Raw genomic sequence first — 71,311 nt, 5'->3', positions numbered from 1 at the left:
TCAAATAAATTGCTACAGCAACCTCAGGGCTCTGCGTATTTTTAAAAAAATTCCTCCCTATGACTTAATTTCTCTCATTGTAATCCTCAGCAGTCCCAACAGTTGTTCCCATTCAATCATGAGCAGAGGTGCCCAGTTCTGCCTTCCCAGTTAGACCCATGAATGAACCAGTTTGGTTAATTGCTGGAGCAAATATTCAAGCAGATTTATACAAATCTCATGGGGTTAATACAGTTAACCCATGAGAGGTTATTCTCATTCACAATGCATTTCACTGAGGGTGGTCAGTGGGCAGTTATCCCTGCCATAATTCAAGGAATGTAGCTCCTTAAATCTGTAGCTCTGTCATCTCCCAGGGGCTTCTCTACTGGTTCCTCTATATCCAACTAGAAGTAGGGAAAGAAAGGCATCATGGGGGCTCATACAGAAGCTTTTAAAGGGCTAGGCCTAGAAGCAAAGTTTATTGTTTTAATCTATATTCCATTGACCATAATATAGTCACATGGTCCCACATATTTGCAAAGGAGATTGGGAAACGTAATCTAGCTGTTTTCTCAAGAAGAACAGAAAATGGGATTTGGCAAGTACTTGGCAATCTGTGACCTGTCTACTCATGCAAAGCCAGACTCCTCAACACAGACCCAAGACCTTGGCCTCCATATCACCCTGTCCAATGAAACAAGTATCACTCCAGTAAGAAGATAATGTATGCTGTCATTAGAGAAAGCATTTATGCCTTCCAGGTTGGTACCATGAGCTTCCAGAATGGACTCTGCCTTCTGTCATACCTAATCCCCTCTTATTCCTGCCAGGTCAGTTCTGTTTGCCTGGAAATTTTACCTGAGTAATATTACTCATATCCTATGATTTCAGGTAATGCAAGGAAGACTTTCTTGCCCATATTGTTTCCCCAGATTATGTGAAATTTTTCACCATTTTTCATTAGTCTCTTGATCATTTTTAAAATGTAACTTCCCCTGAATGAGGAGATCACAGTGCTCTCACTATACTTCCAGTCATGTGTTTCTCCCTGGGGCAGAGGACCAAATATGCTTACCTAGACAGATGGGTCAGAATGTCACATCTGTCAACTTTGTAGCCCAAGGAAAGGCTATACAGCTTTAGAGAATATGATGCAGCAATGACTAAGGCCAGGCAAGGGACTAGGGCCTAATAGATTGTTAGTTAGGACCTTAGAGCTCTGTGGAATGAAAAGGGACAATAATTCAGGATCTAAGGGCTCAGGTGAACATCTTTCACAAGTGGAGCTTTGTCCTGATATTGAGAAAGAGATTGGACTTAGAGCTCTTTAGAGTAAAGAAGTTTATTCCTTCCTGACAAAAAGTAGAGACAAACAAAAGGTTAGGGAATCCCCAAATGAAGGACTAGGAAAAGAACCAGTTATCCTCTTGGATAACCTACTTAGACCTTATGTCTCTTTCATACATTCATCTGCCAAGCCTGGGTCATGAAGGGAGGAAGGGAGAGAAGTTGCTTGACCAACATTAGCAAAAGACTAATTGTCACAGATAAGTGGAAGGAGATCAAAGGGATCAGTAAAATGCAGCCATATGAAGAGCACAACTACATAGACATATACACAATGGCTGTGGATTATATACACTGAGAGCCAACTAAGCTTTCAGCCATGCCACTGAAGAAGATATGAAGCCCAAATTGCTTTTCCTTGTCAGGGTGGCTAATGTTAATAAATGTCAGATAGAATTTTTGGGGAAAGAATATCAGAATCCTTGTTATTAAAACTGAAGTGGTTATAAATCCTGAAACTGTCACCTGTGACTATAACCCATCACTTCTGTCTAGTGGCATAAAGTATATATGCCAATGAGTCATTATAGAAGACACCTCTTAGTAACCTACCCAAATTCCCTTTACTGGTGTGTGCACTCATCTCAGAGCTCCTGCAAGTGTTGTGGTTAATAATGTACATCAGGAACCTTCTCCAGAGAATAGTCTTTGGTTGATGGGAGTTACCTCAGCCAGAAATGCCTGCCTCTGGGGGCAGTGTATGCCTAATACAGAGAAACAGAAACTGGCACCCTGTCCAATATTCTGACTTTTTTCAGGGCTGCCTAAGGGACTGGTTTTTGTCTCACCTGGCTGAAAGCACTGATGGAAGAATCAGCAAATTCAAAGAACACATCATGACTTGTTCTTTAGCTAGTCAAAGGTGAATACAGAAAAAAAGAATGAAAAAGAGTGAAGAAAGACTAAGGGCTTTATGGGGCACAATCAAATAGACCAATATATGTATTATGGGAATACCAGAATAAGGAGAGAGAGATAAAAGAGTATAAAGCTTACTTTAAAAAATAATGTTGCCGGGCGTGGTGGCTCACGCCTGTAATCCCAGCACTTTGGGAGGCCGAGGCGGGCGGATCACAAGGTCAGGAGATCGAGACCACGGTGAAACCCTGTCTCTACTAAAAATACAAAAAATTAGCCGGGCGCGGTTGTGGGCGCCTGTAGTCCCAGCTACTCGGGAGGCTGAGGCAGGAGAATGGTGTGAACCCGGGAGGCGGAGCTTGCAGTGAGCCGAGATCGCGCCACTGCACTCCAGCCTGGGCGACAGAGCGAGACTCCGTCTCAAAAAAAAAATGTCTGAGGCCAGGCACAGTGGCAATGTCTGAGGCTGGGCATGGTGTCTCACGCCTGTAATCCAAGCACTTTGGGAGGCCAAGGTGGGTGGATCACAAGGTCAAGAGATCGAGACCATCCTCACCAACATAGTGACACCCTATCTCTACTAAAAATATAAAAATTAGCTGGGTGTGGTGGTGCGTGCCTGCAGTCCCAGCTACCTGGGAGGCTGAGGCAGGAGAATCACTTGAACCCAAGAGGCGGAGGTTGCAGTGAGCCAAGATCACGGCACTGCACTCCAGCCTGGTGACAGAGTGAGACTCTGCCTCAAAATAACAACAACAACAACGACAACAACAACAACAACAACAATAATAATGTCTGAAAACTTCCCAGATGTTCATAAGTCAATATCTGAATTTATGAAGCTCAAAAGTTCCCAAATATGATCAATCCAAATAAGGCTACAATGAAATACATTTAATCAAATTGTTAAAAGCCTGGGTTAAGGAAGGAATTCTGAAAGCAGTAAGAGAAAAGCAACTCATCACGTATAAGGGAACCCCCATACAATTAACAGCGGATTTCTCAGCAGATAACTTGCAAGCCAGGAGGGAGTGAGATGACATAATCAAAGTAGTGTGAGAAAAAACTTGCCAACTAAGATTACTATACCTAGCAAAATTATCTTTTAAAAATAAACTACTGATAAAACATTTCCTAGACAAAAACTGAGGGAGTTTGTCACCACTAGCCTGCCTTATAAGAAATCTTTAGGGGGTTCTTCAAATTGAAATGAAAGGTTGGGCACAGTGGCTCACATCTATAATCCCAGCACTTTGGGAGGCTGAGGTGGGAGGATTATTTTAGGTCAGGAGTTTGAGACCAGCCTGGCTAACATGGTGAAACCTCATCTGTACTAAAAAAAAAAAAAAAAAATACAAAAATTAGCTGGGTATGATGGTGTGTGCCTGTAAGTCAGAGGGTCTCTTCTATTTTCACATAGTGCCCTGAAGAGTCTTTTAAAATCTAGGAGCCCTCCATCTGCAGTTCTGTGGATTTTATCAAGAGCATTCCCCAGAGGGGCAAAAATCTGTTTTGACTTCTGTGGGAACACAGGAGGTTTTTTGTAATGGACAGATGAAGGTGAGGTGGGGTGTATCCCATGGGTATAGTAGGGGCAAGTAATAGATTTATTAGTTACAACTAACAACTAATAGTTGTTCCAAGTAACAGCCACTATTAATAGTTGTTCAAAGAAACATTAATCTAGGCTGGTGTGTTTCAACCCAGATAAGCAGCAGCATGGGACCTGTCTCCTGGAACTATTTTGTTCCTTGTCAGTCTGCTCCAGACACTCTTCCTTTGTGCTAAGTGCAGAGGCCAAGAATCCAGGGCATCACTCCATGCCCTATTCCTACCCTCACTCGGATCAACCTCTGCCTAACTTATTGCTTTTGCTACCTGGGACACTGCATCATCGGAATGTCACTAATGTCCCATCTGCATGGTTTGTGCCCAAACCAAGATGAGAACAGATCAGCAGTATCTCAGATATGAGACATCCAGTGATGCTGTTGCATCAACAGAATAGTTAGGGAGCTGATCTCTGTGCCTAGGCCCTGCTGCTGGGCTTTATGCCAAGCAAAGGCAAGGTTGCTTGTGTCAACAGGAACAAAATGAGAAGGATTTTCAGAAGTCCCCCTAACTAAGGACAATTTTCCATTATCTGAATGCCCCACAATTAAAGTTTTATTCATTAGGGTTAATTTTCTTTTCTTTTTTTTTTGAGACAGAGTCTCACTCTGTCTTCCAGTTTGGAGTGCAGTGGTGTGATCTTCTCAGCTTACTGCAATCTCCACCTCCCAGGTTCAAGCATTCTCATGCCTCAGCCTCTCAAGTAGCTGGGATTACAGGTGCATGCCACTGCACCTGGCTAATTTTGGTATATTTAGTAGAGATGGGGTTTTGCCATGTTAGCCAGGTTAGTCTTCAACTGCTGTCCTCAAGTGATCTGCCTGCCTCGGCCTCCCAAAGTGCTGGGTGGGGCCTCCCAGTGGGAATCTCAGTATCCCCAGCCAGGGGTTTATGGATAGGACACTGGATAACCTTGAGAGGAGCTCCTAGGAGGAGGGACAGCGGTGGTATTGTGAATCAATGATCTTAGTCTTTTCTGCCTACTGGCTCTGGAGAGTCAGGGCAGCCCAGATGAGGGCGATTCCCCCCAGTGTGGCACACCCACCCCTTCAAGGGAGAAATATTGCTTATTTAAGTGGGTTTCTGACCCTACTCCTCCTAAGTGAGACCTCTTAACAGAAGTCTCCACACATCTCATACAGGAGTGTTTCAGCTGGCATCAGGCCAGTGCCCCTCTAAGACAGAGCTCTCAGAGGAAGGAGCAGCTTGGCATCTTTGCTGGTCTGCAGCCTCCACTGGTGATAACTCCAGGGATGGGAGGGACCCAGGCAAATAGCGACTGGAATGGATAACAAGCAAACTGCAGCAGTCCTACAGAAGAGGAGCCTGACTGCTAAAAGAAAAGCAAACAGAATACAACAGCATCAAGAAAAAGGCACCACAAAAAACTCCATTCAAATGTCAGCAGCCTCAAAGATCAAAGGTAGATAAACCCATGAAGATGAGAAAGAATCAATGCAAAAATACTGAAACCTCAAAAAGCCAAAGTGCCTCTTCTCCTTCAGAGAGTTGCAACACGTCTCTAGCAAGGGCACAGAACTGGGCTGAGACTGAGATGGATGAATTGACAGAAGTAGGCTTAGGAAGATGGGTAATAACAAACTTCACTGAGCGAAAGGATTATGTTCTAACTCACAGCAAAGAAGCTAAGAACCATAATAAAACATCACAGGTGCTGTTAATCAGAATAAGAACTTTAGAGAGGAACATAAGTGATCTGATGGAGCTGAAAAACACAACATGAGAATTTCATAATGCAAACACAAGTATCAATAGCTGAGTAGACCAAGTGGAAGAAAGGATAGCAGAGCTTGAAGACTATCTTGCTGAAATAAGGCAGGCAGACAAGATTAGAGAAAAAAGAATGAAAAGGAATGAACAAAACCTCCAAGAATTATGGGACTATGTTAAAAAACTGAACCTACGAATGATAGGGGTACCTGAAAGAGACTGGGAGAATGAAACTAAGTAGGAAAATACACTTCAGGATATCATCCAGGAAAACTTCCCCAACCTAGCAAGACAGGCCAACATTCAAATTCAGGAAATCCAGAGAACCCCAGTAAAATACTCCACGAGAAGATCAGCCCTGACACATAATCATCAGATTCTCCAACGTCAAAATGAAAACAAAAATGGTAAGGGCAACCAGAGAGAAGGACCAGGTTACCTATAAAGGGAAGCCCATCAGACTAACAGCAGACATCTCAGCAGAAACCCTACAAGCCAGAAGAGATCGGGGGCCAATTTTAAACACCCTTAAAGCAAAGAATTTCCAACCTAGAATTTAATATCCGGCCAAGCTGAGCTTCCTAAGTGAAGGAGAAATAAAATCTTTTTCAGACAAGCAAATGCTGAGGGAATTTGTCACCACCAGGTCTGCCTTGCAAGAACTTCTGAAGGAAGCACTAAATATGGAAGGAAAAACCAATATCAGCCACTACAAAAAACACACTGAAATACACAGTGGAGTGACACTATGAAGCAAATGCCTAAACAAGTTTGCAAAATAACCAACAGGCATCATGATGTCAGGATCAAATTCACACATAACAATATTAACTTTAAATGTAAATGGGCTAAATGCCCCCAGTTAAAAGACACAGAGTGGCAAGCTGGATAAAGAGTCAAAATCCACCTGTGTGCTGTATTCAAGAGATGCATTATAATAAAAAAGAAAATAATCAAAATTCTAAAAATAAAAGTACAATGACAAAAATAAAATAATCAGTGTATGGTATTTAGAGAAGACTGGACCCAGCTGAAGAGAGGTTGATCAAACCGAAAGATAAGTTAGCAGAGCATATCCAGACTAAAACAGGGAGAGGAAAATAATACTAAAAAATATAGAAAAGAGTGAATGTGACAGATAGCATATAGTGAGAGAACTAACATATGTGTAATTGGAGATCCAGAAGGAGAAGAAAGACAGAATAGAGCAAAGAAATGGAAAATGGCTGAGAATTTGGTAAAGTGATATAAGACATCAAGCTACACATTAAAGTAGCCCTCTGAGACCAGTGAACACCTAGGCACATCACAGCAAAACCATATTTAGGTATATCTGTTTTAATTTTACTTGAAGCCAAAGCAAAGAGAAAAATCTTAAAATCTAGCGGAAAAAAAGACATGCCTTTAAAGAATAACAGTAAGACTGATAGCTGTCTTCCCAATGGAAACAATGAAAGGGAGAAGACAATGGAATGATATCTTTAACATGCTGACAGAAAATAATGCTAACCTAGAATTCTATACCTAAGAAAAAAATCTTCCAAAAATAAGACCAGAACTAAGGTATTTTCAGACAAAGACAGAAAATTCATCACAAGCACTTTCACATGGAAAGAAATATCAGGCCAGGCACAGTGGCTCAAATCTGCAGTCCCAGCACTTTGGGAGGCCAAGGTGGGTGTATCACTTGAGGTCAGGAGTTCAAGACAAGCCTGGCTAACATGGTGAAACCTCATCTCTACTAAAAATACAAAAATTATCTGGGTGCGGTGGCACATGCTTGTAGTCCCAGCTACATGGGAGGATGAGGCAGGAGAATTGCTTGAACCCAGGAGGTGGAGGCTGCAGTGAGCCAAGATCACGCCACTGCACTCCAGCCTGGGTGACAGAGTGAGACTCTGTCTCAAAAAAAAAAAAAAAAAAAATGAGATGAAATATCAGAGATTTATGTAGGCAAATGAAAGATTATCCTAGACATAAACAAGATAATGAAAGAAGGAATGAAGAAAAACAGAAAGGGAAAATATGTACATAAATCTTATTAGTGGTTCCCAAGTCAGGGCAATTGTGCCCACTAGGGGACATCTGGCAATGTTTGAAGACATTTTTAATTGTCACATCTTGGGGGTTGGTGCTACTGACATCTAGTGGATAGAGACCAAGGATGCTGCTAAACATCCGTAATACATGGAACTGCCTTTTACAACAAATAAATATATGGCCCAAAACATCAACAGGGCCAAAATTGAGATATCTTTACTTAAGTTACTATTGACTATACAGCCCAATAATAGTAATTTCCATGGAATTTAGATTTATGTAGAATCATAGTACATTAAGAAAAACACAAAAGATGTGAGTACTTGGAGGTAAAATGTTTGAAAATTTTTGCATTGCCTGGGATGCAAATTTTATTTTATACCCTAATAAGTCCAAGATGAATTTTGTAATGTAAAAGAATAAATAACTAACAAGTCAATGAGGGGGGCAGTGTTAATGATATTATAGGAAAAAAACTTGATTAATCCAAAGTGAAAGAAGGATAAAAAGAAAAATAGAACAGCTGTCGGACAACAGAATTTGCATAGTAATTGGTTGATACAAACCCAAAAGTATCATTTATTGCATTAAACACAAACAGACCTAATATTCCAAATAAGAGACAAAGACTGTCAGAGTGAATGAACAAAAACTAATGCAGTTTAAGACATCTGTCTTAAATATAAGGTTTGAAAGATCTAACTTAAAGTTTGAAAGTTGAAGGATGTAAGCAAGTATACCATGCAAATGCTAACCAAATACTGCGAGTATGAATATGTTAATATCAGACAAAGTAGCCTTTAAAGCAAGAAGCATTATTAGAGATAAAACCGGACATTTCATGATGATGAAATTGTCAATCCACTACAAACATATAGTAGGTTACAATGTGATTTATCTAGCAATATGGCATCAAATACATTAAGCAAAAATTGGCAGAACAAAAAATAAAAATAAAAATCACAGTGGAAGTTAGAAGGAAGAAAATAAAAAGGAAAAAGTGAATGAAGTAAAAACACACATTTAAAGTATATATTTAAATTTGTAAGTCACACTATAGATTTAAATGTCAAAAATATAACGTAAGATGCTAGAAGATAACACAGAAGTATATCTTCGTAACTTTGGCGCAGGAAATACTTCTTAAATGGGAAACAAAAATACTAACCATAGGGGAAAAGATGGATAAACTGAACTACATTAAAATAAGAATTTCTGTTTATTGGAAGATAAATAAAAGAGAGTGAAAAAGCAAACTACAGAGTGAGAGAAGATATTTGCAATATGCATATCTATTAAGGGACTCATATCCAGTGTATGTAAAGAATGCATAATAAATAAGAAAAGGGCATAAAATTGAAAAATGAGCAAAAAGATTCAACCAGGCAATTTATAAAAAACAATATCCAAATGTTCAATAAAAGGTAATAAAAAGGTGCCCAACTTGATTAGTTATCAGGAAAATGCAAATTCAAATCACAAGACACACACATAACAGAAGGGCTAAAATTGCAGAAAAATCAGCATCACTGGTAGTCTCATATTCTGCTGATGAGAATGTATACTGATATAACCAATTTGGAAAATTGTTTGGCAGATCTTCTAAAGTTGAACATATGCATATCCTACGACCCAACAATTCCACTTCTAGGTATATATCCAACAGGAATATCTATATGTATGCCCACTGCCATATATAAAAGTGGTCATAGAAACTTTCATAAGACTCTAACTTGGAGACAATCCAAGTATCTATCAAAAGTGGAATGGATTAAATATTATATTCATTTGATGGAGTATTATATAACAATGAAATTGAATGAACAATATCCACAATATAGATGGACTTTTGAAACATGATGTTGAGCAAAAGAAACCAGACACAAAATAATACACACTGTATTATTCCATTTACATAAAGTTTAAAATAGGCAAGTCTAATTGACGGTGATAAAATTTAAAATAGTGATGACCTTTTCTTGGAAAAGAGAAGAGGAATATTATGTGATGATCTCTTTCTTGATCTGGGTGGTGTCTAGATGGGTACGTTTATGTAGTAAAAATCCACTAATGATTTATGTACTTATGTGCAGTATACATAAAGAAAACAGTACTTGCTCCCAAAATCATTTTATAGAAAATAAATTATTTCTGCAATATTTGATTAAATGAAAAAAGTTAAAAAATGCATGCATAATCTGAGGCAAATTTGATGAAAAACACATATATAGATATAGATTATATATGAGTAGAGGTAAAGATTAGATATAAATTCAGATGATATGTGTATTGATACAGTAAAAAAACTGGACACATGTACTAAATTATCAACAGTTATTATCTCTAGGTAAGGAAGAACTACTATCTCATTACTTCTCTTTGTTCTTTTCTGTTTTTCAAATGTATTTTTTTCAAATTTCTAAAATTAAAAAAAAGTTGTGGAGAATTTATTTCTGCAATGAGAGGAGTATGAGCTATAAGAAAAGGGAAGTACTTTGTGAGAAGCCAGTGCCCACCCCGGGAGTGATGGCCAGAGGAGGGGAGGAGGCAGAACCAGATAAGGTAGTGAGAGTCAAGTCACACGTTCTCGAAACTCCTCATCTGGAACCCTTTTCTACTCCCAGCAGAGCCTGGTAAAATCCTGAGTCTCCTGCCAGCTTTACTCAGATGTCCAATTGCTGATACTCCTCTGCATCATGGTTCTGCCAGTGTCAGGAGAATGGAAAGAAAGAGTTTTTTCCTGTAATGGAATTTTCAGATTACTGTATGTGTTCTGGCTGGGCTTCAAAATGAAGAGTGGGTGGAAAACAAAAAGACTTTTCCCAGTCCTATTGCAGAGAGGTGCCAGGGGCTGGCAACATACAAAAACATGGCTTTTTAGAAAATCAGAATCCCTGAAGAAAACTAAATGTTTAGTTTTCAAGCTTGAAGATCTCCTGATGCTGCAAGTAATGCGATGTTTTTATGTGTGTTTGGGGGACTGTGGCGCCCTCACTGAGTTTTTGTATAGGAGGACACTTACCAAGGAAGAGCACCACCAGGTTCAGAGCCTGCATGGAGAGTTCCTAGCTCATAAACTGAGGAGGATATAAACTGAGGAGTTTATGTCCTCAGTTAAGAGTTCCAAAGATGAACACCAAATTGGGAAAGGACTACTAATTATTTCTTGAAACATGCCATTTTATTAGGATTGAATATTTCAAAACGTTGGGCGTAAAAAGGAGAAATAAAATGCATGCTCGATGGAGAGAAGGTTGGAGCCACTGGGATAACAAAAGTGAAATCTTCAGAAGAATTGAGGGTAAGGTGGTGAGTAGATATCGAGTGATAAATATGGGTAGGGAAGAGCTGAGTCTTTCGGGGCCATTTCAGCCAGAAGTGGAGAGGTGAAGGTGGAAGGCAATTTTTTTCCTACTTTGAGATTCAATTCCTCCCACCCTGTAAAATGGGGGACTAGAAAGTGCCTCAGAACTAGTTGCTCTAAGAATTGAACTCAGGTTCTGTGAGTTTAAATTCCATGGGGGTGACCTCATAGCGGCTGGGTTGTTGAAGGGAGGATGACTGGGGACTGAAGCTTTACTCCAGAAGCCAACAACAACAACAACAACAACAACACACACACACATTAAAAAAAAAAAAAAAAAAAAAAAAAAAGGCAAAGAAAACCACCCAGATCCTTGAGCTGGGGAGAGGAAGAAGGGAAATAGGGAAATCAATGGAGTGGGTCCTGTAGCATCGGAGGGGCTGATAATAGTGAGAAACACCCTCCTGGGTGTTACTGCTTATGTACTCCTTCTCAGTTTTATTAAAGCCAAAACTGAAATGCTGCACAAAGATTCTCACTGATAGGCAGAACCTTCTGCAAGTTACACTCAGAATCTCAAATTCGTCATTAATGCAGCAAAGCCTTCTGCGGAAATGTCTGCTTGCTTCTTGAAGACTGGTAAGATCTAAGAAGCACCTTTCCCTCTTCATCCAGTTCTCAAAAATTATGGATTCTTAGGTTGTGGGGAGACAGACAGCAGAATGCTATGCCTCCTCAGTCCCAGCACCCAATCCAATCTGGGGCCTCTGCTTCTTCATCCTGTCCCCAGACTCCCCACATTCCTCTTGTAGGTCTGCTTGATTTAGCCAAACCCTAGGAGGTCTGGCATTTATGTCTCTGCTCATTGAACTTAAAACATCCTGGGAGAATCCTTGTGTGGGCATCTCTTAAGCCCCAGAAAAACATCCCTGCCCACAGGGTTTGGGAGGATTAATTATGCTTAAATGGATATGTTTTCACCAGATTGTGTAGCTACTGAATTCCTACCCCTTCTGACTTCTAGAGAGCAGAAAGTTGGACTAGAAAATCAGCAATATGATTTCCTGTGTTGAGCCCCAAAACCACCAGTTAGAGTTGGAGGATACCTTGGAGATCTTGGAAGAACCCTGCATGATCTCCTATACCACCATCGTCTTGCCCAGTTGTGGGTGGGGGAGTGGGCTCAGAGCAATGTCTCTTCTGCCTGCCAACTCACTTTCCTGAGCTATTACATGAACAGCCTCAAGTTCTTCCCAAATAAGCTGTGACATTAATCCACGATCTCTGTTTCTCCTTCTGTAGTCCCACAACAAATTTGCTACCCCAAATATTTGCTCTCACTGCACTTTTCCCCTAAGTCCCCAGGTCCCACCTCCTAGTTTGGATCTCCCTGCCTTCTTACTCTTTAGAAGCTTGGCCTCCTTAGCTAAGACTTCTGGACTCTACTTACCATTTTTCATTTCATTGACTAACATCCCTGGGGAAAACAGCTTATAGGTGGGATGTTCTTATGGTTACACAAAACACTATCCCTCTGAGTTCCTCAAACCTGGGTGCAGTCTTTCTCACATTATTTCAGGCCTATGATTCTGGTAGGTCCCCACAAGCTATCTCCCTTTCTAACAAATCCATGGAGATACAATCTTACATTAAAATGACAGCACGAGTGGTCTGGAGTTGAAAGGAGATGCTGTTGGCCTCTCCACCCAAATTCTCTTCCTAGACAATGCATCATTTGTTACTATTGTTTATTTAACCATTTGGGATCTACAGGGATCTTTTCAAAGGCAAATACTGCTAGAAAGAATAAGCAACTTTCAGAGGGTTAAGAGAGCCTGTCATGTGTTCAGATTGCGGCAAGGGCCACTTTGCATGAGTGGAGGTATCACTAATTATATCTCTTGGCTTAGAGCCCAAGGAAAGGGTACGTCATGTGATCCAAACAAAGCCAGCATTCCTTCTTCCAGGAAGCCAGAGAGGGGCATGACAAGAAAGGAGCACTGGGACATATAATCAGTTCCTTGAAGTATGGAGAGAGGGGTTGCTGTGGGTTGTGGTATCAGGGCAGGCTTCCTGGAAGAAGGAGTGCTTCCTTTTACCTTGAGGGATGGAGAGAAATTGCTATGCCTCAGAGTGAAAGGTATGTTTTCCTCCCTGACAGGATTAAATATAGAATGGGGGGAGAAGCAAGGGAATTTGGTTGAAATGAAAGGCTAGTATCCCCCAACTTGACAAAAACAGATGAAGCTACAGACAAGTTTGGATCACGACTCTTAGAAACTATTCCCAATAAAACACCCCCCCCAAAATATTGTCCAAAATACTGAAAATGCATGACTCTTTAAATCAATGAGTCATTGGCAAGAAAGAGGAATTCTTAAAAGCCAAAAATGACATGAAGGCCTCACTCCAGAAAGATAAGGAAATGCTTTAGTTAGAGGCTTCCCTGGGGGTATCTGCCAATGCCTGGTAATCTGTGGTTTGAATTTTAGTGGGCCCCTGGCAAGGGCAAGAAAAAAGAGCAAAGCCCTAAGCAATGTGAAAAGTCAGATCAGAAATCTCACTCATAAGGACCCCCAAATGCTGACACATTAATAAATGAATGAAACAGAAACACACACATGCACGACTGTGGTAAAGGAACTTGCCTGTCTTGGCTTTGGCTCTCAACAAAGTGGGAAAAAAGACTATTCTGGGCTGGGTGCGGTGGCTCATGCCTGTAATCCCAGCACTTTGGGAGGCAGATGTGGGTGAATCACGAGGCCAGGAGTTCGAGATCGGCCTGACCAACATGGTGAAACCCCGTCTCTACTAAAAATACAAAAAAATTAGCCAGGCGTGGTGGTGCATGCCTATAATACCAGCTATTCAGGAGGTTGAGGCAGGAGAATCACTTGAACCTGGGAGACAGAGGTTGCAGTGAGCTGAGATAGCGCCACTGCACTCCAGCCTGGGGGACAGAGCAAGACTCCATCTCCAAAAAAAAAAGGAAAAAAAGACTATTCTGAGAATTTGTAACTGCAGCCTCATTTCCTTCCATGAGAGCAGAGTAGGAAAACCGGCACATGTGCATAGTCTGAGAAATCTAAAGCTATGAATTTAATTCAAAATAGCGTGAGCTGTTAGGGAAAAATTGAGGACAAATTGATTCAGAAGAATGCTCTTTTAAACACAGGAATCCAAGAAATTCCACAAAGTATCGTTACATACGTAAACTTCCCTTAAATATACACTCTCACAATAAAAAAATCACTCAGATCTTAAGAAAACAAGATGAAAAAAATCAAGAAAAACAACCAACAGCAGAGGTCCACAAAGACTTCAGATATTGGAGTTACTGTATTGTATAGTAGTGAGTTATTGTATTGTAAGAAAGGAACATAAAAAAAGGATTCCTGATTCTGTCTTTGAGGTAGGAAGGGCACGTGATAAAGACATTCATTCAAAAGGTAAAAGACAAACCAATAAGGGTTTCAGAAGATTACCCTGGATCCTGGAAGATGTTTATAATACATATAGCTGAGGAAAGACGCGACTCCAGTAGAAATCAGCAAGAAAAAGTCAGACAACCCCAGAGAACAATGAGCAAAACAGTTGCACGGAAAATCAAAGAGAGGATATGCGAGTGGTTAATAAAGATCTAAAAAGGTGCTCAACCTCATTAATAGTCAAGAAATTTAAATTAAGTCCACAATGATGTATTTCTATACTCATAGCAGGATGGTAAAAATGAAAAGATTCTGACAATGCTACATACAGCATAGATACGGAACAATAGGAACTCTAAACTACCAATGGCAAGGCTGTGAATTGGTCCCAACTCTTTGGGAAATACCTTGGTATCAGCTTGAGAAGCTGAAGATATGCATACCCTGCAACCCATCATTCCCTATCCTGGATGTATAACCTACAAGAACACCTGCCCACGTGCTCCAGCAAATGCACACAGAGTGTTCATAGCAGCATTATTCTTTTTTTTACATGAATAAAATTTTTAATTTTTTTGACATTTAAAAACATTTATGAATTCATTTAACATAATAAACTTATTACATATTGATATAAATAACATTTTAATTTAGAAAATCCTAGTTTTTAAAATTATACTTTAAGTTCTGGAATATACGTGCAGAACATGTTACATACATGCTAGGTATATACATAGCAGCTTTATTCTTAACAGTTGCAAACTATAAGCAACTCGGTAGAGATGTGTGTAGTCATACAATAGATGGCACAGCAATGAAAATTGACAAAATACAGCTACCCACAACAATGTGGATGAAATTCATGAATATAATGTTGAACACACAAAGCCAGGCACAAAAGAATACATTCCAACTGACTCCATTGATATAGAACAGAAGCAGACAAGAACCAAAACCTATTTAAGGGAATACATACCAGCTTGAAAATGTAAAAAAGAAAGTCACTACCATTAGCTGCCTTCGAGAGCATAGGAAGGGGCTGTATTGAAAAAGAATAAGCAAGGAGCAGAAAGTGTTGGAAATCTTTTACTCAATCTCAGTGATAGTTTAATGAGTGGTCACTTCATAATAGTTCTTTAGACCGAACATTAATGTTTCATGCATATTTTTATCTTTGTATTTTTTTTCACAATGCATATTTTCACAAAAAGGAAAAGTAGTTCTTCCTTGTTTTGTCTCCTTTTCTTTACTAACCGAACTAGTCAGTCCTAAAGCCATTAGATAGGCAGAACAAGGTAGGCGTTTGCCCCAAGGGGAAGGGAGCCATGGCTGGCTCCGTGTGGGCATCAGAGCCGGAACAGGTCAAGGAGGGCGCCTCTGTAGGAGGGCTGCTGGCATGGTGTGCTGGAGCCAGGGGTAGATGAGAATGTCCAGTGAGGAGGCAAGAAGCAGCATAGCATGGAGACCAGTCTGCCCATGTTGAGAAAGGCATCCCCCTGGGGCTATAGGGGCAGACTGGCACAGAATGAGAGCCTGAGTGGGGTGACGAGAGTGTCCAGGTGGGGGAGCAGATGAGGGAGGAGCCTCAGAGCTGGAGCAAAGTGAGGAAGCTGTCTCCATAGGGAGAAGGCCTGATGTGGACTGTCCGAACTGAAGGAGGGTGAGGAGGGTGTCTATGGGGGTGGGCAGCCAGACATGGAGGGTCAGAGCCCAAGGAGATGAGGAGGATACGTAGAAGTTAGGGTGGTTGGCTGTGGGGAGTTGGGCCAAGCATAGTGAGGAGGGGTTCCACAGAACAGGGCTGTTTTGTGTCAGGAATCAGAGCCTAAGCAGGGTGAAGAAGGCATCAATGGATCAAGCGATTCTCCTGCCTTAGCCTCCCCAGTAGCTGGAACTACAGGCGTGCGCCACCACGCCCGGCTAATTTTTGCATTTTTAGTAGAGACGGGGTTTCAGCATGTTGGCCAGGTTGGTCTCGAATGCATCCTGATATGGCTGTTGGAGCCCAAGTAGGGTAAGTTGGGCATCTTTGAGTGGCCCAGTGTGGAGGGTGAGAGCCTGAGTAGGGTAAAGTTTGATTTTTTTAAAAAAAACAAACATGTAATATGTATCTACACATTTTCAAAAAATTAAAACAGGAGTAATAGTGATAGGTTATATTATTATTCACAACTATTCATTCCATCTTCCCTTTAAGAGGACACTCCTGCCCATTACCTTGCAATTTCAGAACCGCCTGTGGAAGGAAGACATATTTCTGTCTCATTGACTGTGGGTTTGCTGTCGGCTGTGCTTTGTCTATTGGAATATGAGCGGACGTAGCATATGCATTGTGAATTTTGCACTATGAGTTTCTGCCAGCTCCTTTGTGCTTCCCCTCTGCCAGGAGAAGGGGCCTAATCCACATAGAGGCTGCTGCTTTAGTCTTGGTCCCACAGCCTTGAGTAGAGCCCCCGCCTGGAACAAGGCAGTAGACAATTTGCCTAGGAAGTCTTTTGTTGTGGCAAGTCATGGAGAGCTCAAAGTTATTTGTCCCCAAAGTAATAAAAATACAGTTGATTCCCGTTACTTGGGGGTAGTTATGTTCTGTAAAGTCACTGTGAACACCAGATTAGCAAATACTGAGCCACTGCTCAGGGAAAGTGCAAGCCTCTGACCACACATTTTCATCATTTGATCAATACATAACCCTGTTTTATGTGTGCTTCTGTCTGAAGACACATGATATAGATGGTAATTAGAAGGTGCACACAGAAGGCTTCTGGGAGGCTGGCTACTTTCTATTTTTTAACCTATGTGGTTAATTATTAAAAAAAACTATACATAATTTTTTTTTTTTTTTTTTGAGAGGGAATCTCTCTGTCCCCCAGGCTGGAGCATAGTGGTGTGATCTCGGCTCTCTGCAATCTCTACCTTCCGGGTTCAAGGGATTCTCCTGCCTTAGCCTCCCGAGTAGTTGGGACTACAGGTGTGCACCACCACACCCGGCTAATTTTTATATTTTTGGTAGAGACGGGGTTTCACTGTGTTGGCCAGGCTGGTCTTGAACTCCTGAACACAGGTGATCTGCCTGCCTCAGCCTCTCAAAGTGCTGGGATTACAGGCGTGAGCCACCACGCTGGCCCTGTCTTTATTTTTTAAACGTGTATATAGGCGCAGTGGCTCATGTCTGTAATTCCAGCACTGTGGGAGGCTGAGGCAGGCGGATCCCTAGGTCAGGAGATTGAGACCATCCTGGCCAACTCAGTGAAACCTCGTCTCTACTAAAAATACAAAAAATTAGCAGGGCATGGTGGCAGATGCCTGTAATCCCAGTTACTCGGGAGGCTGAGGCAGGAGAATGGCTTGAACCCAGAAGGTGGAGGTTGCAGTGAGCTGAGATCGCACCACTGCACTCCAGCCTAGTGACAGAGTGAGACTCTGTCTCAAAAAAAACAAAAAAACAAAAAAACAAAACCAAAAAAACCCCACATACCTTATATAATATATATTATTGTTTCGTTAACATTGAATTGTGGCTGAAAGCCCTGTGACTCATGCCTGAACCAAGCTTATCTAACACAGGTAATTTCTTCGTAAGCCACATCGTAGGCCTCTTGCTCTTAGGACACTTGACAGCACTTTAGTAACTCTTGGCGGCCATTTTAAACAGCAAACTCACCAATAAAAAGCACACAAATGTGAAAAATGTGACACTAAATCGACTGCAAAAAGGAAGTTTGTTTATAGTAGTAGAAGAGCTTAAACAAGCAGAGCATTGTCTTGTTTGACTTCAGCTGGGAATGTGTATGTTGCGTGACTCAAGTTTTTTGCCACTCTGCACATATCCTGAATGACCACAAAAGCATCATGAGTATTGATTTTTGGGTGATAAATACATTTCAACAGGTAGGCAAATTTGCAAGTACAGAATCTGAATAATGAGGACTGAGAGTAGGTAACTCATAATAAGATTGTAGAAATGAATCCAAATATGTCATTGGTACCTGCAAATGTCAATTAATAATTGACAATTGGTAATAATTGCTGGACTGGATTTTTACTGTGTAGATTTACACTATTTGAAGGATAAACTTAAAATGTAAGTAGAATGGTTGAATGCAAAAGAATGGAAAAAAGACTAGGTAAATGCAAACAAAGAAGAGAAAGTATAGTTTGATTAATATTAGGCAATAGAAAACTCTAAGTCCAGGCACATTGGCTCACGCCTGTAATCCAACACTTTGGGAGGCCGAGGCAGGCAGATTGCTTGAGGCCAGGAGTTCAAGACCAGCCTGGGCAACATGGCAAGACCCCGTCTCTACTAAAATTACAAAAATTACAGGCATGGTGGCACATGCCTGTAATCCCAGCTACTTGGGAGGCTGAGGCACAAGAATCATTTGAACCCAGGAGGGGGAGGTTGGAGTGAGCCAAGATCATGCCACGGCACTCCAGCCTGGGAGAAAGAGAGAGGGAGATTCTGTCTAAAAAAAAAAAAGAAAACTCTAAGATGAAGTTTTATCTTTAAGGATAAAGGAAGGCTTGCTAGATAATGGTAAAAGACTCAGTTCACCAGGAATGCATTTGTATTTACCTAAACCAATCAAATCAGGATATATTAAAGCAAACATTGACATCATTATGGGCATAAATTGAGAAATCTATAACTGTATTGAGGGCCCTTGACACACCTTTCTCAATCATTGACAGATCAAAAGGGCAAAAAATGTAAAAGATTTTAACAACACAATATGGAGATACATATGGAGTTCTGTACTCAATATTTAGAGACTATCTTTCCCCAGTGTCAGAATGTAGATATCTGACTAGGCAGCATTTAGAAGATAATATCTTTGGACGAGGCTTACCAATTTACTTACTGACTCTGCCTGAACTTAGGGCAAGGTGTATTAAAGAGACTTATGGAGCTAGTGGTCCTCCTCAAGGTCTACTTCTTAGTAACTGAGGCTAGAGGCACATATCTGGTTGAGTAGCCTCGCAACAGAACATGCTATGCTACGGGGATGAGGAGGGGTGTAAGCTAGGAGCTCTCAGTCATGGAGACGGGGGGGGGCTGGGGCTGGGCAAGTGCCTAATGGGGGAGAACTAAGGGGTAGTGCGATGTAATGGAGTTATAGTGGGCCCTTACCTGTAGTTCCTAAATATTGTAACCTGGGAATTCACACTGTTCCCCCAGCTCCTGGCCAGCTGTAGATCTTTCAATTGCAAAATGCTGCTCAGTTTTCTGCAAAGTGCAACCTCTGCTATTTGGGGAAGCTGGGCAAAAAGGTAGGTTCTGGGTAGTATGGGATTTTAACAATATTGATTCTTCTAATCCATACGAAATATGAACATGAAATATCTTTTCATTTATTTATGTCTTCTCCAATTTCTTTCACTAGTTTTCAGTGTACAGATCTCACATATCCTTTATTAAATTTACTCCTAAGTATTTTTTATGCTATTGTAAATGGGATTGTTTTAATTTGGTTTTCAGGTAGTTTGTTGCTAGTGTGTAGAAATGCTACTGATTTTTGTATGTTGATTTTGTATCCTGAAAGTTTAATAAATTACTTAATCAGTTCTAACAGTTTTTCGGTGTGAAGTCTTTAGGGTTTTCTATATATAGGATCCTGTCATAAGTAAACAGAGGCAATTTCACCGCTTTCTTCCCTATTTGGTGACTTTTATTTATTTTTCTTGCTAATTGCACTGGCCAGGGCTTTCAGTACCACGTTGATTAAAAGTGGTAAAAATTGGCATTCTTATCTTGTTCCTGATCTCAGAGAAAAAACTTTCAACTTTTCAGTGTTGAGTATAAGAGTGGTGGGCTTGTCATATCTGGACTTTACCGTGTTGATGTATATTCCTTCTATACCTAACTTGTTGAAAATTTTTATCATAAAAATGTTGAATTTTGTCAAATGCATTTCTGCATCTACTGAGATGATCATATTATTTATATCACTAGTTCTTTTAAGATGGTGCACCACATTGATTGCTTTGAATATGTTGAAGCATTCTTGCATTCAAATGATAAATCCTACTTGATCATGGTGAATGATACTTTGTTTTTCTTTTATTTGGAGACAGGGTCTCGCTTTGTCACCCAGGCTAGAGTGCAGTGGCACGATCTTGGCTCACTGCAACCTCTGCCACCCAGGTTCAAGTAATTCTTGTGCCTCAGCCTCTCAAGTAGCTGGGATTATGGGGATGTGTCATCACGCCTGGCTACTGTTTTTTTTTTTTGTATTTTTAGTAGAGACAGGGTTTTGCCCTGTTGGCCAGGCTGGTCTCGAATGCCTAGCCTCAAGTGATCTGCCCACCTTGGCCTCCCAAATTGCTGGGATTACAGGTGTGACCCACCATGCCTGGCTGTGAATGATACTTTTAATGTGCTGTTGAATACAGTTTGCTTATATATTTTTTTGAGAATTTTTGCCTCTATGTACATCATGGATATTGGCCTGTAATTTTCTTTTCTTGTAGTGTCTTTGCATGGCTTGGTATTAGAATAATGCTGGCCTCATAAAATGAACTTGAAAAAATTCCCTCCACTTCAATTTTTTGGAAACATTTGAGGAGGATTAGCATTAGTTCTTAATGCTAATCCCAGAAATAAATCTAGGAAACCCAGAAATAAATCTATACACTTATCGTTAATTGATTTTTGATAAAGGTGCCATGAACACACAATGGAGACTGTCTCTGATAAATGGTCTTGGGAAAACTGGAAATTCACATGTAGAAAAATAAAATTGAACCCTTATTGCACACCATGCAAAAAAATCAACCCAATGGGTAAAGAAAATGTAGTATATATACACCATGGAATACTACTCAGCCATAAAAAATCATGAAATAATGTATTTTGCAGCAACTTGGATGGAGCTGGAGGCCATTATTCTAAGTGAAGAAACTCAGTAATGGAAAACCAAATACCATATGTTTTCACTTACAAGTTGAGTTAACCTATGGGTATGCAAAGTTATACAGTGTGATATGATGGACTTTGGAGACTCAGAAGGGAGGAATGTAGGAGGGCAGAGAAGGATAAAAAAAAGAACTACATATTAGGTACAATGTACACTACTTGGGGACTGGTGCACTAAAATCTCAGACTTCACCACTATACAATCCATTCATATAACCAAAAACCACTTGTGCCCCAAAAGCCACTGAAACACAAAATATGCATATATTTTTAAAAAATCAACTCAAAATGGACAAAAGATCTAACCACAATGGCTGAAACTATAAAACTCTGGAAGAAAACCTAGGGGGAAAGCTCCATTATATTGCTATGGGCAATGATTTCTTAGATATGACCCTAAAAGCACAAGGAACAGAAGTAAAAATATACAAGTGAGATTACATTAAATTACAAAGTGTTTGCACAGCAAAGAAAATAATCAACAGTCAGGAGACAACTCATAGAGTGAGAGAAAATATTTGCAAACCATACTATGATGAGGGGTTAATATTCAAAACATATAAAGAACTCCATCAACTCGATAGTAAGAAAACAACTCAATTTAAAAATGGGCAAAGGACTTGAATAGACATTTCTTAAAAGAAGGCATGCAAAGGCTGGGCATGGTGGCTCACACCTGTAATCCCAGCATTTTGGGAGGCCAAGGCAGGAAGATCACTTGAGGTCAGGAGTTCAAGACTAGCCTGGCCAACATGGTGAAACCCTGTCTCTACTAAAAGCACAAAAATTAGCTAGGCATAATGGCGCATGCCTGTAGTCCCAGCTACTCAGGAGAATCACTTTGTTTAGTAGAGACGGAGTTTCACTGTGTTAGCCAGGATGGTCTTGATCTCCTGACTTTGTGATCTGCCGGCATCCGCCTCCCAAAGTGCTGGGTTTACAGGTGTGAGCTAACTCGCCCGGCCTATTCTGGGCTAAGGTTTTTCATTTAATTTTTTTTTTTTTTTGTAGAGACAGGGTCTTGTTATGTTGCCCAGGTGGGTCTTGAACTCCTGGGCTCAAATGATCCTCCTGTCTTGGCCTCCCAAAGTACTGAGATTACAAACATGAGCCACTGTGCCCAGAACCTGGTATATTATTTATATAGCACATTTGTGTCCGTGTATTCCAAGTCTGTCCTAGTTCTTCAGAGCCCCTACTTAGCAACTCTTGCAATCATGCTCATTTGTTACCTGTAAGACCTGTGTTTTGTAGTCTCTTGCCCAAACAAACCCCAGTCCAACCAAAATGGATTCATTCTGTGTCAAAGTTGCCAGATTTAGAAAATAAAAATAGAGGATGACCAGTTAAATCTGAATGTCAGATAAACATCAAATAATTTTTTAGTAGAACTATGTTCCTTATATTACATGGGATATACTTATGCTAAAATTATAAATGGACATCCTCTATTATGTTTGGCAATTCTATTAATTTGTGTTTCTCCCCCGCCTCCATCCCATGAGATCTGCTTTCTTCTAACTGACTGCATCTGATCAACTGATTCTCAAGACTGGGTTAACAGACGTTTTCAGGTTAAAGGGTAAAATTTCAAACCCATAGAGTGACTTGATAATAAAAATGTAAAGCACCAGAGGGCCTTTTGGCTAATCTTTTAGGGGAACTAAAGGAATGATTTACACAGTCTCTGACTAGGGAACTCAAAAGCTAAAATGGTAATAGGAACATTTTTTGGCATTCACTGTTGCCATTCATTATTTGTTAATTGACTAAAATACAATAAACACTGATTTACAAGCCAGCTTTACAAAAATAGTTCAAGTAATTCTTGTGTCTATGAGGTAGGAGTTATTATTGTTTCTTTTATGACAAACTGAGGCTCAGTGAGGTGAAGTGACTGAGCCCAGGCCACACAGTCAGTAAGTGGTGGATTAAGGATGTGAACTCAGGTCTAACTCTGAATGCTATGTTTCCTACCACTCCATACCACTTCATTAAATCTTCTTAATCCTCACAATGACAACAAAGCTTCCAGGTTAACTGCATTGTTCCCATTTTCTAGATGAGGAAACAGAGGATCCAAGATATGCTGCTATAAGGGATTGAGCCACGCCCAAAATCAAGATCACTATGTTTGGGATCATAATTTCCATGACCAAAGAGTACAGGCACTATTGTAAAATTTGAAGAGGATACATGATTAGAACTCCCCCAACAAGAAAGATCGGGGAGATAAATTGTCACAGTCTTTACTTTTAGGCAGCTGCATGGTATGGCTTCAGGAACTCTGGAAGAGACTCTATTCCAAGATACCACCATAGCTTTCTCAGTATCTGAAGTTCCACCAGTACAGACGTATATTTTGGCATACAGATGTTTTCTCTGTCTCTTGCTTCCTCTTTCTCCCTCTACCCACCTCTTACATTTTTGAAATGAATGCATTCTAAAAGTTAATACAGTAAGGGATTATTAGTTTTTCATGCCTTAAAATAAAAAATACATAAGGATCACAAAAACGCATGTGGGAAATGGGGGCTTGAGTAGGTGGGGGAAGCTCATCTGTTCATCTGGTTGCCTGGGAGTATCATAAGATCCTAGGCTTGGATAGTAACAGAAGGAATGAAAGGAATTTCTTTGTTAACCCGAGGTCATCTGAGATCGTTCTTGCTTCTGGTGCACCAAGATCCAGTAGAGTGTGCCCAGGCCCTCTGGAAAATCTCATACCATCCATTTCTGTCATCAGTGGAGCAAAGAAAAGATGCTCACTAGTGTCTGGGGTTGCCCCTGGAGTGACTGTGGGCAAACCAGCTCTGCAACTGTGCCAAACAAATTCTTGTGATCATTTAAGTGTGGCCTCTTACCCAGGAGCAAAACAATAGGCAAGTGTCTGTGTAGCACAAAGTATAGCACCATGGCAAGGTATGGGGATTGGTCAGGGTCCTGAAACGGAATGTCTTAGATGCACCGTAACTCACCATCTGACCTCAGACAGACCCCTTCCCCATGCTGGTGTCAGTCTTCTTACCTGTGAACTAAAGGGACCTGGTGGATCATCTCTAAGGTTCCTCTGCACACACTTTGTGTCTCTCTCTGGATTGTGCTTAACTCCCACCTCTCTTCTCATCCACACAGGCACCTTCCTCTCTACAGCTCCACCTTCTCCTGGAGGAATGTAGCCTTCCTGCTGCTTCTCTCCCTTGCTTTGGAGTGGACATCTGCATTGCTGCACAAGAAGAACAAACGTGAGTTCAAAAAACCTGCAGCCATTCTTCCTTAGAAAGTATTCTTGAGGATGAGGGTTAGACATGAGGCCAGCGCCAGTGTCAGATGAGGCCCCCTCTGCCGTGGATTTGGGGCCACAGAAAGCTACCCCTGCTCACCACCCTGGCCCTCCACATACTTTCCTTACTTGTTCCCCCCAAATTATTTCCCTAACTTTTCCATATGTATATATGGAAGGAGACTATGTATATAGTTTGCATCTACTGGGGATGCTTCCCAGAGATATGGTCTCATCTGTCTTATGATATCACTCAACACATACTTCTTGGGTGATCACATTCATTCCCACTGCACACACATACACAAACACACACACACAAGTTTAATTTTTTTTAAATTAATAAGTCACTAGGCATGAGCCTGAGAGGAGAGGACCAGTGAGGAGGCTGTTGCAGTAGTTGAGAAGAGACAAGGGATGAGATCAGGTGCTGATCTGAGGGAGTGGTAGTAAAGAGAGGCAGGAGACAGGGTTTGGAGAGAGGTTTAGGAGACAGAGTTGACCCAAGTCCATGACTGACAGGATACTGGGGTGGCAGAGAGGAAGGAGTGCATCTCTGGATTCTAATAACAGACTGGACCTGTTGATGCCAAATGTCAAGATGCGGAATAGAAAGTAAGGTAGTGCTTGGGCATAAGGAGGTAATAGTTCTGTTTTAAATATGTTAGAACAGACGTGCTTCTGCGATGCTTAGATGGTGTTTTTCCCAGGCAGGTCGAAATGAGTCTTTAGTTTGGAATAGAGGATGAGTCTGGAGGAAGAGATGAGAATCAGAGTTGGGATTGTGGGAATGAGTGGGATCACCCAGGAAGTATGTGTCAAGTAATGTCAGAAGACAGTTGAGACCAGATGTCTGGGAAGCATCCCCAGTAGATGCAGAGAAACCTGTGAGGTGTGCTTATACACACAAGCAAGTGGTTAAGAAGAGCTGACAAGAAACGGAGGCGGGGTTTTTATTAATAAGTGAGAGTTCAAGCTGGCAATGGGGAAAGGAGCTTCAACGACACAAACCCAGTCTGATTTGCCAAACTCTCTGTCTGCTAAACCTAGAACAATGGTTCCCAAGGAACAGCCTACCTCCTGGTGCCCACTGCCTGCTTTAGGATCACCTGAGGTTCTTTTTAAAAAGTGGAGTCCCAAAGATGCACTTTCTAGAGATTCTGATTCAGCCTAGAGTTTATATTTTCTGAAACATGCATAGATGATTTTGATGTACACTCCAAATTAGGAACCACATACTCTTCTTAGCTTCAGCCCATTCCTGGAGGGATCATTAATGACAAGAAGTATTGTTGGAAAGTACTCAAAGTCTCAGTGGCCAGTCCTCAGGGAAGATGTGGGGCTCCTTAAGTTAGTCCTGGACTGTAAATCCCAGACTTGCCCCTAATGCATTGTATTATCTTATCGTACCTCATTTCTTTTAATCTGTGAAATCAGAAGTTTGGTACCAATGATAATAGAGTTCTTTCCATTCCAAAGTTCTACAGTTCCAAAACTCAGTAGTATCTGAAAGGATCATGCCTCTCTGGCCAGATTCCATTGGAGGGATACTCAGTTTAGAATCATGGAGACACATTAAATGCTATATGAGCCATCCTTTGCTACCTAACAAATTGTCTGTGGGTCAGAAGTCTGGCATTGCGCATCTGGGTTCTTTGCTCCGGTTCTTTCCAGGCTGAGATTGAAATGTCAGCCAGGGCTGTAGTTCTCATTTGGGATGCAAGGTCCTCTCCCAAGCTCGCTGGTTGTAGCAGAATCGTTTCCTTGGAGTTGTAGGACTGAGGCTACTTTACTGGCTGTCACTTCTAGATGCCACCCTCATGCCTTGGCACTTGGCCTCAACAATCTCCAAAGCTACGAATAGCTTGTTAGATGCTTCTCATCATTTGAATCTCTCTGATCAATTCTTCTCTACCAACCAGAAGAAAGCTCTGCTTTTCAAGGACCTAATTGACTAGGTCTGGGCCAGAGATGAGACCTTAAGATTAGAGATTCTCTCTAATCTTAAGGTCAACTAACTTGGGTCTTTAATTTTTCTGCAAAATCCCTTCACAGCATTGCCTAGATTAGTGTTTGATTCAATAATCAGAAGTTGGGAATCTTGAGGGTGCAACTTTAGATTCTACCTACCACAAGCACTGAAATCAGGAAGCCATGTCTAGCCTCAAAAAGGAAGGAAGCATGGCCATACCACCCTGAAAATACCTGATTTTGTCTGATCTCAAAAGGTAAGCAGGGTCAGACCTGGTTAGTACTTGGATGGGAGGCTGACTGGAAACACTGGGTGCTATAGTTTTTTTCCCCTTGCCTCTTCTAGTTTTTAGTAAAAAAAATAAAAATAAAAATAAAAGGTAGGAAGCAACTCCATATCTGCCAAGGTCTTACCCCAGGCATTATAGACATCACCCCATTGAACTCTTATAATCAACCTGTAAGGCAGGAATTGTCATTCTCATTTTAAAGATGGAAAATATAACTCAGATGAAGGGAAATACTTTCCCAAGATTATTTAGTTGGTTAGTGTTGGAGCCAGGCTCCCGAGCCAGATCTGCCTGACTATAATGCTTCTTCCACTCCACCATTTCTTACTTCTTAGAGGTAAATTAAAAATCATACAACTGAGTTCAGATCGGTCTTGAGTTTACCAGGAGTCAAGGGTCAAATCAGGCCTCCTGACCTCTACTTCCATGGTGTTTCCACCAGTCTTTACTAGTTTCTTTTATCAACTAGAGACAAAGGAATTAAGAATTAAAATATTAGCTTTCAAGAAGAGAGAAACTCTTTTGAATTTAGGGCCTTGGTCCCTTCCTAACCCCTTGCCCTGGAATCCAACATGCTTCTCCTTCAGTTCTTCTTGGACACAAATTCCTGATTCAGATCCATTTGAATGAATCTGAGTGCTGAGAAACAGAACTAGCCCCTGAATAGAAGCAGAGCAAGAGCTAAGAATTGAAGGTAGAGGATAGGGCTGAGAGAATTTCACTACACGCCTTTGCCATAGGAGAAAAAAAGCTGAAATTCTGAATGAATGTGAGTTTGGACATTTCTTTCTTGCAGAGAAACCAGGGTTGTGTCCCAAAGAGAGGCTCGCTTGTACCGCTGAACTTCCGAATTCATGTAACACAGATTTTGACTGCCAGGAATACCTAAAGTGCTGCCTTTTTGCCTGTCAGAAGAAATGCATGGATCCCTTTCAAGGTAGTGATGTCCAGGCTGAGGACAGAGGTTTCCCACTTCTTGCTCTGTCCAAAACTGGCTGAGGGATTCCCTTGGATGGCAGGACAAGGACCCAGGGCCTGTGCTCTTCTCATTCTCTTATTCAATGCCTAACCCTCAAGTACAAATCATAAGTCTAGGCATGGTGACCATCAACTACCATAATATTGATGCTGGTCTTCTTGGGTCCCACATTCAATCATTCACAAATAACTAATACTTGTTGCATGCTCACTCTGTTCAAGAGACTATTATGGCACTGTGACAAAATGAAACCTCAGTCAGCTTAGATGCTGGCATTGTTTTTCAGACTCTTTGATCTTCAAGGAGGTTTTCTGGTAACTCAATGTATTGGGCATCTATCCAATATGTGTGGGGAACTGTGTGCTTTTTAAAAAGATTCATTTATTCATTCACTCATACATTTATCCACTCATCAAATATCTGTTGTTAACGCCCTTTGAAAAGACCACCAGAATACACCTGTAGTTGAACAAGTTGGGTTTAGTACTCATTGAAGTGAGGGAAAATATTCACCCTAGACAAGTTTGAGGCATTTCAGTAAGAAGCTGTTAGAAAGAATCTATTATAGGATTTAGGCTTTGATTGGGTAACTCGGGGGAGGGTCTAAAGAAGTGAGAGTTTGCTCTAGATTGAGTGCTGTCAGAAAGCGGGGGCAATTCTATGACTGGCTATCCCAGGGAATCTTAACTATACAGAATGCAGACCAGACTGAGGATAAAGCTGTGATTGATGGTAGAGAAGCGTAAGTCACTCATGTTAGCTTAGAAGGGGATGGGTGTTTGGTATTTTGCAGGTTTCATGGTGATCTTGTTTTTGTCTCACTTCATCATGATCTCAGAGTGACTTTGTTTGATATAAATGTTCTAGGAGATTTTTAGATCTCCAACAGAGAATCCATGTTGCTTAGCTGGGAGTGTCAGATCAGTTTTCAGACGTCAGGGGCTGTCTCTTCCTTGGTATTTCATTCTTTCTAGGTACTAGGCACTTTGTTAGGCACTTAGGATGCAAAAGTAATTGCAGTTTTGGACCGTGAATTTTAAATCATTATAACTATGTTCAAACAAATCTTTATTGGCTGGGCATGGTGGCTTATACCTGTAATCCCAGCACTTTGGGAGGCCAAGGCGGGCGGATCACCTGATGTCAGGAGTTCAAGACCAGTCTGACCAACATGGTGAAACCCTGTCTCTACTAAAAATACAAAAATTAGCTGGGCATGGTGGGGGGTGCCTGTAATCCCAGCTACTCAGGAGGCTGAAGCAGGAGAATTGCTTGAACTAGGGAGGCAGAGGTTGCAGTAAGCTGAGATCACACCATTGCACTGCGGCCTGGGTGACACAGCGAGATTCCTTCTCAAAAAACAAAACAAAACAAAACAAAACACATCTTTATTAATCAAAATAGGAACGATTACAATCAACACATTTTTGCCAAAGAGAAATAAGTTTGTGTAGCGTAAAAATCCATGTTTCAGGATTTGACAAACTCTTGGAAAACATTTTCTGCATCCTGCTGTTTGTGGATGTGTTTTCCCTGCAAAAAGTGTTGAGATGCTTGAAGAAGTGGTATTTGGTTGGCGAGAGGTCAGATGAATATGGTGGATGAAGCAAAACTTTGTAGCCCAATTCATTCAACTTTTGTGTTGGTTGTGTGATGTGTGGTTGGGTGTTGTTGTGGAGAAGAATTGGCCCTTTCTGGCTGCCAGTTGGTCCAATGTGGACCAATGCTGGCTGTAGGCACTGTAGTTTTCAGTGCATCTCATTGATTTGCTGAGCATACTTCTCAGATGTAGTGGTTTTGCCAAGATTCAGAAAGCTATAGTGGATCAGACCAGCAGCAGACCACCAAACAATGACCATGACCTTTCTTTGGTGCAAGTTTGGCTTTGGGAAGTGTTTTTGAGCTTCTTCTCGGTCCAGCCACTGAGCTGGTCATCACTGGTTGTCGTGTAAAATCCACTTTTCATTGCATGTCACAATTGGATTGAGAAATAGTTTGTTGTTGTTGCATAGAGTAAGAGATGACCCTTCAAACCAATTTATTTTTTAAATTTTTGCTCAGCTCATGAGGCATCCACCTATCGAGCTTTTCACCTTTCCAATTTACTTCAAATGCTGAATGACCATAGAATGGTCAACGTTGAGTTCTTCGGCAACTTCTTGTGTAGTTGTAAGAGGATCAACCTTGATGACTGCTCTTAATTGGTCATTGTCAACTTCCAATAGCCAGCCACTATGCTGCTCATCTTCAAGGCCCTCGTCTCCTTTGCAAAACTTCCTGAACCATCACTGCGTTGTACATTTCTTAGCAGTTCCCAGGCTAAATGTGTTGTTGATGTTGCAAGTTGTCTCTGCTGCTTTAAGACCCATTTTCAACTCAAATAAGAAAATCACTCGAATTTGTTTTTTGTCTAACATAATTTCCATAGTCTAAAATAAATATAAAGAGCAAATAATAAGTCATTAGCAAAAGTACATGAAGCAAGAAATGTGCATTAAAATGATGTATAATATAGCCACATTTATTTAAGAATGTATTCTAATATCAAACAGCAAATTTCAACAATGCAAAAACCACAATTACTTTTGCACCAACCTAATAGTTGCTGAACAAGTCTTGCCCTACCAAAGCTCAGTACAATGGAGAAGAAAGATCAGCTCCAAAGTACAAGATTCTTATATGCACCTTGTAATATTCTTTGCAAGGAAGGAGTGATGCTCAGAGGTGCCATACAACATAGACTAGTAGTAGTAGAACTGGGACCAGAACCTATGCCTTTTTTTTCCCCTGCCATGGCTCCTTTTTTGACGTGGGTGATAACACCAGGAGTTATGACAAATGCTAGGGAACTGACCCTGTTCTTTTATCTCTACTCTTCATGTCCTTCCTTCCTTGCTTCCTGACTTCAGAACCCTGCACGCTACCTGTGAGACAAGGAAACTGTAATCATGATGCACAGCGCTGGTATTTTGACTTTAAAAATTATCGCTGCACACCCTTCACATACAGGGGCTGCAAAGGGAATGCCAACAACTTCTTGAGTGAGAATGACTGCAGAACGGCCTGCATGTTAGTTGGTGAGACCCATATTCTGGAAATCTGAGGGTCTAGTTTAACTAGAAATAGTATACCAGTGAGGTTATAGGCTCAGGATTTGAGGTTAAAGTTCCTTGGTTCAAGACTTAACTCTGTCATTCACTGGCTGGGAGGTCTTGGGCCAGTTGCCTGCCTTTATAAGCTTCAGTTTCCTTGTCTATAGAATGAGGTTAATAACAGTATTTACTTAATGGAGGGGCTCTGCCAAAAATGAGATAGTGTATAGAAAATGTTAATAGATCTTGGCCAATGTGACCCAAAAGCCAGGTGTGCTCCCTTGGAAGAAGGTGTTTCCTCATGATAGTAACCTGTTGAGCATCATACTGAGGATTTGTGTAAGAATGGAATCCCATGGAGTAAGTGTCCACACTGGAGGTGGAGAGTAGGGTGGGGTGAAGGTGAAGGCTGTGGATTTATTCCTTAGTATAATGGTCATCACCAGCAATGTTGAGAGACAGTGTCCTACCAAACTTAGAAGTAAAATGACCTGAATTAAAATCTGACTTTTCCCACTTGCTGCTTTCTTCACTTCTTTGAGTTTCAGTTCCCTCTTCTGTAATTCTGGAGTCACAGCAAACAGCTCATTGAGTTGTTGGTAGGATTATACATTATTTAAAACACAAAGACTTGATATAGTGGGGGTCCCGTGGTGTGGGTTCACTAAATGGTAACAATTGAGATGGTGACCAGTGATCTTCACAATGCAACACTGTGTGATTTATGAGGCAGCATTGCAATTTTGACCACAGATTGTGAGGCAAGCTGAAAAATGTACCATTACTACCACTTTACAGATGAGAGAACAGAGGCAGAGAGGTAAAGTTAGTTGCCTGAGGACCCACAGTTGGTCAGGAGTAGGGGTGGAATTTTAATTCCATGGACCCATGGGCCTGAACGTCCAAGGCAATCCTGGGACCTGACTTGAAACTAAGACCACAAGCTTCCCTTCATGGGAAGCTCTAAGGAATCATGATGCTGTGGATAAGACCCTTGTCTCCTCTCCCAGGAGCCATCAGGAAGAGGAGGCCAGGGAAATGGGCTTGGGTCGGTATGTGGAAAATTTAGGTTAAGACTCAGAGGCAACCTGATAATACCTCTGGGAGTTCAACACATCATAGCCTGAGCCTGACCTGGGAAGCCCTTGTAGAATTTGCAGTCAGATGAGGAAAAGAGCATACATGCACAAAACCCCAAAGAACTGATTTAAATACCACTTATGTCCTAATGACTCACAAAATTGTGTTTCCAGCCCTAATCTGACTCCCAAACTCCACTATCTGCTCTACATCTCCACTTGGACCTCGCGAACATCTCATGATGAACTTGCTTAAACAGAACCTTGGGCCAGGCACAGTAGTTTACACCCATAATCCCAGCACTTTGGGAGGCTGAGGCAAGAGGATCACTTGGGCTCAGGAGTTTGAGACCAGCCTAGGCAGCATAGTGAGACCCAATTTCTACGATCAACAACAAAAAAACAAAAACAAAAAAAAAACCAAAAACACAACAACAAAAAAACAGGCATAGTGTCACGCGCCTGTGGTCCCAGCTACTCAGGAGGCTGGGAAGATCACTTGAGAAGGTAGGAAGATCACTTGAGCTGGGGAAGTTGAGGCTTAGTTGGGTGACAGTGGGAAACCCTGTCTAAAAAAAGAAAAATAAGCTAAACATAAACATAAACCAGTACCTCTTACCATCACTCCCCTAACGCAAACCTGTTCTATCCATGCTTCTCATCTTGATTGAAAAACTTCACAATCACACTTGATGCCTCTCTTTATCAATTAACATCCATTAGTTAGGAAATAATTTTAGTTCTACCTTGAAAGTAGATCCCAAATCTGTTAAAACCTTACCACCTCCGCAGCTGCCACCCTGATCTGAGGAGCCATCTTCTTACTTGGATTACCCCAAAAGCCTCCTAAAATGTCTCCTTGCTTCTATCCTCCTTACAATCTATTATCAAAACAGTAGTTACAATGACCCTTTCAAAACATGAGTCAGGCCATATCACTTATCTACTGAGAACACTGCGATGGATCCCCATTTCATTCTAATAAAACCAAATACCCTAAAATGGCTTACACTGATTTGTGTAGATTTCACATAATTATCCCCATTTTATAGAGAAGGAAACTCACTAAGTAGCAGGACTGGGACTTTACCATGGGGCTTAAGGCACCAAGCCCAGCACGCTCTCTACCACATCCCATGATGTGATGAGACATTTCATTCTTCCACAGCCTATTGGAGATGGATAGGGTAGGGTGAACCAAGTTGCAGAAAGGGATACTAGCTTTGAAGAGAAGGAAAGGCTCTTTGAAGGGTGGTGGGATGGAGGTGAGGTTTTAAGAAGCTCACATTTGCTCTTATTTTAGTTAAGGATGGACAATGCCCACTCTTCCCTGTCACTGGACGTAAGGAGTGTCCACCTTCATGTCACAGTGACATCGATTGTCCCCAGACAGACAAATGTTGTGAATCCAGGTGTGGCTTTGTTTGTGCCAGGGCCTGGACAGGTAAGGACTGGGGATATACCTCCCAAATCTATTGTGCATGTGGCAAGGATGCCATGTTGTCTCATGGAGTGGGGGGGGGGGTGTCTTGAACCTCGGATGCCCCTTGGGCTCATCTTTGAGGATCCTTTGGAGCCCCTTTTAATGCCCAACAAGTTATATTGACCTCTGAAGACTATTGTGCTATTCTTCAAAGCCAATAATTCATAGTATTGCTCTCTATTCTTCCCCAGGAAAACTTATTTTTTCCGAGTCTCATTCCTCAATGACTTGCAAGGTGACAATATTCACCAATTCATAAAAGATTCATAACCATGAGGTGTATTCCTAATAAGCCTTCATGTCTGCACAGAACTTCAGAGCATGCACATCATATTCATATTGTGTAAGACAGGCTGGGGAAAACATCAGTAGCAAATGATGTTGGATAGAAGCCAACTTTCCTGCCTCCTATAAGGCAGGTGTTTACTCCCCTGTGTAGTCCCAGGGATTGTCCAGGTATGGCTTTAAGGTTCTAAGGTTCAGTATAGCGTGGTGGCAGGAGTCAAAGGCTTTTCAACCTACTTCAACTTTTCTACTGGCTTTCTATGTGGCATTGGGCAACTCATTTCCCTCTAAATACTCCTCAATGCCTACAATTTATAAAACAAGAAGGTTCTGTGTGCTATCTAATACTCCTGCTACTTGTGGTTTTCTGGGGTTATATAACCCAGATCCATTAATTCTGTAGCAGCAGACAGGAATCCTATCAGATGGTACAAGTCAGAGATGGCAAGACTTTTCTTGATGCTCCTCAAGTTATCATAGAAAGTTGATACTCTGCCTCCTCCAGTCTATTGTTACTATAGGGGGAAAGGCAAGAATCTTAATCAGAATAAAACCTTGTTTGAGTTTCCCAAGATTCCCCAAATTTGTCTCAAATTATGACCAGGTATTTCAAGGTCAAGTGTTTTCTTTTACCCCATAAAGTCAAACAAGGTTTCTGCCCACGCAAGCCCTTGCTATGTGCCCAGATCGATAAACCCAGGTGCCTGCAGGATGATGAGTGCCCATTGGTGGAAAAGTGCTGCTCACTTTGTGGACTGAAATGTACGGATCCCAGGCATTGAATAGTAAGTAGAAAATATTATCATCAAAATCATTAATTATGAGTAGCATAATAAAGACCTGTCAGTTTTGTCTTGCATCCAACTTGCCAAATTATCTTAAGTATCACAATATTGAATGATGTTACTTTGATTTTATATATAATCCCATCATCTGAAAGTGATGATATATTTGACTTTTTTCAACTTCATGACTTTATTTTCTTGTCTTCTTGTGTTGTATAGAAGCTCCAAAATAATAATGAAAATAAAGGCAATGGCATCCATCCTTGTCTAGTTCCTTATTTTAAAGTCAATGTCTCCTGCAATATAAAAAGATATTTGTTGTTGAATTTGGAATGCATAAGTTTTATTGCACTTAAATTATTTTCTTTTTTCTTTTCTTTTTTTTTTTGAGATGGAGTTTTGCTCTTGTTGCCCAGGTGTGATCTCGGCTCACTGCAATCTCTCCTTCCCGGGTTCAAGTGATTCTCCTGCCTCAGCCTCCCAAGTAGCTGGGATTACAAGCGCCTACCAACATGCCTGGCTAATTTTTTGTATTTTTAGTAAAGACGGGGTTTCACCATGTTGGCCAGGCTGGTCGCTAACTCCTGACCTCGGGTGATCCACCCGCCTCGGCCTCCCAAAGTGCTGGCATCACAGGTGGGAGCCACCGTGCCTGGCCAGTTATTTTCTTTTTAAGCTTATTTCCTGTCCATTTATAGCTACTACTGAAAATGACTGCTGAATTTTATCAAATACCTTTTAAGCATACAGTCACATAATTATTTTTCTCTTCTAATTTGTTGGCATAATAAATTATTAAATTTTCTTGAGTCATCCTTGCATTCTTAATAAACTTAATTGCAGTGTGTTGTATCAATATATTATTGGTTCTTTTTAGCTAATAGTATAGTTTGAATTTTCACATCTATAGTCAAAAGAAAAATAGGTCTTTTTAAATTTGTTTTTCCTATTTGGGTCATATTACTTTCAAAAAATGAGTATGGGAACTAATTGGGCAACCTATCTACTTTTTCTATGCTCTGAAATATTTTACATAATATAGCAATTCAGTGTTTTTTGAAGGCTACCAAAATTCAGCTCCAAAAGCATCTAGATCAGGTTCTTTCTAGTGGTATATTTTAGTAATTTTTAAATATTTTGTCTTATAGTCTGCAGATTTTCTACCTCCTCTTCTGCAAATTTTGGTCTTTTGTATTTTGGTAAAATTGATCCATTTTCCCTATATTTTCACATGTATTACTTTAGAGTAGTATACATTGTTCTCTAGATAATTCTTTTTAATTTTCGTTAATGCTTTTACTTGTACATTCATGTTTCCACCCACCTATTTACTCACTAATTATTCAATCCCTTTACTTACCTATCCATTCACTCAACACATATGCAAATACCCAATCCCCACTCACCTATCCCTCCTATCCTTCCACTGACACACTTTTCAACTTAGCTCTTTGCCCACTCCATATGTCTATCCACTTACCTTTCTTACTCATCTTTCTTCTACAGACTCACTTGTCCATCTAGCCTTTAGTTAATCCTCCTATTATTGACCTCTCTCCTCTCCCTTTCTCTGCACACACACGCACACACTCTTTCATACCCATCAAAATACATATTCATCATTTCTATACTTAACTCTCTCCATCCACATACCAATGCACTTATCCACCTTTCATTCAAACAGCCTCCATCAATAGGCCCACCTATCCCATCACTACCCTATCCATCTTTACATTCAATTCAATCCACTTATTCACCCAATCATCCACCCATCCATAATCCATGCATTCATGTATCAAATATCCATGCTTTCTTCACTAATCTTTCTCCCTGCTCAACCATCTTCCCACTTATCACTCTACCGGCCACCCATCCATCCACATAGCTACCTACCTATTCACACACCTACCAATCCCCCCACCTACCTTGCTCATCCAGCAAGATGTACCTGAGTGTTTATTTGGGGTCTATTCATGTTTTAAGCACTGCGTTCTAGACAGAGACCTGTTTGATGGAGTTTGGAGCTTACCTGGGGGAGCAAATATATAACTTAGTAATACAGTTAGAGGCAGAGGGAACAACACAGGAAGGCAGTGACAGAGAATCAGTCCATGTGACAGGTCTTGGGCTAATGAAAAAGCAGGAGGTGTCAGGTACAGGCTGGTCTGGTTGGTTCTCGTTGGGGTCCCCTGTTCTAAGCACAGGATTGTTCCTGGGAGAGAATTGGCCTGGAGGCAGAGGTAGGACACCATGCCCCTCAATGAGAGAGGATGAAGAAAGGAGAGGCAAAACCCCAGATGGGTCCTCACCCAGCCTCCTCCAAGAAATTATTGGAGAGAAGGAGCCAAAACCATGATTCATCCCAAGTCCCAAAGACATAAATTTTATTTCATTTGCTTGGAAAGTGAGACGCATGGATGGGCCTGAAAATTAGGCAAGACAGAATGGAATGAAACAACCAGAAAGATAGTTAATTTATTTTCAATAAAATTTATGAAAAAATGCAGCCCTAATTGGGGACCCTGGGTACCATTTAGAAATATACTGACTTTGTGGGTGTTCAGCCTCTGTCTCCACTAAAGACATTACTTCATTCCTTTAGACTCACCCTTCCTCTCTACCTTCAACTCTACAGGAAAATATTATATCCACACCAACATCAAAACATGCCCTAGTGTCCTCTGGCAAGAACTTTCATGCTCAGTTCCCTCTTAATCTTATTTCTCACACTCACTTGCTGGGTGACATTTAGTCAGTATCCTCACTTCTGTGGGCCTTATGATTCCCATCTATAAAATGAGAAATAGGGCTTGATGGTCCCTCAGAGCACTTCCACTTAGATATTCCAGTTTTCACTCTCTCCTGGGCTGAGTTTGTTAGAATATGGGAAATGAAATGAGTGAAACAGCACTGCTTAGGACATCTTGCTTGTTCATTAGAAATTCTAGCCAGGCCTGGTGGCTCATGCTTGTAATCCCAACTCTTTGGGAGGCTTAGCGGGCAAATTGCTTGAGGCCAGGAAGTGGAGACCAGCCTGGCCAAGGGCGATACCTCATCTCTACTAAAAAATACAAAAATTAGCAGTGCATGGTGGTGCATGCCTGTAATCCCAGCTACTCAGGAGGCTGAGGCACAAATTGCCTGAACTGGTGAGGTAGAGGTTGCAGTCAGCTGAGATTGTGCCACTGCACTCCAGCCTGGATGACACAACAAAACTGTCTTTAAAAAATAAAAGAAAAGAAAAGAAAAGAAAAGAAAAGAAAGGAAAGGAGAAGAGAAGAGAAGACAAGAGAAGACAAGAGAAGAGAAGAGCAAAACAAAGAACAATTCAAATTTGGTAGTCTCTTTAAGTGAGATTGTCAAGTTGGTGGCATGGGACTGTTATGGGGGCTCTGTCTCTGATACTAAATTTTGTGACCATATAGTCACTCTCTGATGATAAGGTTGTCTTTCTCTGGCCTGTGTCTGTCATGTAGGAATATTTGGAGAACAAACTTGCCCCAAAAGGGTAACACCTAGTTTGAGAAGAAAACGGGAGCCCTAGGGGTAACACTTACTCTGGAAAGAGTGTCTCTCTCCTTCCCAGGACTGGCTGAGTGGCCGGTGAAGATTCCATGGCTGTAGGAATGGAAAGCTGTCCAAGTACCCCAGCACCTCTTTCCCACAGCTCCTCTCCTAGCCCAGTTAGAATCCCCAAAGTCTGCTGTGTTACTGAACTTTATTCCACTGTAGTCTCTCAGGCAAATCCCTTCATGACATAGTTCCTCAGCTATGAAGGAGCTTGCATTGATGATAAAGGCTCCCTCTAAGATCTGATATTCTCTCTTGCTCTCAGAGCCACGAAACTTTGAGAAACAGTTTCTGAAGACTCTGCTATCAGCCTGATTCCTCCCCTACACCCTGCTCTGTGGCAAATCTTTATTCTTTGGCCTTAGTCAATGAATATGAGTGAACCAAAGATAAAACCAAAGACAGAAGGATGGGAGGAAACTGTGGAAGAGGGAGAAAGGAACACAGAGACCATGGGGAAAGAGAAACAGACTTAGGCACAGAGAGGCACAGATAAACAATGAGATACCAATAGACCGACAGGGACACATTGTCAGAGACAAGCAGAAGGGGTGCGCCCATAAGTGCGCACGTACGATGGAAAATGAATGAAGAATGAGGACACTCCACCACTCTCCAAGTTAACAAGATGAAGACCCAAGATGGCGGCATTCACTCTGAAGGCAGCCTGGAAAGTGGGAGACAAGCTTTGTCCACTCCCTGGGGTTGACTAGAGCCCTCAGCCCAGTGCAGCCTAGGGGTGCAAGGATCAAGATCCATTCGATGAGAGACCCTTCCTCCCAAGCTGTGAGCTGTGGGTGCCAGTTAGTCCCATTTGTGACCTTGGGAACTTAGTGTTCCCAGAAGAAAGGGGGTGGCCGGCTTGTCTCCAGTTCTTATATCCAAGGTGCAGCAGCTGAGTATTCCAAATTCTGGAACCACCAGAAAGGCTGGCCTCTCTTCAGCATGGGATCTTCGGGACTTTTGAGCCTCCTGGTGCTATTCATCCTCTTAGCGAATGTCCAGGGACCTGGTCTGACTGATTGGTTATTTCCCAGTAAGTATTGGCCTCAGCCCTTACCCTAGAGAGAGGGGAGTCTGCTGGGAGGAAGGAACAGGGAACAACTCTTCAGATCTGGGTTGCTTTCCACCATCTTAGCCCAGGTCTCGGGTTGGGAGAGGAGAGAGATCTTTGTAAGATCCCTCCTGTGGAAGATCCCTTCTGGGAATGCAGTAACCCCGACTTAGGCAATCCCCACTTTCAGCCCCTTTGAAGTGGAGGGCCTTTATCAAGGAGGTGGAGGAGAGTCATAGGATCTAGCTTTCAGGGGAGTTGCTACAGGAATCCGGGAAACCAAGGGAACTTCTCCTTACCCCGCGAGCAAAACAGGCCCCTTCCTTGAGGCATCATCTCTATTCAATCCTGGTTCTTTCAAATGTGGTCCCATAAAGTGTCCCTGTATCTCTAGGGGCTCACTGCTTTGAGATAAAGGACAGCATCCAGAAGTGCCTTTAAACTTCAGACACTAATATTCCATGACTATAATGTAACAATGATCATTATTATCATTTGCTGAACACTCAGGAAGTAAGGATTTCTGAAAAGGGATGTTAAAACTACAGAGGGATCTGGAATCAGACTTAGTGGGTTCAAATCTTGGTAGCCCTGTAATCTTGGGCAAGTTACTTACATTTTGTGGGCCTCAGTTTCTAAAGCACATGGGTGTGAAACTGCTCCTTCCCTAGGGAGATGTCCCACAATCAGAGAAGAATGAATTCAGAGAATGGGATGTGTGTACAAGGCACAGACAATGCCTGGACAAAAAGAAGTGCTGTGTCTTCAGCTGCGGAAAAAAATGTTTAGATCTCAAACAAGGTAACATTCAGAGCCGCAGAATAACCAACCCCTCCTCCCCCTGTCCTCACCTTCTGCCGTCCTGGACTGGCTTTGTGCCCTGATCGCTGAGGGCTGGTCTCTGGCAAAACTACTGGACTTCGGAGACCTGCAATTTAGATTCATTACTGTGCCAAATATGGTGTGTGCCATTAGTAATGACCTTTTCCTATCAGGTGATGCCTGAGACTCAGTTTCCCAAAACAAATGACTGGTGAAGGAGTGGCATTGAATCAGATTCTTTTGGCTATTTGGATACCTGTCACTCTTATAATTTTTTGAGCCCCAGGTGGCCATTGTTGCCCTAACATATACAACATCGTTGCTGCAAGTGATAAATGAAGCAATTTGTATTTCCTAACTTTTTTGCTATGGAGTGACCACCTCTCTGCCTACACAAATCCAGCTTTGCACCAAAACACCTCTCCTGACTGCTGCACAACAGACGGCTTTTCCTTTCTGCTGCATCTTAATTTCATGCCCATCTCCCTGGGATGCAAAAAGACTGACTATCGAAGATTTTTTTTATTCATTCAACAAATATTTATTGAGTGCCTCTGAGACCCACAATAGGATTTGATCTGCTCAGTGTGGTCAGGGAGGTTGGGATTGCCTTCTCTGAGAAAGCAAATCTGGAGTTGAGTTGAGAAAGATGGGTAATGTTTTAGGCAAAAAGTGGGTGGAAGGGTTTTCCAGGCACAGGGAGTAGCATGCACAAAGGCTCAATGGTGGGGCCTGGGGAGGCCAGAATGCAGAGTGAGCACGAGCATGGGACAAGGAAAACAGATTCTGGGTGGGCAGAGATCAAACGATTCAAGTATGGTGGACCAGATTAAAGAGTATGGCCTGGATCGAAGGGCCATGGCAATCCACTGAGGCAGGGCATCACATGACAGGTTCATACTACATCTATAGAGTTTAAAATAGGAGGAACAGAGTATCTTAAAGGACTTCAAGGTGATAGAAATGGTGACTGGAACTAGAGGTAGCTGAGGGGATGAAGAAGAGTAGGACGTGCTCGAAAGGTATGTAGGAGGTAAAGTAAACAGGACTTGACAGAGAAGTAGAGTGGGCAGGTTAGGGGGCTAAGTCACTCATATGCTAGCAGGTAAGGATTCTGAATTCAGACCTCCTCAGTTCAACTCCTACCTCCAGTTTTTACCAGTCTTTTTGTCTTGGATAAATTAACAACTTTCCCTCACTGTGCCTCAGTTTTCTGAGATAATAAAAGGATCAGTGTAGAAGGTTATTTTGAGGATCCAATTGACCTGCATGATGTGCTTAGAGCAATGCCTGGCACATAGTAGCCACCTGATACCTATTTGCTTATTTGTAATTCTTGGCTAAGGGCTCCTAAATAGCAGAGGTCATGCCTTTTCTCTGTTCCGTGAAGCATTAGGCACATAACAGGTGCTCAATGAATAATTTATTCAGTTTAGAACAGGATACATTTTCTTTTACCCTCAACATTCTATAAGGTTCTGTACTGTGCCAAGCTACCTATTAGGAACTGGGATGCCAAGATGGAAGCAGACACACTAGAAACTCACTCCCTGCTCGCCAGAAACTCACAGCCTCAGGGATGACACTGAAGATATAAACAAATGAAAAATGAGTGCACAGATTCTGAAGCAAGGTGTGGCAGTGAGGACTGCAGAATGGAGTCAAGGGAGACATCACAACAGTTGATGTGTGAGAAAGGTTTTGAAGGAAGAAGAGGAATGTCACTGTGAGCAGTGCAAAGGGATGGAGGTATGGGGGTGGCACGGGGTGTTCAGTATTGCTGGAGCATGTGGCTGGAAGGGGTTCTGTGTCAGGGGAGGAGGCCAGCGTCACAGTAGGAGCCAGACAATGAAGGGCCCTGTGGGTCATGGGAGGATATTGTCATGAAGTGAAGGTAGGTCTTATCTGTGGAATGACATGATAAGCCTGGTTCTCAGATCCATCAGATCCTTCCCTGTGGTGGGAAGCATGAATGATTGATTGGAGGGGCCAGGACTGGAGGCAGGGGATCAATCTGAGGTTATCTCAACAGTCCAGGCATGAGACAGTCCCTGAGGCTTATATTAGAGAGACTGGCAGAGAGGTGAGCTATAGGAAGTAAAAATCAACAGGACCTCATTGTTTAGCAGTGGAGATTAACCCAAATGGAACTGTGTAAGCATAATTTAGCAGGGACCTGCGTTTGTTTGGTAGAATTGCTATAACAAAGTACCACTGACTGGGAATCTTAAATAACAGAAATGTATTGTCTCAGGTTCCTCAGGCTAGATCCAAAGTCATGGTGTCAGCACGGTTGGTTCCTTGTCAGGGTTATGGGGAAGAAGCATGTTCCATTCCTCTCCCCTAGCTTCTGGTGGTTTGCTGAAAATCTTTGGTGTTCTTTGGCTTGTAGACACAGCACCCCAATCTCTGCTTTCACATTCATACGGTGTTCTCCCAGTGTGTTTGCATCTGTCCAAATTAACCTGTTTTTATAAGGACACCAGTCACGTTGGTATAGGGGCCCACCCTATTTTTGTCTGACCTTATTTTAGCTAATGTCACCTGCAATAACCTTATCTCCAGGGATGCAGATGCCCACTCTGGGGTCTCCTTGCACATGTGTGCAATATGTCAGTGGAGCTGTGCTCCTGCCGTGTGATAAGGGAAAAGGAGCCAATTCCGGTTCCATCTATAGTGGTTGCCAGGGAGAATAATAACAACTGTTTATTTCTGGAGTGGGCACACTGAGTTTTCAACTCTGGAGTCTTTCTGCAGATGTATGTGAAATGCCAAATGAAACTGGCCCCTGCCTGGCTTTTTTTATTCGGTGGTGGTATGACAAGAAAAATAATACTTGCTCCACATTTGTCTATGGTGGCTGCCAGGGAAACAATAACAACTTCCAATCCGAAGCCAACTGCCTGAACACCTGCAAGAATAAACGTGAGTCCTAGGGGCCCCGGTCTTTCATCCTCTCCAGTCTCATGCTGGGAGGTCTGGGTGTTGACTGGTCCTTTCCAGGACAGCTACGTCTTTGGCAGACCTGCTGCTGACAGAACCAGCTCCGATCACGAGGTAAAAATGTACCTGGCAAAGCGGTAGACAAAGCTACTTTCTGGCAACTGAGGATGAGAAGGGATGTAGAAGTAATCAAGGCTGGCAAGTATGGGGGGAGTTAGGAGGGCTGGAGGAAGGGTGTAGAAGTGGTGAAGTCTCAGAGATGAATTGCAGAAGAGGCACAGGACGTTAAACCTAGACACGCTGACCAACCAACCCTTCCAAGCCATCAATGTCTCAACATAGCTCTTTGCCAGCAAGTCACTCCTATTTGTTTTTCCTTGAAGGAGATGGAGAGCTCCCCAAAGCAAACCCACTTCTTTTTAGTGTTTTTCTGTGCAAAGATGTATAAGCATAACTTCAAGCTCCAAAGATAAGCTGAACCCAAGATACTCACCTGTTTCTGTCCTGCGTTCTCTGCAGGCTTTCCCTGATTGGATAAGGATGGGCTGGAAGAACTACCAGAGTGTGGCTCATGCTCTGAGGACTGTTCGTGTACTTGACTGATGCTCCAGATTGACTTCCAGTTTCACTCGCAGCATCCCAAGATCTTAGCCCTTCGCCAAACAGAACCCTTGCATCTCCCTCCTTTTCCTCCATCTTTGGCTCTTTTGATGCACAATATCCTTCCGTTTTGATTTCATCTTTATGTCCCCTTTATCTCCAACTTCTAGAGCTCCCAGCTTATATCTGTGTCACTCTCAATTGTTTCCAATAAAGAACATGATGTAATCCTGTGCCTCTGAGGCTGAGTAATTGACATCTTTTTGGCACATTACACTTTGCAGAGTAAGGGATCATTGAGGCTTCTGGTGACATCATTCAAGGGAGTGAAGACAATCAGAACTTTGAGAGTTGAGAGCTCCAGGAATATTGTTATTGTTATCTTCTTCTGTTTCCACAAAAGATTGTAAAACCCTTTTTAGGCAAGGACCCAAGGACAATGCCTTAGTTTGGATCCTCTACAAACTAACCCTGGGAAAAGGGCATGGGTGCATGTAGTTTGTTTGAAAGATCGCCCAAGACATACAAGATGGGGAGTGGGATGAGTAATTCAGAGAAGAGAAGGGAAGAGAGAAGAATCTATTAGGAGCTTGGTACCACTGTGGCTGAATCCTACTGGTGACCTTTTTAAGAATCGCGTACAACAGGCTTACAAATTTTCTTTTTAAAAATATTTTATTTTATTTTAATTCTGGGATACATGTGCAGGACCTGCAGGTTTGTTACATAGGTAAGCCTGTGCCATGGTGGTTTGCTGCACCTATCAACCCATCACCTGGGTATTAACCCCGCATGCATTAGCTATTTATCCTGATGCTTTCCCTCCCTCTGCCCCCTCCACAGGCCACAGTATGTGTTGTTCCCCTCCCGATGTCCATGTGTTCTCACTGTTCAGCACTCACTTACAAGGGAGAACGTGCGGTATTTAGTTTTGTTCCTGCGTTACTTTGCTGAGGATAATGGCTTCCCGCTTCATCCATGTCCCTGCAAAGGACGTGATCTCACTTTTTTTTATGGCTGCATAGTATTCCATGGTATATATGTACCACATTTTGTTTATGCAGCCTATTGGTGATGCACATTTGGGTTGATTCCATGTTTTCGCTATTGTAAATACTGCTGCAGTGAACAAACTCATGTATGTATCTTTATAAAAGAATGATTTATATTCCTTTGAATGTATACCCAGTAATGGGATTGCTGGGTCAAATGGTATTTCTGGTTCTAGATCTTTCAGGAATTGGCACACTGGGAGCCGCCGATTAAGGCCCCCTTCCCCCAGGGTAGGTACCAGGTAGTCCCACTGATGGCCTCAGGGATCTGGTGTTCCTGACGGGGGAGTCTGGCTGGCTTGTCTCCATGACTGTCTCTTGGAGTGCTGGGCCACATCGGGGCCGGCAAAGCGCAGAGGTAGGAGCTGCTGAGCAGCAGTTCTTAGTTTTGGTGCCATCAACCGGGCTAGTACTTCCTAAAATGGGACTCTCAGGACTTCTGCCAATCCTGGTACCATTCATCCTGTTGGGGGACATCCAGGAACCTGGGCATGCTGAAGGGATCTTTGGCAGTAAGTACTGGGGACTCAGTCCTTGCAACGGAGGAAGGAAATTCGGTGGGGAGGAAGGAACAAACAACAATTTTGCAGTTGAGCAATTATTTTCTCCACCTGTGCCTGGAATTCCGGGTGGGAAAGACGGGAGCTATTTGGAGTCTCTTGGTAAGAGACTCCCTTGGTGAATATAGGCATCCGAATCTGTGGCAACTGACTCCTTGTTGCCATTTCAAAAAGTTCTTCCTGGAGGTGCCTGGACCTAGAGCTCATGAAATGAACTGAGAAAGAGTAGTAAGCCCAAGGAAGTCTCCCATAAGAAAAACAGCCTGCTCCCCACAGCACTACCTGTGTCAGCTTCCAAATGTTCTCATTGCCGCCCCCACACCCACACCTACAGAGGATCCTAGCCCTTGGGGTAAAGAATGGACTCCAGAAGTCTCTTGGAATGCTGAAATGTGAAGACTCACAATTAGCAGCTAACTGTACTGAGCACTGAAAATTAGTGGTTGAAAGTGAGCACTCAGGAGCCACACATTGTAGGTTCAAATCCTGGCTCCATCCCTGAGTAGCTGTGTGACCTTGGGCAAATTCACATAACCTCCTTGTGCTTCCAATTCTTCTGTTTATAAAATGTGAATATTAAGAGTACTTACCTATAGATCTGTTTAAAAAAAAAGAAAAGAAGAAAATACAAGAAAAAAGAAAAGGAAAGGAAAAGAAAAGAAAAAGAAGAAAAAGACGAAAAAAGAGAAGAGAAAAGCAAAGAAAAATTCGATTCAGTAGTCTCTTTAGGTGAGATTGTCAAGTTGGTGGCATGGGATTCTTATGGGGGCTCTGTCTCTGAAACTAAATTTAGTGACCTCATAGTCACTCTCTGATGATAAGGTTGCCTTTCTCCGGCCTCTGTCTGTCATGTAGGAATATTTGGAGAACAAACTTGGCCCAAAAGGGTAACACCTAGTTTGAGAAGAAAACGGGAGCCCTAGGGATAACATTTACTCTGGAAAGAGTGTCTCTCTCCTTCCCAGGACTGGCTGAATTGCCAGTGAAGATTCCGTGGCTGTAGGAATGGAAAGCTGTCCAAGTTCCCCAGCACCTCTTTCCCATAGCTCCTCTCCACAGCCCAGTTAGAATCCCCAAAGTCTGCTGTGTTACTGAACTTTATTCCACTGTAGTCTCTCAGGCAAATCCCTTCATGACATAGTTCCTCAGCTATGAAGGAGCTTGCATTGATGATAAAGGCTCCCTCTAAGCTCTGATATCCTCTCTTGCTCTTAGAGCAACAAAACTTTGAGAAACAGTCTCTGAAGACTCAGCTATCAACGTGATTCCTCCCCTACACCCTGCTCTGTGGCAAATCTTAAATCTTTGGCTTTAGTCAAAGAATATGAGTGAACCAAAGATAAAATAAAAGACAGAAGGATGGGAAGAAACTGTGGGAGAGGGAGAAAGGAACACAGAGACCATGGGGAAAGAGAAACAGACTTAGGCACAGAGAGGCACAGATAAACAATGAGATACCAAGGGACTGACAGGGACACATTGTCAGAGACAAGCAGAAGGAGTGCGCTCGTAAGTGCACACGTACGATGGAAAATGAATGATGAGGACACTCCACCGCTCTCCAAGTTAACAAGATGAAGACCCAAGATGATGGCATTCACCGGAAGGCAGCCTGGAAAGTGGGAGACAAGCTTTGCCCACTCCCTGGGGTTGACTAGAGCCCTAGCCCAGTGCAGCCTAGGGGTGTAAGGATCAAGATCCATTCAATAAGAGACCCTTCCTCCCAAGCTGTGAGCTGTGGGTGTCAGTTAGTCCCATTTGTGACCTTGGGAACTTAGTGTTCCCAGAAGAAAGGGGGTGGCCGGCTTGTCTCCAGTTCTTATATCCAAGGTGCAGCAGCTGAGCATTCCAAATTCTGGAACCACCAGAAAGGCTGGCCTCTCTTCAGCATGGGATCTTCGGGACTTTTGAGCCTCCTGGTGCTATTCATCCTCTTAGCGAATGTCCAGGGACCTGGTCTGACTGATTGGTTATTTCCCAGTAAGTATTGGCCTCAGCCCTTACCCTAGAGAGAGGGGAGTCTGCTGGGAGGAAGGAACAGGGAACAACTCTGCAGATCTGGGTTGCTTTCCACCATCTTAGCCCAGGTCTCGGGTTGGGAGAGGAGAGAGATCTTTGTAAGATCCCTCCTGTGGAATATCTCTTCTGGGAATGCAGTAACCCCGACTTAGGCAATCCCCACTTTCACCCCCTTTGAAGTGGAGGGCCTTTATCAAGGAGGTGGAGGAGAGTCATAGGATCTAGCTTTCAGGGGAGTCGCTACAGGAATCCGGGAAACCAAGGGACCTTCTCCTTACCCCGTGAGCAAAACAGGCCCCTTCCTTGAGGCATCATCTGTATCCACTCCTGGTTCTTTCAAATGTAGTCCCATAAAGTGTCCCTGTATCCCTAGGGGCTCCCTACTTTGAGATAAAGGACAGCATGCAGAAGTTCCTTTAAACTTCAGACACTAATATTCCATGACTATAATGTAACAATGATCATTGTTATCATTTGCTGAATATTCAGGAAGAAAGGATTTCTGAAAAGGGATTTTAAAACTTCAGAGGGATCTGGAATCAGACTTAGTGGGTTCAAATCTTGGTAGTCCTGTAATCTTGGGCAAGCTCGTTAAATTTCGTGGGCCTCAGTTTCCACATCTGCAACATGGGGATATTAATAGAACTTCCTTCATAGAGCGATTATAAAGATTAAATGAGATCATACACTTAAAATGCTTAGAAGAGTGCTCGGCTTATGGTAAATACTTAGCAAATGTTAGATAATATGACTGCGCATCTGTTACTCGGATGAGGGCTTTATATACTTTGTCTCATTTTTTTCTCACAACTCCGTAAGGTCAAAATGATTTTACAGATGATGAAACCAAGGTTCAGAGAGGGTCAGAATTCAGACCAAGAGTCAGAATTCAAAATCTTAACTGGCTCCGGGGTAAGTGATACTAATTGCTGTTTAATACCACCACCTAGAGGAACTTCCAAACACCGATTCCTCAACAAAGCGAAAAAGACCAGATCAGCTTAATTCAGTGGCCCGCAATTGGGAGATTTTGCCTTCCAGGGGAACTTTGTAGTGCCTGGAGACATTTTCTATTGTTACAATCAGGGGGTGCTACTGGTGTCTGATGGGAAGAGGCCTGGGATACTGCTGAACATCCTACAATCCCCAGTTCAGCCTCCCCAAAAAAGAATTATCCAGCCCAAATATTACTGGTGGTTGAGAAATTCTGCCTTAGATGGGATGGAGCTGGGGCGGGGGGGCGGGTGGGAAGAGAGGGAGGAGTGGTCAGGGGGAAAGGAGGGTGTATGCAGTAGGGAAGTGAGTGAGGCCACCCTGAGGAAAAGAACTCCTGGGGGCAAGGAAAGTGGAAGCAAACTTCCCTGACTCTCTAGAATTGCCTTGTGTCTGGCAAAGCGGGGAGACACTACGCTCTCTAAGGCACATGGGTGTAAAACTGCTCCTTCCCTAGGGAGATGTCCCACAATCAGAGAAGAATGTGAATTCAGAGAAAGGGATGTGTGTACAAGGCACAGACAATGCCCAGACAACAAGAAGTGCTGTGTCTTCAGCTGCGGAAAAAAATGTTTAGATCTCAAACAAGGTAACATTCAGAGCCGCAGAATAACCAACCCCTCCTCCCCCTGTCCTCACCTTCTGCCGTCCTGGACTGGCTTTGTGCCCTGATCACTGAGGGCTGGTCTCTGGCAAAACTGCTGGACTTGGGAGACCTGCAATTTAGATTCATTACTGTGCTAAATATGGTGTGTGCCATTAGTAATGACCTTTTCCTATCAGGTGATGCCTGAGACTCAGTTTCCCAAAACAAATGACTGGTGAAGGAGTGGCATTGAATCAGATTCTTTTGGCTATTTGGATACCTGTCACTCTTATAATTTTTTGAGCCCCTGGTGGCCATTGTTGCCCTAACATATACAACATTGTTGCTGCAAGTGACAAATGAAGCAATTTATATTTCCTAACTTTTTTGCTATGGAGTGACCACCTCTCTGCCTACACAAATCCAGCTTTGCACCAAAACACCTCTCCTGACTGCTGCACAACAGACGGCTTTTCCTTTCTGCTGCATCTTAATTTCATGCCCATCTCCCTGGGATGCAAAAAGACTGACTATCGAAGATCTTTTCTTATTCATTCAACAAATATTTATTGAGTGCCTCGGAGACCCACAATAGGATTTGATCTGCTCAGTGTGGTCAGGGAGGTTGGGATTGCCTTCTCTGAGAAAGCAAATCTGGAGTTGAGTTGAGAAAGATGGGTAATGTTTTAGGCAAAAAGTGGGTGGAAGGGTTTTCCAGGCACAGGGAGTAGCATGCACAAAGGCTCAATGGTGGGGCCTGGGGAGGCCAGAATGCAGAGTGAGCACGAGCATGGGACAAGGAAAACAGATTCTGGGTGGGCAGAGATCAAACGATTCAAGTATGGTGGCCAGATTAAAGAGTATGGCCTGGATCGAAGGGCCATGGCAATCCACCGAGGCAGGCATCACACGACCAGTTTCATACTACATCTATAGAGTTTAAAATAGGAGGAACAGAGTATCTTAAAGGACTTCAAGGTGATAGAAATGGTGACTGGAACTAGAGGTAGCTGAGGGGATGAAGAAGAGTAGGACGTGCTCGAAAGGTATGTAGGAGGTAAAGTAAACAGGACTTGGCAGAGAAGTAGAGTGGGCAGGTTAGGGGGCTAAGTCACTCATATGCTAGCAGGTAAGGATTCTGAATTCAGACATCCTGAGTTCAACTCCTACCTCCAGTTTTTACCAGTCTTTTTGTCTTGGATAAATTAACAACTTTCCCTCACTGTGCCTCAGTTTTCTGAGATAACAAAAGGATCAGTGTAGAAGGTTATTTTGAGGATCCAATTGATCTGCATGATGTGCTTAGAGCAATGCCTGGCACATAGTATCCACCTGATACCTATTCGCTTATTTGTAATTCTTGGCTAAGGGCTCCTAAATAGCAGAGGTCATGCCTTTTCTCTGTTCCTTGAAGCATTAGGCACATAATAGGTGCTCAATGAATAATTTATTCAGTTTAGATCAGGATACATTTTCTTTTACCCTCAACATTCTATAAGGTTCTGTACTGTGCCAAGCTACCTGTTAGGAACTGGGATGCCAAGATGGAAGCAGACACACTAGAAACTCACTCCCTGCTCGCCAGAAACTCACAGCCTCAGGGATGACACCGAAGATATAAACAAATGAAAAATGAGTGCACAGATTCTGAAGCAAGGTGTGGCAGTGAGGACTGTAGAATGGAGTCAAGGGAGACATCACAACAGTTGATGTGTGAGAAAGGTTTTGAAGGAAGAAGAGGAGTGTCACTGTGAACAGTGCAAAGGGATGGAGGTATGGTGGTGGCACGGGGTGTTGAATATTGCTGGAGCATGCGGCTGGAAGGGGTTCTGTGTCGGGGAGGAGGCCAGCGTCACAGTAGGAGCCAGATAGTGAAGGGCCCTGTGGGTCATGGGAGGATATTGTTATGAAGTGAAGGTAGGTCTTATCTGTGGAATGACATGATAAGCCTGGTTCTCAGATCCATCAGATCCTTCCCTGTGGTGGGAAGCATGAATGATTGATTGGAGGGGCCAGGACTGGAGGCAGGGGATCAATCTGAGGTTATCTCAACAGTTCAGGCATGAGACAGTCCCTGAGGCTTATATTAGAGAAACTAGCAGGGAGGTGAGCTATTAGGAGGTAAAAATCAACAGGACCTAATTGTTTAGCAGTGGAGATTTACCCAAATGGAACTGTGTAAGCATAATTTAGTAGGGACTTGCATTTGTTTGGTAGAATTGCTATAACAAAGTACCACTGACTGGGAATCTTAAATAACAGAAATGTATTGTCTCAGGTTCCTCAGGCTAGAAGTCCGAGAACATGGTGTCAGCACGGTTGGTTCCTTATTAGGGTTATGGGGAAGAAGCATGTTCCATTCCTCTCCTCTAGCTTCTGGTGGTTTGCTGGCAATCTTTGGTGTTCTTTGGCTTGTAGACACAGCACCCCAATCTCAGCCTTCACATTCATACGGTGTTCTCCCAGTGTGTTTGCCTCTGTCCAAATTAACCTGTTTTTATAAGGACACCAGTCATGTTGGTATAGGGGCCCACCCTATTTTGGTCTGACCTCATTTTAGCTAATGTCACCTGCAATAACTCTATCTCCAGGGATGCAGATGCCCACTCTGGGGTCTCCTTGCACATGTGTGCAATATGTCAGTGGAGCTGTGCTCCTGCCGTGTGATAAGGGAAAAGGAGCCTATTCCGGTTTCATCTATAGTGGTTGCCAGGGAGAATAATAACAACTGTTTATTTCTGGAGTGGGCACACTGAGTTTTCAACTCTGGAGTCTTTCTGCAGATGTATGTGAAATGCCAAATGAAACTGGCCCCTGCCTGGCTTTTTTTATTCGGTGGTGGTATGACAAGAAAAATAATACTTGCTCCACATTTGTCTATGGTGGCTGCCAGGGAAACAATAACAACTTCCAATCCGAAGCCAACTGCCTGAACACCTGCAAGAATAAACGTGAGTCCTAGGGGCCCCGGTCTTTCATCCTCTCCAGTCTCATGCTGGGAGGTCTGGGTGTTGACTGGTCCTTTCCAGGACAGCTACGTCTTTGGCAGACCTGCTGCTGACAGAACCAGCTGTGATCAGGAGGTGAGAATACACCTGGCAAAGCGGTAGACAAAGCTACTTTCTGGGAACTGAGGATGAGAAGGGATGTAGAAGTAATCAAGGCTGGCAAGTATGGGGGGAGTTAGGAGGGCTGGAGGAAGGGTGTAGAAGTGGTGAAGTCTCAGAGATGAATTGCAGAAGAGGCACAGGACGTTAAATCTAGACACGCTGACCAACCAACCCTTCCAAGCCATCAATGTCTCAACATAGCTCTTTGCCAGCAAGTCACTCCTATTTGTTTTTCCTTGAAGAAGATGGAGAGCTCCCCAAAGCAAACCCACTTCTTTTTAGTGTTTTTCTGTGCAAAGATGTATAAGCATAACTTCAAGCTCCAAAGATAAGCTGAACCCAAGATACTCACCTGTTTCTGTCCTGCGTTCTCTGCAGGCTTTCCCTGATTGGATAAGGATGGGCTGGAAGAACTACCAGAGTGTGGCTCATGCTCTGAGGACTGTTCGTGTACTTGACTGATGCTCCAGATTGACTTCCAGTTTCACTCGCAGCATTCCAACATCTTAGCCCTTTGCCTAACAGAACCCTTGCATCTCCCTCCTTTTCCTTCATCTTTGGCTCTTTTGATGCACAATATCCTTCCGTTTTGATTTCATCTTTATGTCCCCTTTATCTCCAACTTCTAGAGCTCCCAGCTTATACCTGTGTCACTCTCAATTGTTTCCAATAAAGAACATGATGTAATCCTGTGCCTCTGAGGCTGAGTAATTGACATCTTTTTGGCACATTACAACTTTGCAGAGTAAGGGATCATTGAGGCTTCTGGTGACATCATTCAAGGGAGTGAAGACAATCAGAACTTTGAGAGTTGAGAGTTCCAGGGTTATTGTTATCTTCTTCTGTTTCTACAAAAGATTGTAAAACCCTTTTTAGTCAAGGACCAAAGGACAATGCCTTAGTTTGGATCCTTTAGAAAGCAACCCAGGGAACAGGGCATGGGTGCAGGTAGTTTGTTTGAAAGATCTCCCAAGACATACAAGATGGGGAGTGGGATGAGTAATTCAGGGGAGAGAAGGGAAGAGAGAAGAGTCTATTAAGAGCTGGGTACCACTGTGGCTGAATCCTACTGGGGACCTTTTAAAGAATCATGCAAAACCGACTTATAAATTTTCTTTTTAAAAATATTTTATTTTATTTTAAGTTCCAGGATACATTTGCAGGACCTGCAGGTTTGTTACATAGGTAAGCCTGTGCCATGGTGATTTGCTGCACCTATAAACCCATTACCTGGGTATTAAGCCCCACATGCATTAGCTATTTATCCTGATGCTTTCCCTCCCCCTGCCCCGTCCAGAGGCCACAGTGTGTGTTGTTCCCTTCCCCATGTTCATGTGTTCTCATTGTTCAGCTCCCACTTACAAGTGAGAACATGTGGTATTTAGTTTTGTTCCTGCGTTACTTTGCTGAGGATAATGGCTTCCGGCTTCATCCATGTCCCTGCAAAGGACGTGATCTCATTTCTTTTTATGGCTGCATAGTATTCCATGGTATATATGTACCAGATTTTCTTTATGCAGCCTATCATTGATGGACATTTGGGTTGATTCCATGTTTTCGGTATTGTAAATAGTGCTGCAGTGAATGTATCAGGCATGTATCTTTATAAAAGAATGATTTATATTCCTTTGAATGTATACCCAGTAATGGGATTGCTGGGTCAAATGGTATTTCTGGTTCTAGATCTTTCAGGAATTGGCACACTCTCTTTCACAATGGTTGAACTAATTTCCATTCCATTCCACTGACAGTGTAAAAGCATTCATGTTTCTCCACAGCTTTACCAGCATCTGTTGTTTCTTGACTTTTTAATAATCACCATTCTGACTGGCATGGCGTAAACCCGGGAAACGGAGCTTGCAGTGAGCTGAGATCTGGCCACTGCGCTCCAGCCTGGGCTGCGACAGAGCGAGACTCCATCTCAAAAAAAAAAAGAAAAAAGAAAAATAAAACATAAGAATAGACATGTCAGGAGAAGTGTGAAATTAGAAAGAAGGAAGAGAGCTAGCATACTCTTAACCTCCAAACTCCCCCTGGGAAATGGGAGACTCTGGAGTTAAACCTCTCCTTCTGCTAAGAGAGCCTGGAAAGTGCAAGACAAGATGTGCCCTCTTTCCCTGGTAGACCAGAAAGCCTCAGATTGCTGAGGATCAGGAGCCGCCTATCAAGGCCCCCTTCCCCCAGGTAGTCCCACTGATGGCCTCAGGGATCTGGTGTTCCTGACGGGGGAGTCTGGCTGGCTTGTCTCCATGACTGTCTCTTGGAGTGCTGGGGCACACCAGGGCAGGCAAAGCGCAGAGGTAGGAGCTGCTGAGCAGCGTTTCTTAGTTTTGGTGCCATCAACCGGGCTAGTACTTCCTAAAATGGGACTCTGAGGACTTCTGCCAATCCTGGTACCATTCTTCCTTCTGGGGGATGTCCAGAAACCTGGGCACGCTGAAGGGATCTTTGGCAGTAAGTACTGGGGACTCAGTCCTTGAAATGGAGAAAGGAAACTTGGTGGGGAGGAAGGAGCAAAGAATAATTTTGCAGTTGAGAAATTATTTTCTCCACCTGTGCCTGGGATTCCGGGTGGGAAAGAGGGAAGCTATTTTGAGTCTCTTGGTAAGAGACTCCCTTGGTGAATACAGGCATCTGAATCTGTGGCAACTGACTCCTTGCTGACATTCTAAAAGGTTCTTGCTGGAGGTGCCTGGACCTAGAGCTCATGAAATGAACTAAGAAAGAGTAGTAAGCCCAAGGAAGTCTCCCATAAGAAAAACAGGCTGCTCCCCACAACACCAACTGTGTTAGCTTCCAGATGTTCTCATTGCAGCCCCCACACCCATACCCACTGAGGACCCTAGCCTTTGGGGTAAAGAATGGTCTCCAGAAGTCCCTTGGAATGCTGAAATGTGAAGACTCACAATTAGCAGCTAACTGTACTGAGCACTGAAAATTAGTGGTTGAAAGTGAGCACTCAGGAGCCACACATTGTAGGTACAAATCCTGGCTCCATCCCTGAGTAGCTGTGTGACCTTGGGCAAATTCACATAACCTCCTTATGCTTCCAATTCTTCTGTTTATAAAATGTGAATATTAAGAGTGCTTACCCATAGATATGTAATGAGGATTAAGGAGAAAAGGCAGCTCACAGTCAGTGCTTCATCCGTATTACTCATTGTTACGTCATGTTGCCCCGGGAAGTTTGACTAAGGCTTGTCAAACTGTGTTGCGTTAGTCTTCAAAGCAACCCTATGGGCAAATGAGGAAATCAAGACTCAGAAGTGCCTGGCACACCAAGGGTGGCCCAGAATTCAAAAGCCAAGCTATCTGATGCCAGAAATGTTGATCTCAATCATCGAGAGCCACAGCGCCTCCTGGGGGAGCAACCAAGCACAGCAAGATTGAGTGACCAGAATAGTCTTAGAGGAGTGCGTCTTTCTCCCAGGAACCTCGTAGATGGTGTGGATAGAGGGTAGGGGTTGGTTTAGGGATTCGATGGTGAGTTGTTACGGGGTTGGGGATGCGGGCAGTGTTGGGAAATTCCTGAGCTACCTGAGGGCCACTACCTTTTGGGGACAGGTGAAGTGGAAACAAGGTTCTTTAACTCTGCAGGGGTGCCCTGGGCTTGGAGAGGGGGAGCACTGGCTCCTTTAAGGCCTCGAGGGAATATATGTTCCCTTGCCTTAGAGCTGTGTCCCAAAATCAAAGTAGAATGCGAAGTGGAAGAAATAGACCACTGTACCAAACACAGAGATTGCCCAGAAAACATGAAGCGTTGCCTGTTCAGCTGTGGAAAGAAATGTTTAGACCTCAGACAAGGTAACTCAGATGCTTCCTAAATTTCCCAGTGCCCTCACCTCCTATCTCCACCTGCACTGCACTAACTCTGTCTCCTGGTTCACTAATGGTTAGTCTCTGACCTAGAGTTTAGGTACATCTTCTACTTGACACAAATCTGTCAGCCCTGGACTTGGGAGACACGGATTTTATTTCATTTCTTCCTCTATTTTGGTATGTGATGTGAACAATGTAGTTCTCCTTTCTGGATCTCAGTTTCCCTTTCCATAAGACAGGTGTTGATATTGGACCACATGGTCTCTTGGCTACTCTTCAGTGATTCTTGAGATGCCAAGTAGTCACCGAAGTCTCATCAAATGCCAACATTGTGTCAGGTTATGTGATAGCTATAAGAGACAGGTATATAATCTGTATTTCCTGGCTTTTTTCTCCAGGCCTCTCTGTCTATATAAATCCAGGATGCCTTCCCTGACCACCTTAGACCACCTACACTCTTTCTTCTCTGCTCATATTATTGAGCTGTAAAGAAGACCATCAAGGACTATTCATTCATTCTATTCATTCAACAAATATTGATTGGTGCCCCTGACAGCCACGATGGGTTCCACTTGCTCATTGTGGCCAGGAAGGTCAGAAAAGGTTTTTCTGGGAAAGATATCCATGATTTAAGATCTGAAAGATGAGTACTTAGACCAAAAATGGGAAGAAATAGCCTTTCAGGACAGGTAATAGCATGTACAAAGGCTCTGTGGCAGGAGACAGCATGTTCAGGCCTAGAAAGGCTGGAAAGCAGAGAGTGAGCAAGAGATAAGAAAGAGGAAGCTGGTAGTGTATATTCAGGGCAACTTGAATCTGTACTCCCAAGTGGCCATCCTCAAGTTTTGGGCTCAAATAAACGCCCTACTTAATCATATTTTCTGAATCTTGTTACTTTAGGTTGGCATACCTTTCAAGACAATAACTAGGTTTTCAGTGCTTTGACAAAACCTCAAATGTGTGGCCTTCCAACCAGGCATCCGTGGTTTCATATTGTTCAAGCATTTGTTGCATCCCTATGGATTGCAGCTCTCTGTAAGTTCGCTGTTGCTGGACCAAGAAATAAGGCATACACAGATTTCTACAGAAATTGTAATTCTATAAGAGATTTTCAGGAGATGGGGAAGGCTGGTATCTTTCAGAGTGCAAAGTGATTTTGGAATTGAAATGATTTCTTTGGGTTAAAGTTTGCCACTGACTTGTGTTCCTGAAACTTGAAGCATGAATATGTGGGCTGACAAATAGTCTCTCTTGATAAATAAACAAGTAACAAATTTTAAAAAGAGAGAAAGATGAAGCTGGGCTAGATGGGGGAAGGAGAGCTGGTAAGAGATCTGGTCTTGATCCTAACAGCAATGGATTAACCTATGTTCAAATCCCTTACCATCTGTGTGGTCATAGGAAAGTTATTTAGCCTCTCTAAACCTTAGTTTCCTCATCTGCATAATGAGAACAATAAGAGGACCTACTTTACAAGATTAAATGTTAGTAGATGTCAACTACTAAGAATAGTGCCTGACACTAATCAGTGCTATAATTGTTGTTTTGTCATGCTTCAGACTATGAGGTTCTAAAGAACTCTATTTGTACCTCATAGCACTATGGGCAAAATAATTGCTCAATAAATGCTTAAGATCAGGGTAGATTTGAGTTTCGGGGTTCTTTTTTCTGTGACTACTCCTGAAGCATCCTCTTTATGCCAAATTACCTGCTAGAAACTGCTGTATCAAGATGGCATAAGATGCAACTCCCTCTCAAAAACCTCACATTCTCATGGAGGAATCAGAAAATGTGAACAAGAAAGTACATGGAAATGATAAATGTGTGTGCAAGATTGAGAGGCAACAAAGAAAAGCAAGGAGTAAAGAATGAATCCAGGAAAGACTGCATAAAAGAGTCAATGTCTGGGAAGGGTTTTAAAGAATGAACAAGAGTGCACTTAGCAAGAGAGGTCTGGATATGTCAGGCATGTGCAAAGACACGGGGTGTGTAAGAACATACTATTTTTAGAGCATAAGTGTGGGAAGTTGGGTGTTGGGGCAGCATAAGAAATAAAGTTGGAGAGGAGGAGGAGAAAATGGATTCTGAAGTCTCTCTGGGTTTGGTAGAACTTTATCCTGTGCCCAGCAGATCTGCCATTCTGGAAACCAATGTCGAGCAGATTGCAGAAGTCTTGGAGATCAGCTGGTGGCCTTTCATGGAAGTCCTTGCAAAAGATAATGATGCTCGAATTAAGAAAGCGGCAGAAAGGAAATAAAGGAGAGCTATTTAGGAGGCAAAATCAGCCAGATTTAGTGTTCAGATGTTGGGGAGGCAAGGAAAAAGAAGCCATGTGATGTCACAGCTGTTCCTTCCAACAGCCCTGTTAGGCGAGCACGTTGGGATTTTGCATTCTCATCTTACAGATGAGGAAGTCAAGGACCAGAGAGGTAAAATGAGTGGTCAAGATTCACACTGAATTGGGAGCAGAGCCCCGAGCCAAATTTGCTTCTCAGCGGAGACAAAGAGAGCGGTGGTCAGAGAAAGGGAGAGATGGACATACTCCAGGGAGACAGGCACCCAAACAGCTCTGTTCTGTGATCTCCCTGCAGGTATATGCAGTATGCCACAGGAGGCTGGCCCCTGCCTGGCCTCCATACCATGTTGGTGGTACAATAAAAAAACAAAACAAAACAAAACAAAAAACCCTAAGATCTGCTCCGAATTCATCTATGGCCGTTGCCAGGGGAACAATAACAACTTCCAAACTGAAGCTATCTGCCTGGTCACCTGCAAAAAATACCATAAGTCCCGGAGGTCCCAGTCTCCTGTGCTCACCAAGGCCACACTGGGAGGTCTGGGTGTTGGCTGGTCTATTCCAAGACCTAGGTGGGCCTGAGAATGACAAAATCAGCTCTAATGCATAAGTATAAGTAGAAGGATATTTTGGGAAAGAGGGTGGGAAGGGAGGGATTAGTCAAAGGGATATTGTCAAGTACGAGGTGAGTAGTGGGTGTAGAGAGAAAACAAAAGTGTTGAAGTATCCCAGACCAGGTCAGATGGAAGCCCAGTAAACCCAGCCCAGCCCTGGGCACCATTCATCAGTCAATCATTATAGGCCTTTACTTCTCACTAAACCTTGTTGTTACTTCTCTTCCTTTTAAAGGTTATTTCTAACCAGGGCAACCACATACTTTATTGGCCAAACCAAATCACTTTTGAAAGTGTCTGAAGGTGAGGTGACATTAATTATTACACTGGGACAACAGGCATAAACTGAGACTCTACTGGACAAGTCAGAACCCATGATCATTCTAGGATCCCCCAAACTCACGTTCATTCCGTTCCTGCCCAAAGATATAAAAATGATCCCACCTCCTTTTTCCCATTAGGTGCAAGATTTGGTTCCTAATGTGGTCAGGGTCCAAGCATCTCACCCTTTAATCTTCTACCTCACAGGTTAGCCTTACTTTATACCATAAGGAGGAGCCTGAATAACCTCCAGGATTTGGATCATAATCCAGGCCTCTCTCCACGTGTGCCTGATTGATGCTCCAAATTGGCTTCCACGGGCCAAACCTTGGCTGTTGCAGAAACTGAACTCCAGGAATTGCTTACACCCTTTCTTCCAGTGTAGCATATCTTCAAACACAATGCTCTTCCCCTTGACCACTTCTCAGTATGAAACTCTATGTCTTCAACTTTCAGAACCCCCATTTATTCGTGTGAAGGCTTCAGTTGCCTTAATAAAGCGCTCTGTGGGGTCTGATTTCTCTGAGGCTGAATAATTCACATCTGCAATATGTTGATATTGACATATACTCACATCTCTCTATATGTAATTTTCAGAGAACAAGAAGCTATTGCACCTTCTGGTGACACCAGAAAAGGGAGAGAGTATGAAAATCCTGCAAATTTTCCTGTGGAAAGATAACTAACTCTTTTATTTAACATGGTGATCAAAATACGATATTTTAATTTTTATTACAGGTGAATTGGATAAAACATATACCCGAATGCTTGCAGCCGTGCTTGATGTCTGTAGTTCTGTTACAGGTTTGTGTCCTAGAAACACAGGAATTTTAATAAATTATCTTTTGTACAATTCCATTAAAAAAAGAAAAAATGCATGGTACATTTAAAATTACACATATTGAATTATCAAGTATATGCTTACTAGAAAAGAACTTCTGAACAGGCTTCCATAAGAGCTGATTTTTTTTTCCCACTGAAAATGTGATGTATCTGGCTAGGCTCAGTGGTTCATGCCTGTAATCCCAGCACTTTGGGAGGCCGAGGTGGGCAGATCACCTGATGTCAGGAGTTCAAAACCAGACTGGCCAACATGGTGAAACCCCATCTCTACTAAAAATACAAGAAATTAGCCAGGTGTGGTGGTGCGCACTTGTAGTCCCAGTTACTCAGGAGGCTGAGGCAGGAGAATTGCTTGAACCTGGGAGGTGGAGGTTGCAGTAAGCCGAGATGGCACCATTGCACTCCATCCTGGGCGGCAGAGTGAGGCTCCATCTCAAAAAAAAAAAAAAAAAAAAAAAAAAAGATGTATCTGTTATTTGAAAGAATGCTCCACAGGCTTATTTTCCTGGCTCCATACATTTCAAAACTTGTTTCTCCTCTACTACCCACAACCTTCTTGGGCTAAGAACGTTCACTTTACAGTGCAACCTCTAGTCCCATAACTTAGTGTCATAACGTCAAGGGAATCGGCCCAGTAGACAACGGGAGTATTATTTGCAGCTGCTCCTCCACCAGGACAGCTAGCAGCAACTTCCTACACATAGAAATGACAGCAAACGGCCTAAATATATTCTACTAACTCCAAAATAAATATATCCCCAACTCAACTTCCTTTTAATTTGCATGCCTAAAATGCTGGCAATCGCCCCAACACCACCTAACCCAGGAGAAGTGTGAAAGGTCAGAGTGGAAAGGGAAGATGGATTGGCTGATTATGGTTAGAATATCTTACTTTTGCAGATATTACAGGTCATCTGACCATGTAACATATAGCTAGAAGCACTTCCAGAATCGCTCAAGCAAGGACCCTGAGGCTTGGCTCCATCAGCCTCATGGTAAGTCCATCTCTGAAAGGGCCCATGGACTTGTTTTCTGGAGTTGTAGCAAAGGAGACAGTTCCATAGCATGGTACAGAAATTCTCCAAAATTGAAAATAGCTGGAGAGAGGCATGAAAGGGAGAGATGAAGGAAAGCAGAGTAGAGTTAAAGAAGAAGGGAGAAGAAAGGGGTGAAGGAGGAAAATGGTGTGATGGTGTGACTGCTTTAAAGCAAGGTCCTACAATTCTTTCACTCGCCTTCCACCTAGAAGTGGGATCTATGTCCCCTCCTTTTGAATCTGAGAAAACTCTGTGACTCTTTGACCAAGAGAATAAAGCAAACATGATGCTATGTGACCTTCAAGGCTAGGCTAGAAAAAGTGCAAGTCCCACTTGATCCTCTTAGGTAGCTTGTTTGGGGGTAGTGGGAAACTGCCATGTAAGATGTCCAACTACTCTGAGAGAAGCCCATACTAGAGAGACCCATGTGGGTGCTGTGATCAGCAGGCCCAGATAAGCTCTGACTGATAGCCAGCATCAATTCCAGCCATGCAAATGAGCTGCTCAACCCAATAGAGCCTTCAGATGGCTGCAGCTCCAGCAGACGTCTGACTGCAACCATGGGAAAGACCCTATAAAAGAACCACCAAGCAGATTGCTTCCCAGATGGCTGACCCACAATATGAAATGGTTGCTTTAAAGTGCTAAGTTTTAAGAAAATTTATTCACAAAATAGGTGATCAAAGATGGAAAGGGGCTAGCTGCAGTGGCTCACAGCTGTAATTCCAAGCACTTTGGGAGTCCAAGGCAGGCAGATCACTTGAAGTCAGAAGTTCAAGACCAGCCTGGCCAAAACGGCAAAACTCCATCTCTACTAAAAATACAAAAATTAGCCGGGCATAGTGGCGGGCACCTGTAATACCACCTACTCGGGAGGCTGGGGCAGGAGAATCTCTTCAGCCCGGGAGGCAGAGGTTGCAGTGAGCTGAGATTGTGCCACTGCACTCCAGAGCGAGACTTGGTCTCAAAAAAAAAAAAAAAAAAAAAGATGAAAAGGGAGTAGAAGGAAGGATAGGGGAGAGAAAGAAGAAAGAGATGCCCAGAGGACTGGGCAAGATAAGAGGATGCCAGGCTTAAGAAGGGAATCTCACAGCAGGCAACTTGTCACCACAGCACACCAAGACTTGCTATCTCTTGTCAAATAAGTTTCTTGTTTAATATAACTTGAATCAAGGGGCTCTAAAGAGGCTGGAATTCACTTGTCGTTGATGCTGTTGCCATCTCTACTCCCCTCTCTTTAGAAAGGGCTGGTTAAACTAATTGTAGAAAACTCTAAGGAAGCTGCAAAAAAAGGTTAGAATTAATAAACAAATTTATTAAAGTTATAGGATACAAAATCAACATATGAAAATCAATGGCAATTTTATACACCAAGAACAATCTCATTTCCATTAGCAGCAGCAACAACAAAACACTTAGTAATTAACTCAACCAAAGAAGTGAAAAACTTATGCATTGACAATTATAAAACATCGATGAAGAAAATTTAAAAGACACAAATAAATGGAAAGAAATCTCAGGCTCACAGACTAGAAGAATTAATATTGTCAAAATGTCCACACTACCCAAAGCAACCTACAGAGCACATGCAATTTCTGCCAAAATGCCAATGGCATTTTTTTACAAAAACATAAAAAGCAATGCTAAAATTCATATGGAACCACAAAAGACCCCAAATTGCCAAAGGAATTTTGAAAAAGAACAGAGCTGTAAGCATCACATTTCCTGATATCAAATTACACTGCAAAGCTAGAGTAATCAAAACAGTGTGGTACTGGCACAAAAACAGAAAAGCAGATATACAGGCCAATGGAACAGAATAAAGAACCCAGAACTAAGCCCACCCATTTGTGGTCAATTGATCTTTGATGAGGGTGTCAAAAACACACAATAGGCAACAGAAGATCTCTTTAACAAATGGTGCTGGGAAAACTAGATATCCATATGCAAAAGAATGAAATTGGATCCCTATCCAATACCATATACAAAAATCAACTTAAAATAGATTAAAGTCTTAAACGTAAGACCTGAAACTAAAATTCTTTAAAAAGTCTTGAAGAGACATCTGCATTTCCAAGTTCATTGAAGCATTATTCATAATAGCAAAGATATGAAAAAAACCTAAATGTACATCAGCAGATAATGAATTAAAAACTGTGGTGTGTGTATGCACACACACATACATGTTATACACATATATACAATGTATATATACATTATACAATATTTGTATGCATTATGTGTGTACACACACACAATAGAATAGTATTCATCCTTTAAAAAGTAGGAAATCCCATCATTTGCCACAACACAGATGAATCCAAAGGACATCATGCTAAGTGAATTAAGTTGGACACAAAAAGATAAATATTGTCTGATCTCACTTATATGTGGAATCTAAGATAGCCAAACTTGGGCTAGGAGTGATGACTCACGCCTGTAATCCCAGCACTTTGGGAGGCTGAGGCAGGAGGATTGCTTGATGCCAGAAGTTCGAGGCTGCACCCTGGGTGACAGAATGGGATCCTGTCAAATAAATAAATAAATAAATAAATAAATAAATAAATAAATTTAAAAAAATAGTCAAACTCATAGAAGCAGTGAGTAGAATGGTAATTACAAGGAGAATGTGGTGTTGCGGGGGGGAAGGAGAAAAATGAGAAAATATTGGTCAAAGAGTACAAAGTTTCCATTTCAGTTATGCAAGATAAATTAATTCTGGAACCTAATGTACAGTATGGTGACCGCAACTAACAATATTGTATTTCATACCCGAAATTTGCTAAGAGGGTGGATCTTAAGTGTTCTCATCACACAAGAAAAGGTTAACAATGTAAGATGGAGTATATGTTAATTTGCTTGAGTGTGGTGATCATTTGATATCAATATAGGAAGTTGCACGCTTTAAATATATATAATTCCTATTTGTCAATTATACCTCAATAAAGCTAGGAGGAGAAAAATAAAAACTCTTAGAAAAAATGTAAGAAAAAATCATCTTTATATTGATTTTGGCAATTATTTTTTGGACATGACATCAAAATTACAAGCAACAAAAGCAAAAATAGACAAGTGGGATTATATCAAACTAAAATCTTCTGCACAGCAAAGGAAACAATCAACAAAATGAAAAGGCAAGCTACTGAGTAGGAAAAAATATTTGCAACCATATATACTGTAAAGGATTAATATCCAAAATATATAAATAACTCACACGACTACTATTCAAGAATACATATCAAGAATACAAGTAACCTGATTAACAAATGGGCATCCAACAATTCTTGGGAAGCTGAAAAAAAAAGGGCAAGGAACCTAAACAGCTATTTCTCAAAAGAAAAAAATTTAATGGCCAATAGGTATATAAAAATGTGCTCAAGATCTCTAATCATCAGGAAAATGCAAATTAAAACTACAGTGAAATGGTACCACACCCTGTTAAGATGGCTATTGTAAAAAAGACAAAAGATAAGTATTGGCAAGAATGTATAGAAAAAGGGCACCCTTGGATACTGTTGGTAGTGAGATTGTACATTGGTACAGCTATTTATGGAAAACAATATGGAAGATCCCAAAAAAATTAAAACTAAAACTACCATATGATCCAGCAATCCCCTTCTGGGTATATATCCAAAGGAACTGAAGTCAGGACTGAGAAGAGAAAACCGTGCTCCCTTGACTTGGCATCATTCATGGCAAGTACAGAAACAACCTGAATGTCTGTTGACAGATGAATAGGTAAAGAAAAAGGCTGGGCATGGTGGCTCTCACCTGTAATCCCAGCAATTTGGGAGGCTGAGGTGGGGGGATTGCTTGAGCCCAGGAGCTTGAGACCAGCCTGGGCAACATAGAAAGACCCCCATCCCTATAAAAATTTTTAAAAATTAGCTGGGCATAGTGGCATGTGTCCGTAGTCCCAGTTACTTAAGAGGCTGAGGCAGGACCATTGTTTGAGCCCAGGAACCCCTAGGCCACAGTGAGCCATGATCGCACCACTGTACTCCAGCCTGGGTGACAGAACAAAATTTTGTCTCAAAATAAATAAAATAAAATAAAATACACATATACATATTCAATGGGATATTATTAGCCTTAAAAACTAAAAAGGAAATGTTGCCATTTGGGACAACATGAATGGAACTGTAGGATGTTATGATATGTGAAATAAGCAAGACAAGGAGAAATACTACATGATCTCACTTATATGTAGAATTTAAACATTTTTACATTAAATTGACAGATAAAATTGCATGTATTTATTGTGTATAACACGATTTTTTCCCCTCCATACTGCTTTTTGAAATAACATGTTTTGATACTCTCACACACACACGCACACATTGTGGAATGGCTAAATCTAGCTAATTAACATATACATTACTTCACTAAGTTATTTCTGTGGCGAGAACATTTAAAATCTACTCTCTTAGCATTTTTAAATAATATACAGCTCCTAGATGCAGAGAGTAGGGTGATGGTTGCCAGGGGCTGGAGGGAGGGGGAAATGGGGTAATGTTAGTCAAAGGGGATAAAGTTTCAGTCATATGACATGAATAAATTCTAGAGATATAATGTGTGGCATGGTAAGGATTGCTAACAATACTGTATTGTATACTTAAATTTACTAAGAGAGTAGATCTTAAATCTTCTCAACACACAGACATACCACACATACATACATAGTTAACTATGTAGAGATTATAGATATGCTAATTAGCTGAAATGTGATCATTTTGTAATGTATATGTATATCAAAACACCAAGTGGTACACCTTAAATGTATACATTTTTTGTATGTCAATGATATTTTAATAAATATGTTAAACATTTTACAGCTAAGTCCAAATAATTACTGATAAAATGAGGTTTTTCCTTTTTTCTTTTTTTTTTTTGAGATGGAGTCTCACTCTGTTGCTGAGGCTGGAGTGCATGGTGCGATCTTGGCTCACTGCAACTTCTGCCTCCTGGGTTCAAGCAATTCTCCTGCCTCAGCCTCCTGAGTAGCTAGGATAACAGGCATGTGCCACCACGCCCAGCTAATTTTTGTGTTTTTAGTAGAGACGCGGTTTCACCATGTTGCTCAGGCTGTTCTCAAACTCCTGACCTCATGATCCGCCCGCCTCAGCCTCCCAAAGTGTTAGGATTACAGGTGTGAGCCACCGCGCTCGGCTGAAAATGAGGTTTAATGCAATTGTTTCAAAGTAACTCCCCAAATAGATAAGACATAATGTTTTTAAAGTGTTTGACACAGTATGAAAGAAGATCAATAGTATTCTGGAATTAATATTCTGAGTGATTACAGTAAAATTGTGCCAAATGTGTTGCCATTAACAAAAAAGTCTATGGTGCCTGCTTCTGGTGTAGAAGGAGAGTAGGTGAAGATGTTAAAATCCTTGGAAGTGGGGGGATCAGGTCAGGTTCGTGATGAAGACCCTGAAAACGCTGCTCATTTGGCAGTTTTGCAAAGAGTCTGTCCAGTCACATTGTCCCCATGTGTGGTATCTCCCCATGTTGACATTTGCTCTTGCCTCCATACTTCTGTGAGAATTGGTCTCTTCTCCTGGGACACCTTTCCCAGTCCTGTGCATCCTTAAGATCCATACCAAATTACTAACCAGTCGTCTTTGGTCTGCATCCTATGGGAAAAGCACGTGTCTGGGAATAAAGAGATCCAAATCTGAATCCCAAATTTACCCCTGGGTGAATGTACACTGTGGTTGGAACAGGATAGGGTGGAGGGATGCTCCTCTCAGGGCCTCAGTTTTGCATTTCTAAGATGAAGACGATGGACTAACGATGTCACAGTGTAGTTCTAAATTTGAGAAAATATGGTAGCTCAAGGACTTTGCCAAATCTGATAAGAACCTGGTGCTTGTCCTTTTCACCGGCACTCTTCAATCCTTGATTGGGGTTGACATACATGAATGAATGGAACAGAATCATTCTGTCCCCGACACCCATGGACCAAAGAGGCCCTTGGAAACGTTCAGAATGTGCCGTGTGGTGGACAGTATCTGCTTGACGCTCTGTTCAAGAATGAACTCAGAGCCCTCAGGGCTGAGCTCTGAGAACCCCTGCCTTGCAAGACCTCAGGGAGGCTGGGTATGTTGGGTCTCTTTATCACTGACTATTTGCTCATGACTCTGCCCATTAGATCCCAGAAGACATCTCAAGTGGAATCTTCAGGTGTTTCCCATGGTACCATGCATATCCAGGACCTCTCGTCTTCCTCTCCTTCTTATTCTCTCTTTGGAGCTGTCTCCAGAGCCAGAAATGCCCAGAGGAAGCTTAAATCATTCGGAAACACAGGGAATGTCTAAGCCGAGGGGCCTAGAAAAACTCCAGTAGCCCCAATCCCTCTCTTTTTAAAAACACATGCACAAATGGAAGCTTCTAGCAGCGGAAATGGACTTGTTTAAAATCACACAGTAGGCCGAGTGCGGTGGCTCAAGTCTGTAATCCCAGCACTTCGGGAGGCCAAGACGGGAGGATCACGAGGTCAGGAGATCGAGACCATCCTGGCTAACACGGTGAAACCTCGTCTCTACTAAAAAATACAAAAAACTAGCCGGGCGAGGTGGCGGGCGCCTGTAGTCCCAGCTACTCGGGAGGCTGAGGCAGGAGAATGGCGTGAACCCGGGAGGAGGAGCTTGCAGTGAGCCGAGATCCGGCCACTGCACTCCAGGCTGGGCGACAGAACGAGACTCCATCTCAAAATAAATAAATAAATAAATAAATAAATAAATAAATAAGTAAATAAAATCACACAGCAAGTAAGTAGCAAAACGGGAGCTAACCACGTCTGAAGGGTGGCAAAGTGTTGCCAGATCCCACGGACTAGTTGGAAATCAGGATGGATATAGTGACTATTTGTGATTTTAATTTTTAATGTTCAGTATCTAAATCTAATTCCTACTAGGACTTGCTACTAGGGAAGAGTCTTGGTGGGAGTTAAAAACCAGTATTCCCAGTACAAGAAATGAAAGAACCAAGCTTTCACTCAGAGACGATTTAATATGGAGAATTGGTTACATGAGTATTAGAATCCCTCACTCCTAGATTTGGGAGTATAAAAGATTTGGCGTTACCAGAACCCAGGAGTTAAGACAAGGGGCCCAGGCACACATAGCGCTCATACCTCTGGGGGAACAGAGAGGTGGAAGCTGTGACTGGCACTCTGTCTTCTAAAATTTCTGTAGCCGGTGTTGAGACCTCTGAGGGATCAAATGGTGCTTGGTCCACTAGGTGGTCCACTAGGTGAGGAGGCATGGCCAGCTGCATCTCTGAGGAGGTACCGTGCAGCTGGTTTGAAGAACCAGAAGCATCCAGAGCCTGGAGGGGTAACTGCTTCCCCCACCACAGATTTGCCTGTGTCACTTCCGTGGCTCTCATTCCCCCAACCCCAGGGACTTTCATAAAGATATCAGTGGTGGTAGCAGTGAGGGTTGGAGGAAGTTGTCTTACCCAGAGGAACAGAAGATGCAGCAAAACACTGTAGACCACACCCCTTTCAGGATCCAATTCCTTGCCAGCACCTGTCTCTTGTCAGACCAGCTGCACTTCACAGCTGAAACATGGGGAAGGGAGAACCGAGACCACCTAACTGTCATTGAGACCTGGGTTTTGTGTTTGGAGGGAAGTTTCTACCCCCCATTCAGTGAGCTTTACATTTCAAAATCAACAAGTACTGCTACCTGGGCTGTCCTAAGATATCTCAGATGCCGTGTAACAACAGCAGACGCTGAAGAAAATGGGCATGCATTTCAGTACTTGTTTAATACATTGTCTATCATTGATAAGCCATGGATTTCTTTTTTTAGCCAAATCACCTAAGGCAGTAACTCACTAGTACCAGTACACCAAGAATTCAGATTCTAGAGCCTTCCCAAAAAACTAAACTTTATAAATAAATAAAGCTCTCAAGGTAAATCTTTTTTGTAAATTCTATATAATGTTCCTTTTTTAAAAAAATTTTTACTGTGCATATTTAAAGTATACAACATGATTTTTTAAGATTCAAGGTAATTCTGATGCCCTGTAAGTTTGGGAACTACTAGTCTAATACTCCTGATTTAATATCACATTCCTGAAAAGTATTATTGAATGTAGGTCACATCACTTCTGATTCATCACACTTTTGTACATTCTTGCTTCCTTCTGCTATTAACTTTTGTTCTAAAGACCCATCCTTCTTAATTTACTATTTCTGCTAAGTACTGTCCAGTAGAGAGTGCATCATTCATGATTCATCATTGCTGTCCTTTTGCTCAGTTTTCTCTCCCTGCTATTGATTTCCTCTTTACTGCCTACTTTAGCATATTAATTCATCAAGCAAAATGAGCACATCTTTGGTGTTGTTTCAACTCAGCAGTAAAGTAAAAGGAGGACATGGAGATGCCAAAAGTATATTTAGCTCCAATGTACTTTATTTTTTATGTCTAAAGAGTCTCCTCTTTTTCGCACAACTCCCTCCCCAAAGCTAATTCACTGAGAAACCTTGTCAAGTCAAGCTTCTCTCCCCCATCTACTGTGTCAGCTTTGCTGGTCTTATTTCAGTTTCTTAAATGCACTGAGCTCCTTACTGCCCCCAAAGCACTCACATGTGCTGGTCCTCATGTGTGGATTCCCTTCACCTCAAATCTTCATCACAGATCTTGTACTTCTCTGTCATAGCTTTTATCATAATTTGTAGGTATATATTTAATTGTGACATTATTCAATGTTTCTCTCCCCTCTAGACATTAGACTATAAGGAAAAAGCATTGTGCCTTTTTCTTACTAGTGTCTGACACAGGAGAGATCTTCAATGAATATTTGTTGAATGAATGGAAATGCATCATATAATAAAACACACCTTAATGTGAAGGGCCAAGGGGGAAGGGCTGTTTACTGGAACAGAGATCTATATGGAAGGGGTATCCTGAAAAGAGCAAGTTGAGGCATCCATGCAGACTGTGGAGACACAACCAGAGGAAGTTGGGGAATAAATACCCAAACCTTAGTCCCAGTCTTTCCTCTAATCTCCTTCTGTGCCCCATGGGCTGGTTCCAAGCAAAAGCCAGAGAGCAAGATAACTGTTGATGCAACCCATACATTTGGTTTTCTGAGGTATAAAGCAGGGCACAGAAGAGGGGGTAAATGGGTCCAAAAGGGGAAAGAAAGAAATTCAAATCCATCTCTCAACATTCACTCTTGGGTTCTGTCCACATGAAAAGTCCATGTCCCATCATGGGGTTGCATGAGTCTCCCTGGTCACCAAATCATTGTGGGAGGTATCAGATGGTCACATACCTAAAAGCTAAAATGCTAGCCATCACCAATATTCCTCATATTCAATTGTGGAAGAAGGGAGGAAAGAAACAACTAACATAAAACAGCGACTACAGACCCCACCTGTGTGTCTGGTCGTGAAGTTCAAGATGATAACAATAACTGCCTTCTCCCAGCATCCTTTCTATGTTTCAATTACCTTCTGCCAGTTAGATGGAGTGCTTCACCTGATGAGGTGATCCAAACTTTCATTCCTGTGCAGTCTGAGCCCTTCATGATCTTTCCTTTATGGGGTTCCCACAGTTTTTCATTGATCAAGACTATTGTACAAAGGAGTTCTAAGAGGTGCCAATGAATATCTTGGGTTCTAGGTTGTGATGGTTAATCTTATGCATCAACTTGACTGGGCCACAAAATATCCAGATTAAACATCATGTCTGGGTTTGTCTGTGAGGGTGTTTCTGGATGAGATGAGCATTGGAATTGGTGGGCTCAGTAAAGTAGACGGCCCTCCTGAATGTGGGTAGGCATCATCCAATCCATTGAGGCCTGAATAAAGCAAAAGATGGAAGAAAGAAAAATTTGTCCCATCTTTCTGCCTCATTTCTTGAACTGGGACATCTCATGTCATCTTCTCCTGCCCTTGAACATAGATTCACACCATCGACTCCCTTGGTCTCAGATCTTTAGACTCAGACTAAATTACACCATCAACTTCCAACTTTCCTGGGGCTCCAGTTTGCAGATGACAGATCATGTGAGTTTTTGACCTCCAGCCTCTATAACTGCAAGAGCCAGTTACACACATACACACACACACACACACACACACACACACACACAGTCTTATATTGGCTCTGTTGCTCAGGAGAACTAGTATACAGACAAGTTTCCTTACCTCGACTGTACAGCAGCAACCCAATTTCCCCTTGGTTATCAGGATTAACCACCCATCTGGTGCAGTGACACCCTCCCCTTTCTTTTGATTAAGTGGTATGAAAAGCCAAAAATATCCAAGGGGCAGTGTTTGCTCTTAATTCTGCAAAATCCCGACAGTGTTTTCCTGTGGAAGCATTCCTCCCTTGAGCACTAAGACCACCAATCCCACTAAGCCCAGGATCGGGAGGATGAGAGGCAAAAGTTCGTCTAGTGGGTTATTATTAGATGTGAAAGTCAGAGAAGAATCCCTCTTAATCCTGGGCTAAAATTATAATCATTTCGGGAGCTTTTAGAAAATATTGATGGGCAGGGTGTGGGCATGGGAAAGGGGGTGGGGAGGGAGGGAAAGACGAAGGTAAGACAACAGATAAGGACCACTTCCATCAGGGACGGGTCAGTGTT

General features: G+C 42.3%; 5 protein-coding genes across 5 annotated transcripts in view; all 5 read left to right on the top strand.

The window, feature by feature from the left end:
• WFDC9 (WAP four-disulfide core domain 9) overlaps nt 1-24 on the top strand; it is a 19,705-nt gene extending 19,681 nt beyond the window's left edge. Inside the window, exon 5 of the mRNA XM_005569158.3 lies at nt 1-24. This exon is cut by the window's left edge and continues 176 nt beyond it. The gene's annotated coding sequence lies outside the window, so the exon portion shown is untranslated.
• Nucleotides 25-15,898: 15,874 nt separating this feature from the next.
• WFDC8 (WAP four-disulfide core domain 8) lies at nt 15,899-35,313 on the top strand. Its single transcript, XM_045364476.2, has 7 exons — nt 15,899-15,961; nt 24,350-24,459; nt 27,555-27,695; nt 30,647-30,814; nt 33,212-33,352; nt 34,319-34,461; nt 34,853-35,313. Exons 1-6 carry the CDS (start codon nt 15,936-15,938, stop codon nt 34,456-34,458), a joined length of 726 nt encoding a protein of 241 aa, XP_045220411.2. The 5' UTR covers nt 15,899-15,935; the 3' UTR covers nt 34,459-34,461; nt 34,853-35,313.
• Nucleotides 35,314-38,976: 3,663 nt separating this feature from the next.
• On the top strand, nt 38,977-43,655 carry LOC102131614 (eppin-like). The gene is given in 5 exon segments (XM_065521866.1): nt 38,977-39,067; nt 39,757-39,781; nt 39,783-39,886; nt 42,665-42,832; nt 43,370-43,655. Coding segments are annotated over 5 exon segments (399 nt in total). The 3' UTR covers nt 43,381-43,655.
• A 1,154-nt stretch (nt 43,656-44,809) lies between these two features.
• Nucleotides 44,810-59,337, top strand: WFDC6 (WAP four-disulfide core domain 6). The gene is made up of 3 exons (XM_074003191.1): nt 44,810-45,014; nt 55,443-55,574; nt 59,028-59,337. The coding sequence occupies exons 1-3, from the start codon at nt 44,810-44,812 to the stop codon at nt 59,030-59,032; spliced, it is 342 nt and encodes a 113-aa protein (XP_073859292.1). The 3' UTR covers nt 59,033-59,337.
• LOC102128407 (eppin) lies at nt 46,578-51,706 on the top strand. The gene is made up of 3 exons (XM_045363030.2): nt 46,578-47,042; nt 48,532-48,663; nt 51,433-51,706. The coding sequence occupies exons 1-3, from the start codon at nt 46,952-46,954 to the stop codon at nt 51,591-51,593; spliced, it is 384 nt and encodes a 127-aa protein (XP_045218965.1). The 5' UTR covers nt 46,578-46,951; the 3' UTR covers nt 51,594-51,706.
• Nucleotides 59,338-71,311: the final 11,974 nt, after the last annotated feature.

Source organism: Macaca fascicularis, chromosome 10 (genome assembly GCF_037993035.2).
Source record: "Macaca fascicularis isolate 582-1 chromosome 10, T2T-MFA8v1.1".
NCBI classification, from domain to species: domain Eukaryota; kingdom Metazoa; phylum Chordata; class Mammalia; order Primates; family Cercopithecidae; genus Macaca; species Macaca fascicularis.
This window is presented reverse-complemented; position numbering and strand designations above follow the sequence as displayed.

Excerpts from the sequence above, each read along its gene's own strand:
- WFDC6 (XM_074003191.1), top strand. The coding sequence starts at position 44,810 with ATGACTGTCTCTTGGAGTGCTGGGCCACATCGGGGCCGGCAAAGCGCA. Across the intron at positions 45,015-55,442 it reads TGCTGAAGGGATCTTTGGCA|AGCTGTGTCCCAAAATCAAA; the intron begins GTAAGTACTGGG and ends CCCTTGCCTTAG.
- WFDC8 (XM_045364476.2), top strand. The coding sequence starts at position 15,936 with ATGTGGACTGTCCGAACTGAAGGAGG. Across the intron at positions 15,962-24,349 it reads ACTGTCCGAACTGAAGGAGG|GCACCTTCCTCTCTACAGCT; the intron begins GTGAGGAGGGTG and ends TCATCCACACAG. Across the intron at positions 33,353-34,318 it reads TTGTGCCAGGGCCTGGACAG|TCAAACAAGGTTTCTGCCCA; the intron begins GTAAGGACTGGG and ends TACCCCATAAAG.
- LOC102128407 (XM_045363030.2), top strand. The coding sequence starts at position 46,952 with ATGGGATCTTCGGGACTTTTGAGCCTCCTGGTGCTATTCATCCTCTTA. Across the intron at positions 47,043-48,531 it reads GACTGATTGGTTATTTCCCA|GGAGATGTCCCACAATCAGA; the intron begins GTAAGTATTGGC and ends CTCCTTCCCTAG. Across the intron at positions 48,664-51,432 it reads ATGTTTAGATCTCAAACAAG|TCTTTCTGCAGATGTATGTG; the intron begins GTAACATTCAGA and ends TCAACTCTGGAG.